The 71,318-nt window shown below is 47.3% G+C and overlaps 1 protein-coding gene and 2 long non-coding RNA genes across 3 annotated transcripts; 1 reads left to right on the top strand and 2 right to left on the bottom strand.

The window, feature by feature from the left end:
• Positions 1–4,338: 4,338 nt before the first annotated feature.
• LOC308057312 lies at positions 4,339–8,245 on the bottom strand. Its single transcript, XR_013925212.1, has 3 exons — positions 8,084–8,245; positions 7,169–7,404; positions 4,339–6,410 (listed from the first exon to the last, which is right to left on the bottom strand). It is a non-coding gene; the product is annotated as an uncharacterized lncRNA (long non-coding RNA).
• Positions 8,246–22,652: 14,407 nt separating this feature from the next.
• LOC308057310 lies at positions 22,653–46,648 on the top strand. The gene is made up of 2 exons (XR_013925211.1): positions 22,653–23,058; positions 46,552–46,648. It is a non-coding gene; the product is annotated as an uncharacterized lncRNA (long non-coding RNA).
• LOC308057309 (fas-binding factor 1 homolog) lies at positions 28,263–44,166 on the bottom strand. Its single transcript, XM_080411445.1, has 31 exons — positions 44,086–44,166; positions 43,718–43,745; positions 42,970–43,011; positions 42,556–42,646; positions 42,040–42,100; positions 41,458–41,508; positions 41,118–41,262; positions 40,501–40,581; positions 39,605–39,724; positions 38,595–38,748; positions 38,231–38,364; positions 37,604–37,788; positions 37,124–37,503; positions 36,393–36,470; positions 36,002–36,096; positions 34,998–35,289; positions 34,633–34,699; positions 34,411–34,455; positions 34,185–34,319; positions 33,881–33,981; positions 33,250–33,456; positions 32,608–32,715; positions 32,161–32,300; positions 31,753–31,871; positions 31,501–31,623; positions 30,959–31,144; positions 30,019–30,195; positions 29,714–29,851; positions 29,480–29,612; positions 29,002–29,120; positions 28,263–28,446 (listed from the first exon to the last, which is right to left on the bottom strand). Exons 1-31 carry the CDS (start codon positions 44,086–44,088, stop codon positions 28,363–28,365), a joined length of 3,822 nt encoding a protein of 1,273 aa, XP_080267571.1. The 5' UTR covers positions 44,089–44,166; the 3' UTR covers positions 28,263–28,362.
• Positions 46,649–71,318: the final 24,670 nt, after the last annotated feature.

The raw sequence follows: 71,318 nt of genomic DNA, 5'->3' as shown, positions 1-71,318 counted from the left end.
GTTGAGGCTGGCTTCTGCAACTTCACAGAGAGAAGAGCTGCACCAGCAGCTGCTGCAGGATTGACATACACCATTTGTATAGAAAAAAGCGTGTGCCAATATTCTTCTTTTCTCCACCTTAAGATGGGAAATTGAAAGAGCTCCTACAGATGATGCCAAAACTTCTTTATTGTTATTGCAAATACCACGACACGCATTTATAAAAACATAAAATCACACACAATTTTTTCTTGCAAACTGTGTACTAAGAAAAGATAACCACAGCTACAGCTTCTACGCAGCGAGTGCTGTGGGGTTTATTATGTAGCTGGAATCAGCCTGGATCACTACAAAGGAGCACTTACGCCTCTTCTCCCCTAGAATGTGGGTATTGTTACCAATTATTATTGTTACCAATTATTGTTACCAATATTCTCACTTATGATTCTGCCTTCAGAAGCCTTCACAAGAAGGAATCACATCTCTTAATTTAAGAGTCACAGTCCAAGCGCTATATGCTGCTGTTTACATTTGATGATACCTGCTACTCCTACATTTTTTCCATCAAATTTGTGACACACAGAAGTGAATTTCCAAACAGATATCATACAGCTTCCAGGGCTACGATGGCCATGAAGATGCTGCAGGGCTTGGACCTCGTGAGCTATATGGAGAGGCTGAGAGCTGCAACTGTTTCTTTACTGGAGAACAGGAAAACTCAGAGGGACCTTATCTATGTGTATAAATACCTGGTGGGGGGAGTACAGAAGATGGAGCCAGACTCTTCTCAGCCGTGCCACGCAAAAGAACAAGAGGAATAGGCACAAATCCAGATAGAGGAAATTTTAACACAAGGATTTTTACAATTATTATTTTTAAAAAAATTGTAAGCATGGACAGACACTGGAACAAGTTGCCAGAAAAGGTTGTGGAGTGTCCATCCTTGGAGATGTATAACACTTGGCTGACAGAACAGTGACAAAACCTGCTGTGGCTGACCCTGCTTTGAGCAGGGGTGACGTTGGACTAGATCATCTCTAGAGGCCCCTTCCCCTCACTCATTCTGCGACTCTCTTGATTTTAGTACTGAATTCCTGGGGGAAGGAGCATTTATTTTATGAAATGAGCAGACCCACCTAGCAGCATAACAACAACAAGAAGAACGGAAACACTGCACAGGGTACTCAACAGGACACAGAGAGCAAGAGCCTCAGGAAGGAAACCACTCTGCTTACCCTCACAAAAGGAGCAGTAACAGGCAGTAACTGCAAGGGTCAAAGGAGCAGGGCTGTAAACCAGCGAAGTGGAGGGAAGGGCTCTCTCTCCAGGAACACAGGGAAAGCTGGGACCAAAATCACCAGATCCTGCAGGAGAAGCACCACTCCGTGATACTTCATTGAAATACTCTGTGCCAACAGAGCTGCATGAACAATGGAAAAGGACCCCCCAAATCTCTAATTGTTTTCCAGCAGGTACAAGCAGAAGCAAAATTCCGGGGAGAAAGGACCCCCTAACTCCTGAGACGAGACACAGGTAACAGAAAGAAGCAGGAAAACTAATGCCTAGACCAAAATACGGCCCAAACCCAGGACCAATCCCAAGCAAAGTCGTAGTAGTTAGTGGTGTTAGAAGAAACCACTTTCCCTGGTTTCCTGAGTCTTCACAATGACTAGAAGGTCCACAGGACCCTCCGCAACATGTACAAATCAATCAAGAGAAGAAAAAGGTCTTGTTTTCCTCTTATTCATTCCATCAATGTCTTTGTGATTCTCATCCATGTCTGAGGGAAGAGAAATAGGTGGAAATAAAGCCAACACACTGATTTCTGAAAAGGGAATGAATGAAGAGCCAGGCAAAATACACCTCCGAGGACCTTAACTTGCCTCCACTTTTCTCCTTCCCCCCAAACCCCTGGGAAAGTCATCACAGCTGAGTGTCCCAAACCTCCTGAGCAGGTACTTCTCACCTCACTGCACATCTCTTCAGGCGGTAACACACCAGGTGTTCATTTGCAGCAGGCACCTTCTCAACAGTTCTTTTTCAGAAAGTGGTGTTGACTTACTACTTATCCACACAGGCTGCTTTAGCACAGAGTAAGCTGGATCCTGTAAGACTCCGTGAGATGATGCTCCGAGTCTGGAGTACCGTACTGTTCTGAAGTTGAGTTCCTAGACACAACTGCTGCGACCACCAAGAACTTTTTGTATATCAGAAGTGGCAAGGAGGGTAAACCAGCCTACTCCTAGAGCTCAAAGTTCCATTATAACAGATTAAATCCATAGACTATCATCTCACAGATGGTTAACTACCACAGAAGCCATTGCATTACATCTCACAGATGGTTAACTACCACAGAAGCCATTGCATTACAAATACATAAAGCAGAGAAGTCCCCTGCAGCAGTCATTCTTTCACTTGGACAAACTAAAGTTCAAAATATGTGCAGTGTTAGGAAAATGTGAATACATCAGTAAGTTTTAATCAAAACCTAACAGCATAAACAACATTTCCAGTATAAAATACCATCCCAACATTAAACAATGCTGGCTGCAAACCTTGCCATGTATCTGGCTGCAGAGAAGAGAGACGGACAGATTTTTGATGAAGGAGCTGAAGAAGAAAGAAAAACGGCCTGAAGTTCACAGGTCTTCAGTGAGAAACAAGAACGTGGCCTACATGTAAATGAAGCAAGTAAAAAAGCTAACAACAAAGACTGCTACAAGAGTGCAGAAAGCCAAATCAGAAATGGAACAGAAATTGGAAGATGAAGTAGGAAGCAGACATTTCCCTTCCCACATTAAACTGGTTTCATTTATCCACTGATTCACCCTGGTTGCAGAGTTCACTGTTCTTGTCTGTCAAGACACCCATGTTCATTTTCACCAGCCTTTGGCACAGCTCTGAGGATTTAAGCTTGACATTTGTTAAACCTAACAACAGGACTCCAGTCCCAAAACCTCCTTGCAGCACTTGCAGGAGACATTCCTTGCCTTAGTCTATGGACTAAGGGAGCAGGTCTGAAATACTGAATTGCTAGTTGCTACAGTCACTGTCTAATTACATGCACAGAATTTGTCAAGTACTTGTAATTTATTCCACATTACTGAAGCTCTAATACAAATAAAAACCACCAAAAAACCCCAAAGACATTGCATGTGATTGGGATTCTACTGGTTAATAAGCTTGTGCCAATATGAACTTTTTTTGTATTTTTAAAGATCCTTTTGCACTTCAAGGTTATTCATTTCTGTAGCGTATATATTTGATAAAGGGGAAGGGGCTATACTGTAATGGAACACATTTCTTTATGCTTTTTTAAGAATAACACGCTCATTTTTTTGCTGAACTTGTGATATGACCATCTTCAACATGTACGGCTCTATGTGTAATCACTGATAGTCATGCCTCATGTTTAGGAAAACGGTGCAATCTTTCAAGCCTTTAAACACCAAATTCCTTAGTTAAGTCTAAAGGAGAAACTGTGTCCACTTGCTAGTGGAGCACTTCTTCCTCTTGTCAGCATCATTTACCAGGTTTTCTTCCAACAGCTGCAGGACCAATGATTACCATCATTTTGAATAATAGCAGTGTGAACTATTTTCACCTCTTTGCCCCTGAAGCTATTTCAAAGCTTCTGCACAAACAAAATTTACACAAACATCTTCCTCTTCAGAATGGCTGGCATGTTCCCTACTTCCAATAGCCTTTCTCACCTTGAGGAAGCTACTACAAGGAACACCAAATCTGCAGAGAGCTTTGACTAAAAAAAGAAGCCTCAAAGGACTGCCTGAGGCACACTGCAATTTCAGCTTCTTAACTCCCCATCATTTAGAGCTTCAGTGGCAGAAGCATTTGTCATCTCCAGCCAAGGCAGCACTGCGCATCCTGAATTTAAAGGCAAGGCAAATTCTGTAGAAAGGAACCAGGTTAGTGGGAAAACAAAACTGAGGCATAACTGAAGTAAACAGTGAAGTGAAGAAAAGGCTTAGAGTCAGAGAAATTCTTCTGTTTTGAAACAGTCTGGTGAACAGACAGAATACCAGGCAGCACAACCAGCAAAGCATTTCAAAATAGACTAAAACTATAATCTCTGATTTCTTCCCTCATGCTCCAACTTGCCTCCTGAATGGCACGGGACTCCTGCGGAAATGACAGCACAGACTGTGCATCTGGTGATTTTGCACTTGGAAACTGATTGAGATTTGCCACCCGTTATTGTATGCAGAGGGATACATGCAGTTTTTCCCTTTTGTTACTTCCCGACTTCAAAGTCTTACGTTCCAATTCAATCCTCTTTTCTCAGATGCATGTTATGCACATGACATACTGCACCCGACTGAGAACAATTAAACCCGCAGTTCTAAGTGAAATACTCACCTAGTCCTCCAGCAACTACTGCACCTCTGAGAACTCAGTTCCTTTCTTCTGAAGGACTCCAGAGAAGATCAGGTTTTAAGACTTCCCTGAATACACTGAACGTCAGGTGACTTGAGGCTACAAGCAGTGCCACTACAACTAGTCTCAGTTGTTCCCTAACTGGTGATTACAGGAAGAAATATCATAAAGAGATGTGCAGCTGGATTTAGTAACAGGGAGGTTATTCTTTTTTTCCTGTTTCTTCTTCAAAAAAAGAAACCACAACTGTTAAACCCTTTTCTTTTAAACTAGGACAGCTTTTTTCCTAGAAGTGGGATGGTTTCCTCCTTTGCCTTTTTCTTCTTGTAACATCTCGCTCCCATCTCTCTCTCTTTTCCCCCTGCCCTCACGTGCTCCCTGCTCCCTGTCCCTCTTGTTCCCTTGTCCTGGCTTTCTCCTTACTTCAGTTTTGCAGTGGATCCCTGAATTTCGCCTCCTTTCTGCTGCTTGCGTGCAGAATAATCCCTGCAGGTGGTACAGTACTAATTGCCTCCCACGTTCTTTAGGTAGTGTTTTGTCCGCCCCTCTGACACAAAAAACACATTCACAATGATACAGAAAAGTTCATCTCTTAACTGCCGCTGCTACGCATTACCTACACACTGCTTTGTCTATTTTTGTTTTGTTGTTTGGTTTGGTTTTTTTCTTTTTCTTAAACCAGGTGCAGTATGTAGACACGTTATTTTAAATGGATTCTTTCCAGTGTAGGTGGGACCACTGAACCAGGGGAAGGCTTAAAAGTGACCAAATGCTTCTCACATTCATTCAACAACAGAATATGCGAGGGACAGACACTGACTGAACAGGCAAGCTTGCCCATGCCTCAGTCCTATGCTAGGTGGGAAACGGATAACAACGACTGACATCTGTTTCCAACTCTCATGATACCACGTTTACCATTCTGTAAGGGATGTGCTATCATGCTGACTGCTAATTACAGGGCATATTTTGACCAGAGGTACGCAGAGGTTGCAGCTTTTTACCAAATTAGAAAGCTCTGTAGACTTCCTGAGGAGCAGTTACATATAACACCACATAGCAGGACCCACAAAATCAAATGCCTCCTAGGCATAGCATACGTCCCGCACTCAAGTGAGAAGTTACATGTCCTGTTCATACCATCCTTTTGTTGAAGCATCCCTTTGTTGGTATTGTACTAAAACAAGTTCTGGTGAAGAAACTGCTAGCATGAACATCAGTGAAGGAGGAAAAGGTGTCTCAAACAAAGATGTCTGATGGGATTTTGCACTCATCATAAAGTTAGGTGTTTTAAAAAAGGTCATCCACAGAATGGCTTGGGTTGGAAGGGACCTTAAAGATCATCCAGTTCCAAGCCCCCTGCCATGGGCAGGGACACCTTCCACTAGACCGGGTTGCTCCAAGCCCCACCCAGCCTGGCCTTGAGCACTGCCAGGGATGGGGCATCCGCATTAAATTTTACTGAAGAGCTTATTTGGGAGCTTCCTATGCCACAGTATTCTTCATCACAGTTTCTCTTGCAAAAGAGAACTTGCAAAAAAAACCAAAACTGTTACGCAGTTCATCATTTAGAACTCAGTATTTTTTGGTCTTTGAGCACTTCTGGAGATTTGTATAACCCTGATGACCAGAAGTCTTCGTTTCTACCACCTAGTTGTGTACTGTTTTGATGAGCAATTTGGTTTAGCATATTAGAGCATATGGTTTGGAACTAGAAATGGATTCTAACTTTAGACTGAAAAGCACAACCTTGCTTACAGATACTCTTCAACACTAGTTGAGAACAGTATTTAAAAACGCTTACCTTAGCCACATAGGCTTCAACTCTGTTTCTTGATGGTAACGTATTCACGGTTGGGGTTAGGAAGCTTCCTCCTAGATTTAGACTTCTATTCAGTGCCAGATCGTTGCTAGTATGTCCCAGTTCAGTTGAATACAGAACTGGACCACTGACAGCGCTGCTTGCAATTAAAGGTTTGCTTCTATGGCACTCCTGAAGGAGCTTAGCGTTGGCTTCTGCTCGTCTCTCATTAGCTCTGAAACATTCAGAAGCATACAAAGAATTATCTTTGGGAATAACACCTCCGCAAAGTTACCCTCCAGGTCTTTGACTATTATTTGACTTCTGAAAGTGGAAGGGATTAAGAGAGTCCAAAAAAACCGTCCATAATTTGATCTGAGGTTTTTTGAAGAGCCTATTTCTAGGTAGCCACACTACCTGCAAGAAGCAGCAAGAGTTAACCAATACTTTGGACTTCTCAGCATTAAGGCCTCAAAGCAGTCTGTGCACACCGTGTGTTTACATAGCTCTTCCTGAAAGGTACATCACCTGCATAAGAACTCTGGGCTACCCTTCCTTTCCCAAAGAAAGCTGAAACCTATGACATGCGGCTAAAATGGAAGCCAAAAGATTTTTGTTGTTCTTCTTCATAGCATCAAATGCCGTTCTCTGAAGGGCCTATCCTTATTCAAGCAGTAAAGGACATGACATTATCTTTTCTGCCATACTTAGAGTAAGAAGAGGAGATTAGAGACTGGCAAAAAGGCTGCCTGTTAAAACAAACTCAACTTCAAAAATATCCTATTAACACCCATGATCGGTGGTGTTACTGCTGGAACACTGAAGAGAAATGAAGATAGTTCCAATGAACAGGGGGGAGCCTTAAGGTACTTTCATCACAAATATGCTATCTTACGCATAATGCTGACCAGATGTAGAAAAGGTATTTAACGAAGAAAACTGCTTGAGGAAGAAGTAGTATCTTATTATCACCACAAAAATGCATGGACTTACCCTTCCAGTTTATTTCCTAGGCATCTTCCATTTTTAACTTCCTCCAGGTACAGGTCTTTGTACTTTTCCGCTTCTGCCTGTGCGGATTCTTTTTGAAAAATACTGTCTCGTTGGGTATTTTTTATCCTGTCCAATTCACGTTCGAGGTCTCCAATTCTGTGTTCTAGCTGGTTTGTCAGCAAAGCATGACGACTGGCTCTGATTTGTTCTAATCTGTCCTGGGAGGCTGCCTGCATCTGAAGTAGACACACACTTTCAACCACCGCAAAGAAAAAGAGAACTCTCCTCGCCAGTCAATTGCGTGCACCCAATTTCAAGGGCCCAGCTCTATTCAGCAAGGCAACTGTGCCTCCTCACTGCCATCAGCGACCAGGGCACAACCCTGGAACTACCACACCAAATGATTCTTTTCATTCAGAAAGAACTCCCATCTTAGCACTATTACTCATCAAAGCTACTGATGGAAGAACACTATCTCTGTAGGACAGGGCATAGCATTCCTCAAAGAAATTATGGAGATGCGGCACCCCCAGCCCCCACCCTGCAGCTTTGGTGACTTCTTTTCTGAGCGTTGCCCCTTGTGCAATGACTAAGGAAGATGTGTATGCCTGGCTGTGACAACTCTAAGTTGCAATACCCATTCAAGGATAAACAATGAGAACAGACCAGTGGACAGTGATACCCCTCCAAGAACTGCAAAATGAAAATCTACCTTGGCAAGTTTTTGATTCAGGGCCTGCAGGCACACTGCACGCACATGAAAGCATCTTGCCCAACCATATTCCCTTCTCCCACTGCCCTTCAGGAAAAACAGAAGTACAGCGTAACACATGGAATCAGGCACCACCCCCCGCCCCTATAAAATGACAACCAAAACAGAAGTCTATAACAGACACACATAAGAAATTAACTTACCTGCAAAATCAGATTGACTTCTTGCAGTTTTTGTCTTATTTCTTGTTCAGCTCACTCTTCCACCTCTCTTTTGTATTGTTCTATTTGGCTGCGATCCACCATGTTAGTCTCCATATGGTGTTTGAGGTTAGCCACCTCTTCTTTCAGCTGGCTTTTGCTCTTTTCCAGTTTCTCATGGCTCCCACGCATGGTGGACAACTCTCGCAAATCATGATTTTGTGCTTCTAGCTGCATGCCTTTTTTAGACTATCTCCAGCTGCTGGGAAAGTTCATCGACCTGTAGACAGGAAAGGGGAAAAAACAGGGAACTCAGAGGGATCTAAAAAGTCAAATCTGTGAAAATTGGTAAAGGAGGTAAAGTCTTGGCCATCAAGACTATTTATCATCTGCTGATTCACTTTTGTTTTAACACTGAAACCAGGCTCTTCTTTTAAAACAAGAACAGCTTTCACATCATTTCTGACAGCATTCCTCAGGTTCCCATCCTTCCTCAGTTCTGCAGTGGGTCACAGACCAAGAGGTACCAAACCAGCGGCATTACACCCGCAGGGCTAGGCTGAAAAGCACTAGGGCTATTCTTCTGCGAGATGTTCATACGATCATAGGAAATCAAACACACCCATACCCAGTTACATCGCAGCCACATTCTGGTTTCATCAGAAAAAAACCCATGTATCATGCTTCAGAGGAACTGTCACATGCTGTCACACGGTCAAAGCTTCGTCACAGAACTGACAAGGCAAGAAACAGATACCCTTTCCTTCCATTACGCTAATAGATCTGGAAGTAGTAGTTCAGAACACCACTTTTGCAGCAGTGGTGGCAGAAGACAGTCTCTTTAGGTCAAAGCTACGGTTTGTTTTCAAAAGATTTCCAGGAAATAATCAGAGTTCCCATAGGTCCCAATGGTCAACTACAGCTTCTATCCCCTTCTTTCCCCCTCCAGAAACATCCATCGTCTATACCTATTAACCATAAAACATGATATCCCATCATCTTTTATTTTTTAAAAAGAGGGGGAAACCACCAGAGTCAACACTTGAAAGTCTCTAAAATACGTAGAAACTTTACACTTATTTAAAATTGCCCAAACGTAATTCCATTCCCTGTCATTCAAAATAACTCTTCCAACAGGAACAAAAATATGCTGCTAACCTGTGAACTACAAATGAGCCACTCTCAAGGCAGTTGACTCATTCTACAATAATATCTTCTAAAAAGGAGCATAACTTTGAAACACAGCTATCTCAGTAATGAGCGGAGAAGCAGCTAAAAGGTTCCACGCTACCGAACAGCCAGAGCAACCTCAAAAGCATTTGTGGGTCTCCATGACAAGGGAAAGACGGACTGAGTCAGCTACTAGTAAGCAACAAGTTACAGGGTTTTTTCCGCATCACCTCACACTGCATTGTGCCCTGCGAAGCAAAGACACCATTCCGAAAAGCAAACCCCCACCTGCCTCCTGCTCAACTCGTGCCCGAGACAGGCTTCAGGGGGTGACCTTGGGCAAGGCCAACTGCACAGAGTTGTTCCGAGTGATGGTGGCGTTACTCCCCTCTCTTCCGAGAGGGAATGCATCCATCGGAGCCCGACGATGCTGCCACGGCCTCAAGCTGCAGCCAGGCCTGTGCTGGGCCTTCACTGCTCTCAGCCCTGGCCCTCACCCATGGACGTGACGTCCCAGTAGGACTGCAGACCTGCCCATCCCTATGGACCGGCCTGGTGATCTGCACTCTTGGAGGACTCTGCTTACTGTCCCCAGAACTGTCCCCAGAACTCTTCTGCTCTTCTTGGTGAGGGCCTGTGGGGCTGATCCCTGGCCTGTGTGGTCACAGACCCTGCCAGCCTTGCTGTGGCTCTTGCTTTGCCCTTCCTCTGCAGGACAGCCTACCCCTGATGTGCCCTCGCAGATACTGCTGTGTACGTAACACTTCCATCTTTACCCCTAAGAGCTACATCAGTATTACAGTCGCCTACTACTGTGACCATAGAAGGAACATCAAAAACCAGCCAAATAATTTCAGAAATACAGCCAAGAAAAAAGTAGTCAAAATCAACAACATGAAAAGAAGTATAAAGAAAGAACAAAGGTTACAAAAGAAAAACCACCACAATAACCCAAACAAAATAAAGCTCACCTTTGTTCTTAATCTGCCAATTTCATTGACCATTTTCTTCACTTCTCCCTGCAAATTCAGCTGGGACAGTCCCCCTCTCGCCTCATACACCCTTAGCTCCTTCGTAGCTCTGCTCAGCAGCCTCTTCAACCTGCACAGCAAACTAGTCATGAAAACAATGAAGCAAAGGAACAAAACTGGACTTTTTCACATACTCTCATGTAAACAGCACAGACACAGCTTGCTTTATCTTTAATGTACTTGACACACCAGGAATTACCAGGAAAAAACAGTATTCCTGCGCCACATACACTTGGAGAGTCCAGATTTCACCTGAAAAGAGGAATGAAAGACTCCCTTTTTCCCAGGAGAACTGCAGGGCAACCTGCATCTGCAGTTGTTTTGGCAGCTATTGAAAACTAGGGGCTGGTGTACAGAAGTACCTTGCAAGAACTAACGCGAGGTTGGCATCTGCTCACAGTTAGGTACACCTATTTTTACACTAAAGTTTAATAAAACATGACTCCTACGCAAGGATACCTCTTCACCACGCTAAAAAGCCGTACCTCTTACACCTTTCTGCAGATCGAGGTTTCTTTTCATTTCTTGGGCCAGACGTAGTTCAACTGGGCGTTTCAACTCTACCAGCTTCTTCACTTCCTTTCTTTCACTCTCGCACTTTCAAAAGAGAAAAGAAAGATGTATCACGCACACAGAGCACAGGAAAAATACCTACGTACAGTCTGTGCATCTAGCGCTCTCCACAGAGAAGCTGCCGGACGTCTCTATCCGTTAGCCACGTTCCACAGAATGCCATGGGACGGAATTCCCGAGGCTATTCCATCCATCCCTTCAGGTTTCACATCAAATAGACCAATATGTAACTACAGAAACAGATGCCCTCGCCTGAAGCAAAGGCCATCCTCTTCTAGACATAACAGGTGGAAAAGATGCTGGAGAACACTTTTGGCAGTGCCTCTGCTAACAGTAGGGATTACGTAGGTATGCACTTCATGGGAGAACATCGATCCATCCAAAGCTTTCATGGGATCTTCCACCAACCAGCAGGCAGGGGCTTGTGGAGGAATCTGATCTTTTGGAGTTCTTCAACATTTTATTCCCCTCGGCCATTACCTCCACCTCTTCTGTGTGGGCTTTTACTTAGCCACATGCTGGTTTTCCTCCTCTTGGTGTTTTCTCAGCCACACCAGAGGAGAGCTGGCAGCTGTTTTGACTTTGTACTTCCATTTTCCCTCTACAGAAAAGGAGAAAAGGGGAAGGCCGCCCCTTGGCAACTGGCAGGCGCTGCTTGTTTCCCAAGCACTCGTTCATTTACCCAGCATTCCTTCAGTATGTTTTTCTGCAAGGCTTTTAAGCTCCCGCTACGCTGAAAACATACAGCAGCTCCTCCATACACGCACTGGAAACATCAAGCATTTTAAACCTGCCTAGAAACCAAGGGGTCAGAAGATGACCACACAAAATCCAAGGAAGAACTGGGAACTGTGGCCTTGCTCAATGTGCTCAACTGATAGCAAACCACACTGGGAACTCTTCCCAACAGAGCCACTCCAGAACTTACACAAAGATACCCATCTAGCTTTTATTTGCTTCCTCCGTGACCCCCAAATGATAAGGTACTCGCAGCCTGAATGGCAGGGATAACAGAAAGCAATGATATGTAAGAACCTGACCAGAAGGTGCATGTGGTTCTCCTGGTGGTTCTCCTGGGTATTGGCTCAGTGCCTGGAGAATTTTCTGGGCTCACCTGTTGCAACAGTTCAGCCTTCTCCTTGTCCAGCTGAGCAACGCGCTCTTCAAGGTGGGATCTTGACTTCAAGTGCTCCTCCCACGTGCTGTGCAAGTCCTTGGATGTCAGAGCCAGCATGTTCTGCTTCTGCGTCTGTGAAGGCAACAGTGGCAGAAGAAAAAGTAAGGTGGCCGGAAAAGACAAGAGCGCAGGAGAATGCAGTAACTCACACAGAAACAGGCCTAAGCTCTCCTCCACCCATCCAAGACCTATGGCCAAGGTTGATGTGGAGTGTAAAACACACCTTAGGAACCATAACCAAGAACAGCAGCTGGAGCTGGTGGGAAGAAGGAATACTCTAGAAGCGACAGGATGAGGTTACAACTTTGGGGCATAAGATGACATGCACACACACACACAAAATCACCCTACAGCTTTCCTGCAAAGCTCCTCTGGTTCCCTCTATACTTCAGTATTTGTAAGAACACTGCAAAAGGTTGTGCAAAAGGACAACATTCGCTCCTACTTTCAACAGCTACACTCAGATTTATTCATATAGTTACGGACATTAAGTACCTTAGTTTTCAACTTTCTTTCCAACTCCTTTTGCAAGCGCAGCTTGTCTCTCTCCAGGTCACTGTGGTAGCGTGTAGTAACTTCAAGTGAAGCTGCTGGCATAGATTGCTTTTTAGGTGCATCAGCAAGCTCCTGCTGCAGTTGTCCAAACATGCCCTAACAAAACAGTTAAATTAGCATGAAGAAAGTTCTAAGAACATGAAATACGCCTTTAACTTATTTTATTATACAATTAGACCTGTCTAGATTGAACCCAAAAGTATGAAATTTTGCCTGCCAGCAGCAGGCATCTGCATGGATGATGACCTCTCGTCATCTTTCTCAGCTGAGAACCTTTGACTATCAGCAGCTGTTCACGAGGATTTCTGTTTCCTAACACATAAAAAAGGCTCAGGTATTGTTCTTCCTTGAACAATACACAGGAACACACTGCCATCAGGTATTTTTTTCCTAACAAAACCCAAAGAAATCTGTTGTGATCTAAGAGCCACAGTTTGACTGCAAATATTACTCTGGTGACTGAAGGCAGGACTTTGTGTTAGATTGTTCTTTCTTCTGTTTCTTCACTATACAAATACAATTAAATGAATACAAATATCTGAAAGCTCCTTTGAGATACACTTTAAGGGTATGTTGAATCACATCCTCTTGTAGTCTTCTTACTCAGCTCGTTTTAGAAGTACTGATAGATTAGGTTTACAAAAATCTGCATAGCTCATATATATATATATATATAGCTATATACATATACACACACACACTCTCTCACATGATCTTCAAAAGGAACCCATTATTTTGGTAGTAAGAATACAAAGCAAGTCACAGTTTACAATGATTGACAGTACTGCTGGAGTGTGGCTACACATCATAAAAGAGAGAGCTTAAGGTCACCGTCTGACATGAACTTTGAGGAACAGGCAGGCCCCTCAGAACCCTCAAAACACAGACAGAAATCAGCAGCTGGACATTACTAATACTCTTCAATCTTGATAGCAGCTTACAGAGAACCTATTTTTTCCCCTCTATAGAAGCTTCATATAAATCTATCCCCAACCACTTCACTTCTCTGTACCTTCATTTCTCAGCCCTCGTGTATTGGATGGTTCCTCCTTTTCTACCACTCTCATTCATGTCATCAGTGCAATACTTACATCAAAATCATCAAATACTTAAGACTATTCTATAGGGCATAACATGGACTAAGGAAAAGAGATGAAAAAAAGTTCTAGAGAAGAATCACCTTTCTTGATCAAAGCTTAGACTTGGATCCCTTTTTTCTGTTCTCTGCTTAGATCTGAGGACTAATATCCCCGTTGCCAAAACTTTCCGCAATTCCGAGAGAAACATTACAAACCAGAACAAATTAGTATTCTTTGGTCCCATGCATATAACTTACACCGGATACATTAGGAACAAACTAATTTCAAGAATGGACAAACTTTAAATTGTTCTTTCTACGCATATACTTTACCTGTCTTTCTACTACGTCAGTCTCATATTTAAAGACTTGTTCCCTTAAATCAGTGCACTTGGCATTTAAATCCTTGTTTTGCTCTTCTATTAGATAAACTTGCTTTTCCCTATCAGCTCTAAGTTTGCTGAAAATGTCATTAAAACAGTGCTGCACATAATCCACCATTTTTTCTTTCATGATCCTCTTGTTCTGCATCTCTTCCCATTGCTGATGGAGTAAAAAGGTTTTTCACTCTGGAGCTGGGCCAATCGCTCCTGCAAGGACTCCTGTTTTATTACAAGTTTGCTTACTGGATCTTTCTCAAGTTGTCGAGCATGATCACATTCCTTTGCCCGACACTGGCCTTGACTTAATTCTTTTTTGCCATTTCTAAAAGCAAAGCTTTTTCTCTGAGCATTTGCTTCAACTGGTGAAGCTCATTTTCTAGCCTATTAGCTTTGCTTTTAGCTTTACACAGCTGCAGAGACAAGCTCTTGTTGGTTTCTTGCACGCCAGAGAGGTCACGATGGAGCTCGACTTGCAAGCAAAGGCATTCATCACGTTCTCTGTGAAATCTTCGTTCAGCATTGCTTTTTGATGACAAATGAAGTTCAAGTTCTTGAACTGCAGCGTTCAGGGAGGAACGAAATGATTCAATTTCTGTCTCTAGTCTGTCTTTGCTTTTGTTTGTCTGCTCAAGTTTGGAAGTCAGCACTGCAGATTCTGTCTTTAGTAAGTCCAGCTCCGTGTTGAACTGAAAAAACATTTGTCTTAACGCTTCCTTGTTCAGTTTAAGTTCCTTTTTGAGAGCTTCATTTTTTTCTTTCAAGGTCTCATTTTCCTTTAAATATTTTCCTTCTTCCTCCTGGTGCCTAAGTCTTACTTGAGTGACTTCTAGCCTTAGCATAGCAATCTCATCTTGTGGTAACTGATTCTTGTACAACAGATCCTGTTCTCTGTCAGTGCTGGATTCCTGAAGGACAGGGAACATGAATAAAGAGCCAATTGGGAAATGAATCTACAAAAAACCTGCAGCAATAAACTGCATTTTAACATTTCTAGTACTAAAGCATGACTTCAAAGATGAAGTTTCAGGCAATAAGCTACTCTGTGAACCCATGCACATGTACAACGTACATACACAATGGAAGTGCAACATATCCTTAAAACCTAAATGAACATCCCAAATATACAGTTACGTTTTTTTCCCCCCTTAAGCCAGCAACCAAAGCTTTTAAAATGACAGCGCTTTCTTGTATGTGCATGCCTTTATAATACTGCCTTTAAGGTTGAATTAGTTGTGCTACAGATCTGGTAAACACAAGGCTAGAAAGGGTATTTTCCTTCTCAAATGTCTTCTGAACACTTATCCTTTTGTGTTACTGGAAGTTAGCTATAAAACTCAATCACCCCCGGAATGCAATAGTCCTGTATATTGCCTCTTTATTGTATGTATAACTTTTTTCCACTTAAACACATTCACCCTACATTTATTGGGCAGCACAGCCAAGAACAAAAAGGCTTCCAGGCACTGCACATTCTTTAGGAAATTCAGTAAACTCTTTTCAAGATCTTTTTTAATACAGTGTTTATGATTGCTTTTTCTCCTCCAGTTACTCTAACTCTTACAGAGAGTTGAATTCATTGCTGATATTCGATCATAAAATTTTAGTTATGTGGAGGTGGAAAAGAAAGGCATACTTGAAGTAAGTTCAATAAGGGAATAACTAATTTAAAAAAAAAAAAACAAAAAAAACAATGGAAACACAAACACTGTCAAACAACTTTCTTCCTGGTCAACCTTGCCATAGGTAGCTAGGTGTTTCACTGCTAGAAAGCCTAAAAAGTGATGACGAAATGTCTGTGAAATGACAAATAACAGATAGGTTAAGAAACGGTGTAAACAGTGTCTTCTATTAGTTTCCTACTTGCACAAGTAATTCAGGTACATACAGGAGTGATGCTGCTTTCCAGAACTTTTAGACATAAGAGAAAACAAGAAAGGTATTTACCCAGATAAGTTACACTGGTAAACAGTAAATAAACCATCAAGAAACAGAAAAAGTTACGTAAGATTTATTATGACTTTAAAACAAACATGGTGAAATTTAATTTATTAGAAAAAAAATCTGCTTACCTCTGATTTTTTTCCTATAGATCTTCTTGTCTCTTCTTCTAGTTCCATTTGTCTCCCAAGGTGGTTGTTCAAAATTCCTTCTTGAAGGGCTCTGGCCCTCTTTTCCTGAGAGAGCTGTCTCTGTGTTTCATCACGTTCCTCTTCAACCTACAGTAATACAATAAAACTGCTTGCATCTGAAGAAAAAACAGAGCTAGCAATACATCTTCCCATTCTCCCTTGCATACTTGAAAACATTTTTGATTCCCCACCGTTATGATAATCCACCTATAAATAAATAAATTTAAATTTTCTTATGAAAATTTAAGAAGGCGAAATACAGGATGTTTTGTAGTAATTCAAAAAAACGTAAGGCTTTGCCTGAAATACAAATGAAACCTCAATTTTGAAAAAGGAAAAAAGGAATAATAAACTGCAAAGCAAAAAAAAAAAAAAAAAAAAGAACAGCCCAATTGTGAACCAACTGTACTCTACTGTTCTCAAAATCTGACAATTGTTATCCAACGCCTCTTCCGTGAGCAAAGCGCCTCCTTCTCTAGGCATACTGGAATACAATTGAAAAGAAAGAAAATAAGACAAAGAGTTTAATTCATGATTTAATATACCTGTTTCAAGAGCTTTCTCAGTGTTCTTAACTCCATTTCTAAATTCCTAGAGTGTAACTCACGTTTCTGTTTCTCCTCCATCTCTTTACAATATTGATCTTCTTTCCTTCGGAGGTCTTCTCTCATTTTCTCACACAGCACTTCTACTCTGGGCCTCTTTTCTTCTTCTTGTTTCAAAGAACATCTGGGATTTAACGGAGTATTTGAGAAACAAAAGCACTGATATAAAAGTAGATATTCCAACATGATGAACTTGCAGAGACAACTCAAACCATAAAAAATGTTAAATGTTTTCAGAGTTCATATTTTTACTGTACTTTTCAGCTTTTTAAAGAATTCTAACTTCATTCCGTTGTGCATGGTATCAGTTGTACAAGATAGAGAAAAAAAACTTTGAGTGATTTATCCGTTATTTGTAAGTTTGTATAGGGAAACACACACCAGTGTGCACACTATAATAATAAAATTTAAAAAAACCCATCTTCATATTACAGCCATTTTGTTGAAAAAGGAGTTTGTTGTCTCATCAGATCAAAGCATCGTAAACTTTTACTATGGTTAGTATACATTTTCTTAGTATACTGAGCATTGCCTACATATTACGGATTCAGTGACCAGAAGTAATACTGGTGAATCAGCACGCCACTTACCTATGGCAGACCCGACAATTTTTCAGCAGCCTTCTGTAAGTCTAAAACAACTGCTGCCCACAGGCAGAACAAGCAGCTTCTGTTTACTCAAGAAGGATGTCAGTGTTCAAAACCAGATTCAGAAATGCATGGGGTTTAAGCTGAATACGATTAAAAACAGTTTCAAACCTCAGTTGGATCTACCTCTGGGAGAAACTACAGCAATTTCATTTTGAAGCTGACTTACAAGGAAAGCCTTATGGAAGGTCAGCTTCTTTACCAACTGAAACAATCAGCAATGAGCACTGACATGGTAAAAAACGGTCCATGGTGTGCCCACGGTACCCAAACAAGAAAGCAGCTTTGTGTTTGATCATTATTTTGACTATTTTTTCCCATATACTCACAATAGTGGACAAAAAAAAAAAATTAAAAAAAATCAAGTGTCAACCTAAGGGAAGAACTGCCAATTGAAAGCCTGCTTTAGAAATGCTGCAAGACAAGAATCAACCACCACTAAAATTACTTGAAAGACTGACAGAAATATTTGTATTTGAATGGCGTATATTGCAAGGATAAAGCTTTATATGTAATTTCTAGTGTAATTTCACAAAAAGTGTAACTTTTGAAAGTATAAATTTAACGCTGCTTGGAGAATTCACTTAGAATGAAAATACTACTTCTTTATACTTGACAGATGTTTGAGGATTTTGAACACCTGCTGAAGTCAAACCCAGGCCAAGCTGGGACCGGCCTCTCTTCCTCGTACCCCCCTCCCCCGCGCTGGGAGGCCCAACTCCCCCAGGCCCAGCTCCCGCAGCCTCCCCTCACAGGGCTGGTGCTCCTGCCCCCGGGCCAGCCCGGCATCTCCCTGCCGACCTCACACGGACTGGGCAAGATCTCCTGGGCTGGGCGGGCAAACACCGGGCCCCGGGCTCGAGACACAGCTCAGCAAGCCCTGCGGAGGGGTGGGCACTCACTGCCCCCAGTGCCCTGGCACTGCTGCCCTCCATACAGCCCAGGCCGCTGCGGGCCGCCCCAGCTGCCAGCTCACGGTGGCTCCTGCTGAGCTCGCTCTCTGCCTGGGCCGCTCCCCAGCCACGCCGTCCCACCGGGGATCACCACAAGGAGATCTCCCCTCCCAGGCCAGGGCTCTGCAGTTGTCCTTGCTGAACTGCCTGCGGTGCCTGCTGGCCACCCCTGTCTGACGTGATGTCAACAGCGATGAGAAACCTCACGCCTCCGGGTCTAGCTCAGGAGTGTGGGGAAAGGGGCAATCCCAAACTTGACCTTTCCAACAAACAAACAGGTAAGCAAACAAATGCTCTAAGCTCTGGTCTGACTTGCACTGGGTGGAGTTAACAGAAACCCTAGTATTATAGGCCCACTGAAGCTGCAAGGACAAAATGAAAAAAAAAAAACACCACCCAACTGATGTGAATAAGCTGTAAATAATATGGTCAAGTTTGTATTCATAAACCAATATTCATTTTAATGCATAAATAAGCTTGTAATTGTAGAGCGACAAAGGGGTTAAAATGTCTGAAAGATCTTATAGACTGTTCTGGCAAGAAAGTAGCAAATCTCTGAAAGGGGAGCTGTCCTCCTTATCTGCAAAGCAAGCTGCCCTACCAAGGAGATAACGGGACAGCTGGATGTCCTTGAGTAAAACTACAAGGGGTATTGTGAAAACCCTGGGAAAGATTTCTACAAGTCTGCCAACTCATCACTTTTGAGACCTAAGGTGAAAAGTACACCATGAGGAAGACCTACATCCTTCCTCCCATAGACCACTGCCCACATTCTAAAGACCCCGGCCCACAATTTTTGGAAGAATCTGCGCAAGCGTGAAAGACTGATAAGCTAATTAGCATACGAAGCGAGGGTAGGCGGGTTCAGGTAATGAATATGTATAGGTGTTAATTGAATATTCATTTGTTTCATTGTATAAATGTGGGATGGTTCGTCACTTCGGGTGTGCACGCTTGTGGAGGAGCGATCCCCCGTGCATCTGCGTGCAATAAACATACCTACTTTATAACTTTCGAGTTATAGAGTCTAATTCTGCACGTCACAACCATCTCTCAAATCTCTCTTATAAATCTGATTTCCCCATACACACTCTCTTGCTCTTTTCTTGCTAGAAAACAAAGTTAGAACAACATCCAGAAGACTGTACATGGAGCTGGTATCCGGACGTTTTTCCCCTCTCACGTTATCTACTTCATAGCATAACTGGCCCACGGGATTCAAAAAACCCAAACCCAAAAGACTGGAAACTTCTCATCCGGGTGCCTGCACCATCAGTGTCTTTCGGAAAAAAAACACTGACAAGATAATACATTATCAGACCACAATTTACATACTTAAGGCTTTGGATATCCCTTTTCCATTCTGCTTCTTGGTGAGCCAATACGGATTTCAAATCTTGAGTCTTCTCCGCTCTGAACTGTGACTCCTCCCTTTCATCTTCCAATTTCCTTACTTCTCTTGAGAGCGCTTTATACTGATTTTTCTGACAGTCTAGTCTCTGTTCATATTCAAGAAGTATGTTTTGCATTTTCAACAAAGTAGCAGAACCTGTTTTGAGACAGAAAAGACACAAAGCTGCACAAATACTGCCCAATGTATAAGCTGTTCAATGCTTTGCTGCATTAGGTGCAGGTGGCAGGTCTCGGTAGTGGGAAGGTCCCTGTGAGAAGGAGCCAGGGGTCGTCCCGTGCTGGACATGGACAGTTTCGATGGACCCACCGCAGGGCACAGCTGAGCCTCTCAGCCGTGCTGGCAGCTCCTCAGGAAAAACAAATGTAGGAAAGGGCGAAACCACCACACGGGCAGAGAAGGGGAAAAGCATGTGAAAACCAGCCCCGCAAACGAACACCCAGGTCAGCGAAGGAGGAGGGAGAGGTGCTGCTCCAGGTGCCAGAGCAGAGATTCCCCTGCAGCCCCTGAGAGAACCATGCTGGAGCAGATACCCACAGCGCAGTGCTGCGCAGGACCCCGTGCCAGAGCAGGCGGATCCTTCCCGAAGGACCTGCGACCCATGGAGGGCCCAGGCTGGAGGAGATCTTCCCCAAAGGACTGCAGCCTGGGGGAGGACTCACACTGGAGCAGGGAAAAGGGACGAGGAAGGAGGAGCAGAGAGAAACTGCTACGTCCCGACTGCAGACCGCAGCCTCCCCGTGCTGCCTGGGGAGGTGGCAGGGAAGGAGCGCAGCAGAGCTTGAGCAGGGGGGGTGCCGACGTGTCCTTCTCAGGTTTTGGGTCTTTGTTTCTCACTATTGTTATAAATTGAGACCGCAACGGATCATAATCCAATTAATAAAATTTTAATTATAGCAAGTAGAATATGAGCAAAACAGCGCTGGACGGCAGGGGAGTCTGCGCTCCGCCAACTGCCGACCTGAGCAGTTCAAACAGTCCCTTTTTATACATCTTTACTTCCGTGTTCATGAGGTAGTGGAGTCATGCTTCAGTTGTTGTTAGGGGGTCGTTTTCTGCCTCCTGGTGGTCTTCCTCCTTTGTCTCATTGCCCTGTTTCTGTGGGTTCCTGGACATCTGGTGGTTATCTTATCTTGCACCAGCGGTGTCTGGTTTAGTTTGTGTATTGTGGTTATCTTATCTTACACAAGCGGTGTCTGGTAGCTGTTTGCATAAGCGTTTTCATATCTTTTGTTGCCTAAACTTTACATTGAGCTTAACATAAATCTTAATAAACAATACCCTAGTCCATAGTTTCTCACAATCCCCCCCCTTTTTTTTTTTTATCCTATTATTGTTTATTAGACGCTACTTTCATTCTCGGCACTGCAAGCAAACCTTTTTCCACAATCCCAACATTTATCATAACACTCACAAGGTAATACCTCACAATTACAATAGGCATAGTTCTCACGTGGCATAACGCATTCACAACAATCTTCATCCTCATTAATAGATACACTCTTATATTTTGCCCCAGACCTCGTAGTTAAAATAAGCAATTTAGCTATGTCAAACCATTCTTTAATAAAATGTAAAATATAGCGTAATATACAAGGCCCGAATATAAGTCCCAAAATCAACATGATAAGCGGTCCTGCTAAAGTGGATAACAAAGTGGTTAGCCAAGGTGAAACATTAAACCAGTTTTCATACCATGACCTGCCCGCCTCACGATCCTTCTTACGTTGATCTAATCTTCTCCGGAGTTCAGACACGGTGTCCTGGACTACTCCCGTATGGTCAGCAAAAGAACAACATTCTTCATTGAGAGCTACACATAACCCTCCTTCTTTTAAGAACAATAGATCTAATCCTCTTCTATTCTGCAGCACTACTTCTGATAAAGACTTTACTGAAGTGGCTAAATTTTGGATAGATTGTTCTATTTTTGCTAAATCCTCATCTACAGCCATCTGCAAACTTTGTAATTTCTGACCTTTTACTAGGGAGGCTATGCCTGTACCTGCTCCAACTCCACCCGCTATCAGCAGTGTAGCTAGGGTTACCACTGTAATTGGCTCTCATTTTTGTCTATTCAGGTCTCCTTCAAAGTGGCGTAACACCTCCTCAGAGGTGTGATAGATAGCAACAGTTTCACAACCCCAATAGCCACCAGTAAAAATGACCTGGATAATTACAATAACTTCTGCCAGGGTTACTTGCTGGACATATATATAAAATGCCTTGCATTGGGCCTGAAGCTTTGCTAGATCTGGGGTAAAAACAGGGGAGCCCTGTTCTATAGGTATCAGGGAATATAGATGCACGGAGAAATTCCACTTCCCTGGACCGATCTGAGTTTGAATTAATTTTGACTCTGGTAAATTATATAATTTCCAGGCGTTCATCTTCGTCACTTCCTGAAGAGAAATACTGGATTCACGAGTGAAGAAGTCTGTTTTCATGTTACATGAGACTTTGCTGGACTGTTATTCTGCTATTCAATTTCTAGTTCATGTTTGTACTTTGCATCAAACACACAGTTTTCAAAATAACTCCAAAGGGTTGGGTAATACATATAATAATAACATACAAAACCAAAACCTAAAAATAACACTTTTTCTTAACATATTCCCTTTTTTACATGCGTCACTATCATGGCTAGACTATAGGGATTTCGCATGCGTGGTCTTTCCAGATTTTTCCAACACATTCTGTGGGGCTTTAAAATCGCGCATGCGCATGTTCAAAGGTATACACGGACCGTTCACGTGATAAACAATGGCTACTGCGTACCCAGATGAAGTCCCAAACCCCTTTCCCGAGCTTACCACTCCGGTAAGTCTGTTAATGGTAACATTCATGGCACTATGGCCAAATGACAGGTCCCCGTTTTCAATGTAAGGTTTTCTCACCACCAGACCACCACGTCACCTGCCAGAGAAGAAGGGTCTAGAGTGGACATTTCGTCCTCTGAACATTCTGTAAGGTGAGTGTTCTCAAAACGTTTAACCTATATGGTTCATTAGAAAGAAGATCAAAATATTTTTTTTTTTTTTTTCCTGTTGCTGTTTAGGCAGAGGGTGCGTTTTTCTGTTGTCTCACATCAAGAACTTATGGCGGAGGTGGAAAAGTATAAAAGGCGTTACCATATCCTCATCTATGCGTTCCTGGCGGTTGTTTTTGCTGCTATTCTATTTTTTTTCTTACTCAGCCTACATTGTTATCTGAAATGTTAAGAGTCAATTGTTTCCAAATTCTTGTTGGCTATTAAAATGTTAATAGTCATGCTACTTGCATTTGTTTAACGCCATCGGGTGAAACCATTATAACGTGTTGAATTAATCTTATAAAACATGGAACAGCACATGGCAAAAACAATAAGGTGGCTAATCCACATAACAAATAAAATAGGATTCGTTTTACTCAGGGGCTCCCGAGAAGCCAGGAAAACAAGTCAATATTCGTCTTTCCAAGTTCAGACTGGAACCTGGGCTAACTTCCCTATCTCTGACGTGATTTGTTTAACTACCTCACCATTGTCATCAATTTTCAAACAACAATTGGAAACATTTACTTTACCACAAACACCTCCTTCTTCGGCTAGCAGGTAATCGAGAATCATCCTGTGTTGATAAATTGCATTTCACGTCAAAAGCTTTAGCTGTTTGATTAGTAATAACTTCCAAGACAGCCTGTAGATGAATGATATGATTCAGATTGTAGATAGGTTCTCGAGCACCGTTAATAAGTTCATTAGGATTCCAAGTTGCAGGTCTATAATACTGTATGATACGTTGGGGTGTCCATTCATTTAATAAATATTGGTACCCCCCCAATTCTTGGGAGTCTGGAAAAATCAACTTGCCACTGTTGCCCTGGCTAATTTTCAAACACATTTCACATCGCTGAGTCACCTGTTTTATTACAGTATACAAGTTCTGCCCTATCAATTTCTGATTTAGACTTTTATATAAATTATCAGCTCCCCAATGCATCTTATTATGTTCTATTACAGCTGTGGTCCATATTAAATTGGATGGTACCACTATACGACCATCCCTCAAATAAGTCCACTTATTTATTTTATCATTCATGTCCTGAATGACCTTTAAGTTTTCTTTAGAATAATTTGGCTCCTGATCTGTACTTACAGTTTGGATTTTACCATCTGGTATTAAGGATAATTCCTCCTTTCCTACCTCCTCTGCTACTTGTATGGCTTCATGGTCGGCCAGGCGGTTTCCAATTTCCAAATCCGTGCCTTAATGGGCCATCTTATGTTCTTCCTTCCTGGACGACCCTCTTATAACAGAGGGGGCCATTCCTCACATCAAGGTCTGGCATGGCACATGTCCCCACCACTCAACGCCTACTGGGTTGCAGCCAGCAGCAGAGCTCAAGATCCTTCTTGGTGGCAAACACAGAGGCCAACCCAGTCTTGCCCTTGATTGTGGTAGGAGGCACTTGACCAACCTTATTCCTTGTACTTTGTTGTCAATGCAGAGTTTCATCTGCACATCCCATAACAAGTCACAGTCATGGTAAAACACAGATTTACATTAGTAGAACTACTACAGAGTGTATTTTATTTTAGTTTTTATGCAATATTCCCCACAGCCTTGCTGACCAAGGGATATTGTTTTACCTGAACTAGGCAGGCCTCCCGTTTATCATTTCTACTATAACAGGGAAAGCATTTTTCCCCTTACCTGGAATTTACTTCCAGATATACCTGGTTAAAGATTTCTTTTACTTCAGGGAGGTCCTCTCTTCCACTTTTCTGTTGAATTAAAGATAAGCTCAACATTTACTTTAAAGGTTTCAGGGTATTTTCCTGGTGGCCAGCAGCTCCCACAACTGTAACAAATTCTTTTCACTGAAGTTTAACACCAAGTAAGTTGGTTTTGTATTCACCAACTTTTCTACATCACGATTACCTTAGTAAAAATCAACTCGAACCTTTATCCAGTCCTATTCACAACTGACTTTCAAACATCTAAATTTCCCCATCAGAGATTCACCTTTACTCTCCTCAGACCCGCTGCCTGCCCTAGAGGGGCCGTTACCGGTCCCGTTGTGCTGCAAATGCTGCAGCAATCGGGGTGACATTGTCAGGTCCTTCTGCTCAATCGTCAGCAACAGCAACCCCCTCCTCCCCACCATCAGGAGGATTCGGGGCAGGAGATGCTCTTCCTGCTCTGCAGGTTACACAAGCCTGCCTCTGCAGCAGCACTTCTGTTTTAACTCTTTCTCACCCTGAATGCAAATCTGCTCCTTGTTGCTTTAAGTCTGCGTTCTTACATACCATGCCTTCACAGGCAAACAGCAAACACCCTGCCATGCGTCCCGCAGGACTCAGCCGCACCTTCGAGGGGCTACGGGGCTTTGTACAAACTCACCCCGATACTTTAACACTTTCACAGGGTCTTTGATTCTCCATCACCCCCCCCCCCCCCCCTTCAGATCTTACATACATTAGCACAAGTTTTTTTATCTTACAACGTGTTTCATTCTGGTTGCCGCACAGAAAGAACCACAACCTGAGCTCTCTCTATTTTTTTTACACAAATATTTCAACAAGAACATCCTTTTAGTTTAGGTCTCAGGTTTTTGGTTTTTTTTGTTTGTTTGTTTGTTTGTTTTATCTTATCCTTTTCTAGAGCCATAATCAAAGATCAGGTGGTGTTAATCCCACACTCCTGTCACACAAACATATCAGCACACATTACTTCATCCCATTTTCCTTCTCTCCGTACTGCAGCAAAGTATTATAATTTATAGTTCCATTACAAGGCAATTTTTCCCCACCTTCCAGCTTATAAAGTGGCCACCATTGATTACAGTACTTTATCAACGTTTTCTTATTCACATTTCCACCAGCAGACCCTCCAATATCCCTCCAGTGACTCAAAACACACCCTAGCGGATTTTTCTTTAAAATCCCACCACTCTGCTTTCCTCCCATTTTTCCCAGCTTACACTCACAGAACACACTTATCACTTACAGAATTACTACTTACAAAATGCAACACACAGGTATCTTTCTACAGCAACACCAAGAGCTCACTATTATTATCAAAAATATAGCCAAAATCACAGTAACAATTATCAAAGTCAAATTCCACATTCCATAAATCCGGTAACCAAAATAAGCAACACTGCAGCAAATAAGCTTGAAACAATGAATATTCCATTAACGCCTATACATATTCATTACCTGAACCCGCCTACCCTCGCTTCGTATGCTAATTAGCTTATCAGTCTTTCACGCTTGCGCAGATTCTTCCAAAAATTGTGGGCCGGGGTCTTTAGAATGTGGGCAGTGGTCTATGGGAGGAAGGCTGTAGGTCTTCCTCATGGAGTACTTTTCACCTTTTGCTCATTTGCAGTGTTCTTATCAGTCTAAGGTAATTTATGCCCTTGCTGGCCATCTGCTTTTCTTGCTTAATTATTTCTTTCACCCTTATCTGTCCTCTCCTGCTGAAGTGTTCCGCTAAAGTTTTTCCCATGATTTTGCCACAAACTGAGTTTTGAGGAGCGCTTGCCCTAAAGGGTTGTCTGGATTTACCCCAGAGTACAGCTGAAGGGCTTTCCTCAGTCGTTCCAGCCACTCAGTGGGGCTCTCATCTTTCTTTTGCATTTCATTAAATGCTTTATTGATATTCTGGCCACGGGGTACTGCTTCTCTAATCCCCTGAATTACTATAGTTCTCAGGTCCTGCATATGAGTTCTATGCGCCGGATCCTGATTATCCCAATTAGGTCTTTGGAGTGGCCATTTAATATCTGCTTGGGGTCCCTGGGTTTCCTCGGTAGTAAATAATTGACAAAGGATAGATTGCATCTTATCCCAAGTATAAAGGTTTGGTCCCAGAAATTGATCTAATCTTTCTGCCACTCCGAGTGGGTCCTCAATTAAGTGTCCCATCTCGGTCCTTTTAAAATCTCATAGGTCAGCCGAATTTAGAGGCACAGAAATATATCCGATCACAGGTTGAGGTCCCCCCATGGGCTTTTCTCTTAGGGGGTATATTTGAGCTGCCCCTTTTTGACTTCTAGTTACGCGTCTAGGAAGAGGGGGAGACCCTTGTTCCGACTCTGGTGGGGGAGTGGGCGCTCTGGGGACCTCTGCAGGAGCAGGAGGAGAAATGTAAGGAGGGGGGGTTAGAAGGGTTTCGTCTAACTCTCCCTTCTTTTTCTTTTGTTTAGTTTTTTTATTTCATTCAGCGGGTAAAGTCTAGCTCCCGGTTTTTTAGCCACACCTCCGCATATTGACTCTCCTCCGGGTTAAGGGTTTTTTTTTATTATTAACCCAGAGGTTTAATTGCTGTCTTACCCAATCTTCTTCTGACCCATAGACTGGCCAAAAGACATTTTTAGAAATCTTCTTCCCTCCCCATATCTTAGTACAATATTCTATCACTTTCTGCTTATCTTTCCCTAGGGTTCCAGGGAAATATCTTCAATTGTCCAAGATATATGCCAGAGGGGTATTCTTAGGTACAGTGGGTACCCTTCCCATGGGAGTCGAAGGCTTGCTGCCCTTCGCCCCCATCTTCTGGAATATCCACAAACATACACTCACTCGCTCCCCTTGTTCCTGGCCCAGTCCCTCGCGGGAGATGGGAAACGCAGTACTTAAGAGTCCGCACTCGCTTGGTTCAGTATATCGAACCTCTCACTCGTTATATTCCAGGAAACCCAATCCCACCCGAACGGCAAACCCGCGAACAACTTCGCAATATACTTACGCGTCCTGCGTCTTCGTCCGGACTCCCGTGCACAGAATTTTTATGGGATTTTACCGGTTTCTCCTTTGCTCATTATTCTAGAATTTAGGTTCATCGGTAAGGTTGGAGTAAGCTGTTGGTCGCGGGGCCGCGAAATGTCGCGGGGCGCCTCCCCGGAGGACCAAAGCCCACCGTTCCTTATCCGAGTCACGGCACCAGGAATTGTTATAAATTGAGACCACAACGGATCATAATCCAATTAAAATTGTATTAATTATAGCAAGTAGAATATGATCAAAGACAGCGCTGGACGGCAGGGGAGTCTGCGCTCCACCAACTGCCGCCCTGAGCAGTTCAAACAGTCCCTTTTTATACATCTTTACCCGTGTTCATGAAGTAGTGGAGGTATTGACCCTTCACTCATATATCCTTATGTGGGGTTGTCTGTCTTGTTTCTGTCGGTTCCTGGACATCTGGCGGTTATCTTATCTTTCACAAGCAGTGTCTGGTAGCTGTTTGCATAAGCGTTTTCATATATTTTGTTGCCTAAACTTTACATTGAGCTTAACATAAATCTTAATAAACAATACCCTAGTCCATAGTTTCTCACACCCACGGTGGCCACTGCCTCCCAGCAGTGCCTGCCAGGTGGCCAGGGACACTGGCCCTGAGGGATGGAGGCCAGACTTCCCAGCCCAGGGATGGATTTCACGCTCTGAACACTCCGAGGTTGCTTTTAAAGAGGACACTTCCTCAGCAGAGAACTGGGATTATTTATTGTTTGTTTTCCTCCACAGCAGCCTCCTGCGGGGACAGGCACAGCCATCCCTTGGGGTGCGTGGGGATGCCACCTCCTCAGCCTGACAGAGATGAAGTGTTGTAGGTTGCTTTCTTCAGGGTGTCCAGGAAGAACTGCTCCTTCTCTAAGAAATCATGGTCCTAAGAGAGGGATAGATGGCACGGATATCAGAGTGCCACAGAAATGGGGTCACAGGCCAGGGTGCTGCTCACGAGTGATGGGAGTATCCCAAACCCTCCTCCGTGCGGCGAGCAGCGGGCAGGTACCCATCTGTGGTAGCCCCCGGGGTGTATGGGCTCCCCACAGAGCCCATAACCTCACACCGAGTGAGGCCCACAGAGGAAGGCTCAAAGAGCATCCCTGCCTGGGGAAGGACCCAGCAGGGAAGGAGGGGGCTGAGGATGGGGACATCATGAAGCCAGAGCCCAGCAGAGCTGGCTTCTGCCACCCAGGGATGGGGCAACGCCATCAAGCCAAGGATGTTATCAACCAGCCTGAAACAAGCCGTGAGGACGCACCAACCCTTGCTGCTGGTATCACTCTTCTAGGTGCCCACGGCTTCTGCGAGCCCACCCAGCCCAGCAACGATCTCACACCCACCCTGTGGCCGTCAGGCTCAACCCAGGCTTCACCCAGCCCTGCTCCCACCCAGCTGGTCTGAAGCCCTTTCCAGCCCTGGTTTCCCACCACCTCACCTGCTGGGCCCTGTGCTTCAGCAGCAACAATGTGGCGTAGAGCTCGGTGGGGCCAGCCCCAGTGTCCCTGCTACCCCCTGGGCTATGCCAAGGGAGCGCGCTGGTGGGAAGTGGAAAACCTGGAACAAGAGCCCAACCGTGTGGTACCGCTGCCGTTAGAGGAACAGCAGACGGACAAGTGTCCCTTTTTTTGCTGCCTGCATGTCCCTGCAGCAGGGTCCTCCCCAACCTCCCACTGCAAACGGCCTTTAATCCACCTGCCTCTCCCTTCCTGCCCCCTCTGCCCCCTCCTGGCACTGCCCTGGCTCAGAGGTCTCTGCTGAGCTCCTTCAGAGGATGTGAGGAGGCCAACTCACATCTGAGTGTGTGATGAGCCCCCAGGAACATCCCAAGCCTCCTGAGAAGTGGAATACAAGTGCAACTGGCCCCCAGCATGTCCCGTCCCCCCCCTCCCCCAGCAGTGTGCAGGAAGCCTTACACGGTGTGCTGGAGAGGCCTCTCCTAGGGGCACTGAGGCCCTGGTTTGTGTTCAGCAGCATCGCAGAGTTGGTGGGCAGTTCCTCACGTATCTGTTCGAGCTGTCTCCTCTGGCGAGCCATGCTCAGCCGCTCCTGCCCCATCCCCGGGAGAAAGAGAGAGAAACTGTTGGCAAAGGTTCAGGCCCTTGGCACAGCGGCCCCAGGCCAAGAAGGAAAGGCAAGGGAGTCTTTGCCTCGTGAAGACGCTGTTCCTGCTGCTTCAGCTGCTCCAGCTGCTGCTCCATGACCTGCAGCCTCCTCTGGTGCTCGGACTCTATCCTGCACGCCTCTTGCAGGGCTTGCTCCCCTTCCTTGTACTTCTGGGATGAGAGCTGCAAGGCAGAGCAGCTGAGGAGGCTGGGGACAGGGACCCTCGCTGCCCTGGGGCAGGGCTCCTTTGTGCACCCCCTGTTCCCCTCCCAGGACAGCGCTGGGATTCAGCACTCAAGGAGGGATGTGAAACCCCAGCTGTGAATTGCAGCGCAGATGCTTCACTTACCTTGGTCGTGCTTTTAATCTGCTCCTCCTGCTGCTGGATGCGCAGTGTGGCCCTGTCCACCTTCTCCTTCTCCAGCCTCAGCTCCTGCCAGGACTTGTCCAGCAGCTCCCTGTCCCTCACCAGCTGCTCCTCCCTGGTTTTCAGCTCATGGCTCCAGATCTTCAGCTCTGCCTGCTCCTAGGATGGGCATGGGGAAAATCAATGCACTACCTGCCCTATCCTGGACACTATCTCATGTCCCCCCAAGTGATGGGAGAGATCTGCCCCTGTTTTCCTTCTTGTGTTTGCCAGTTTGGGGTGCAGAGCAACACCACCAGGTACCCAACCAATGCTCTCATCCACCCACCCTTGGGCACCAGGGTTGGCAGAGCTGAGATTGTACAGGCAGGCACACACACACACACACACTCCTTCCCCAGAAAGACGGAGCCCCTCACCCATGCTACACACTCTAAAACATGCTCAAGGCTTGGCAGTTTGTCAGCAGTGGAAACACCCAGCCTGAATGGTTATTTTCCACCCTGGTAGCCCTCAGAAATGCAGCCCTGCCACAGTCTGTGCCACATATCTCCTCTGGACAGCTCCAGGGGGGAGAACTGGCTCCAAACATGTCCCCATGGCATGGGGAGGTTCTGTTTAACGCACCATGGGGGTTTCCTCTCACCAGACTTACAATGGAGGCGGCTGTGCCTGGTCTGGCTGCCCAAACTCCTCACAGGCAAAGGGGAGAGACAGAGGTGACTGATGCTTCAGTCAACATCTAAAACAGGCTGGTGGAGGCTGCTCCCGGAACAGCCCGATTCTCACCACCGCAGTGATGTCTCTTAAAACTTGTTTTAAACACCTGAAGGCAGGGCTGAACATCTCCCCGGTGGGCAGGACCCATCCGTGAGCTGCCAGGTGGTGCTGGAGGCCATGGAGAGGGGCTCTACTGTGGTACCTTGGCCAGGCTCATGATGGTGCCCTCTCTCTGTGAGTCCATCTTCAGGGCTCGGTCCATGTTGCGCTCCATCTGCTCCTTCCTCAGCTGCTGCTGGGTGTGAAATTCAGCCCACTCGGCTGCCAGCTTCCGTTGCTCCTGCGAGCACTTCTGCATCACGGACTTCTGCTCTTCCAGCAGAGCACTCTGGGGAGCGTTGCCAGAGAGGGAGAGAAGAAGCACTAAGTCCCATTCGCCACAGGATTTTTCTCCTTTAACCCATCTCTGCCGTGCAACATCTAGGGGCTGGTTCAAGCCCACGGTGCCTGGTGTGAACCCTGTCACCGTGAGCTCTGGTCCCGTGTTCCTCAAGAACCAGCACGTGCCATGCGCACACACCGCGGCCTCCTGCATCCGTGAGCCAGAGGGCTGGCCTGACTGCGATTCCCCCTGTGTGAGGCTGAGGAGGCAGAGAGCTGCAGAAGGATGCTGCAGCCCAGCACCCAGCTCTTGCCTCCACCACACAATGCAGTGCAGCCCTGGAGATGTCTGCCCCACCTCACCTTCGCCCTCTCCAGCTCTGCTCGCTCCATGGACAGCTGCTGGGTCATGACTCGCCGCTGCTCCTCCAGTGAGTGCTGCAGTAATTCCACTTTGGATTGCTCTGCCGTTGCCCTCCATCGCTCCTGCGTTCAGACACAGAGGTGACAGATGCTATTCACAACCTCCAGGCCAGGAACCTCCAGTTGGTGAGACACATACCCCATACCCAGACAGGAGGGCCGACCCGGGCAGAGGACACAGTGTGGGCTCACCTGCTCCAGCAGCCGAGTCTGCTCACTCAGCCTGGCCTCCATTTTAGCGATCACCTCCTGGAGTCGGCTCCGCTCCTCCTCCATGTCCCTCTGCTGCTGCGATAGCCTGTCCTGGAGCACTTGGGGAGAGGCACGAGCAGCATGAGGCGGGAAGTTCTTCCCTTCTATCCACACCATGTTCACAGAAAAACTGTGTGTGTTTGTGCTCATCACCCCTGGCACATCCCCAGGACACTGCTTTGTAAAGGGAAGACCCCGAGATGTCCAGTGACCAAGGCAGGCAAGGCTTTGCCAGCCTCAGCTCCCAGCCTCTGGCTGACTCAGAGCAACTTCTCCTTGTTTTCTGGGTACCCCCAGCTCCGGTGGAGACCCCGCAGCCGTTCCGGCACAGAGGAACAGCAGACATACCCTTGAGCTGCTCGTCCCGCTGCCGTACCCCCATGGCCAGCTCCTGGGAGGTGGTGTGGTGTGTGGCCTCCACCTTTCGCGAGAGGTCATGCAAGTTGCTGGAGAACTTCTCCATCCGCTCGATGATGCCATTCAGAGACCTGCAGAGAGAAGTGAGGGGAGGGTCACCCCTGTGGGACACACTTCATCTCACCGCAATGGAGAGGGGGATATTTGGTGGCCCAAAGGCCGGGCAGCCCTGCCCTGAACCTCTCTGGGTCACAGCAGAGCAGTAGGAAGATGCAGCTCCTGCTTCCGGGGGGCACTGACGGGTATTACACAGCTCAGCATCCCCGCAGGCAGTGGGTGGGAGAGGGGATGGCCCCTGTTGCCATGGTCCAAGCCTGGTTCGTGTAGGACAGGGAATGCTGTGGCCAGGGACCAATGTGGGAACACAACTGTCAGTACCTGGTGTACGATGTGGCGCTGGTCACTGCATCGATCTCCTGGTCTTTCAGCCGCTTCAGCCGCTGGAGCTGCTCTTCGTGGTCTTTGCGCATCTCCTGGACAGACACCCTGCGGGACACGGGGAAGGAGCCTGCCACAGGCTGGCACAAACCAGTGCTCCCCATGATAGGCATTGTGGGAGAGGCTTGGTTGTGGGGCTGAGAATCAGGTGCCAGGAGCTGAGCTGGCATGGGGGTCTGTCCTGGGGCATTCCACCGACAGGCATCCACATTTGGGATGGGCCCAATTTTGGGGTTATGAGCTCCTCTACCAAAACCTGATTTGTCATTGACCCAAACTATGTGGACATCAGTAACTCACTGAACTCACTGACCTGAATAAAAGAGATTTGGGGGAAGATAAAACATTGGGTTCAGCATCTTTCAAAATACAATGCATTCACTCTGAAACCACGTCTCCAGTCAGATCTCCCTGTGTCCACCTACAAAGCAAATCCCCGTTCCAAAAGGCACCAAGCTGCCCACAACCCAGTGCTTCTGGAGTCTGGTTTCTCCTTTCACCATGTCCCCAAACCACTCCCTGGTTCCTTCGCTGAGACTGTGGGTACCAGCCACACGTGTGTGCCACTTGTGCCACTCTCACCTCTGCAGCTCTTGCAGACGCTCCATCTCCAGCTTGTTCTGCTGCTCCAGCGTGGCCAGGCGCTGCTGGTGCTGCGCCAGCAGCTCTGCCCGTGCCCGCTCCGCATCCTGGCTCTGCAGCAGGAGCTGAGCCATCAGCTGCTCCTTCTCCAGCCGCAGCCTCTCCTCCCGCTGCCCGTAGGTGTCCTCCACCACCTTCACCTGGTTCCTGCCCCGAGAGGTCACAGCCAGGAAGAAGTGTTGCTTCCACAGCAATACCCAGCACTCCCCCCCCCCCCCCCCCGCAGAGCGCACACAGGGGTTTGCGAGCAGATCAGTGTTGCTGTGTGCATGGCGAAACACGCAGACCTGAGCCTTGAACCCTCCTGCTACTGCCCACTGTGCTGCCTGGTTGGGGGTGCGCTGGCAATGGGACCAGCCCCTCCTCCTTGTCACCCAGGGGACAGTGGTGGTGAGAGTGGACTCCCATGTTGGCTCACCTGTGGGGCTGCTCTCTGCCCCCACCACGTCCACATCGACATGGCTCTGCGCCCACCTGCCCCAGGGGCAGATTTGGGAAGCATCCCAGCACTCCCACCCCAGGAGAGACAGAGCTGTAGGCGAGGAGGGAAGCACAGGTGAGAGGCTGGTACCTGTGGGTGCTCTCAAGGAGATTCAGTTCCTCCTGGTGCCGCTGCTGGAGATTTTCCAGCAACAGTTTGTGCTGTGTCCGCTCCAGCTCCAGCATTCGGACCTGCCAGGCACCCGGAGAGAAAGTCCTTGTGCTGCCCTGGGGACAGAACTCCCACAGCAGCACTTGGTGGCCATAGGCGTCTCTGGACAGGGAGGTTTCACCTCTCTCCCCTGTCACCCTGATGCTATTGGGGACAGGATATGGCTCCTTCTCCTCCCTCTGGGTCACCCGTGGTCCCCCATTCAGCAGGCAATGGGGCTCACCTGGCTCTCCAGCTCTGCCACACGGGCCTGGGCGCTCAGCAGCGCTGCCTGGCAGCCTGATGCATCCTCATGGAGCTGGGCTGCGGGAGCCCCCTGCCTCCTCTCATGCTGCAAGCCCGGGGCTGAGAACTCTGCCTACAAGGATGGAGAGAGAAGATCGAGGCCCTTCAGGATCAGTGGCTTTGTGGTGCGGCCATCAGCCTCCAAAAGAAGGCACCTGCCTTACCTGCAGCTGCGGGGCAGCCTGGACATGTGCCCTGGGTGCAGGAACCTGCGGAGACACAGGGATGCTCTCAGGGAGGTAAAGCCCTGGGGAGAACATCTCCTCCTAGCCTGGAAACGGCGATCCATCTCCAGCCTACTGCAGTACCACCCCCACCCCCTCCCCAGCCCAATCCCCGTGCTGGCGTGGGTCCCTTCTCCCCAGGTGACACTCGGCAGCCCCCACCCCAGACACAAGCATGCTGCGCTCTTCCTCCTCTGGGGGCAGAATCAAGGCGGAGACCACAAGCCCTCTGGGAGACAACATGTGTCCCACCACCAGGGCAGGGCAAGGAGCCCAGCTGGATGAGAAGGAGAGGCTTCAAAGACCAAGCAAGAGCTGCCTTCTCTGTGAAAGGCTTCAATTCTCCTTCAGTTGTCTAGAAATAATCTCAGAGCATCTTCAACACTATACTGGGGAAAATCAACTGAAGAAAAAGTCCTTTATCACCTGGAGCCTCTGTTGTCTAGTTAATATAATATGTATATATGCCTGGGGAACTGTGTAAATGCTGCTCAGGCCATGCAGGGCTATAAACACACATGATTTACAAAGCATCCATAGCACCCATGCTTTGGCCTGATAAACGCAACTTGTGGCACCTCGGGGAGCTCCAAACTCTTTGCCTCCATGGACACGGCTTCCCAGAGATGCAAAGTGGGGCACATCCTTCCTCAGGCCGAGGGAGCACGGACAGAGCGGGATGGCGGCGAGTCGGCAGCGGAGGGCTCGCGATCGCTGCCCTGATCCTGCACCGCTCGGGGCACGGACCCAGCACACCTACCTGAGTGAGCGGGGCAGGGCCTGGTGCCTCCTGCTTTCCTGGGAATGAGCCTGTAGAGGCTGAAAATTGGACAAGTCCATGATTTGAATATAGCAATGGGAACCATCCCCTCCCAGCAGGATGAGGGCCTGGGTCTCCTGGGCACAGCGATGAGGGTCGCGCTCCGCTCTGGGAGCTGGCAATGAGGGCAGAGGGTCAGACAGGCTTGTCCATGTCTGCATCCCCACTCCACACACAACGGTGGGACTCTGCTCTGCAGAGTAAATCAAGGGACAAAGCACAGCTCCTCCTCCATCTCCATCACCTAGGGAGGAGACTGGGTCCCCTAAGCCACTTTCAGCGGCCTCTGAACCGGCGCACAGCCACAGCCCAGAGCAGAAGGGGGTCTTTCCAGCACATAGCACTGGTGGGACAAGTGTGGGGGCAGCAAAGGGAAGACAGATGGGGCAGCGTGAACTTATGCACACCCATTGCTCTGGCAAAGCGAGTCCCTCACAGCCTTCCGAAACCCCAAAGGCAGCACTGCGGAGCTCAGTGTGCCCCAGCACACCAGCTGACATGGGGATGGTGGGATCCTGCAGCTCAGCAACCTGCTCCGACAATGGCTGGTCAAAGCCTGGGCAGCATTCATGTGGCCAAGGGAAGTGCTGTGGTTCCTGCCTTTTTTTGGGGGGTTGGTTTTGTTTTTTTTTCAGGGCAGGGAGACCCTTCTCCGCATACCAAACTGTACAAATCTCTGCTGCCCGAACCGTACAACCACAGGAAACGCACCCAAGGCACCGGCATTTCTGGAGGGATGCCCCTTCGCAGGATCCGATGGTTGAACCGAGGCTTGTTTCGTGGTGCTGAGCCAGGGGACCGGCTGCCTGCGTGGGCACAGAGACACAAGTGACGCACAGCAGTGTCACAGCGCAGGGAGAGGCACGCAGACATTATCCCGCTTGGCATTTTTGCAAGTTTAAAGCTTGGCTGTCGCACTGCGATCGAACAGGCAAGGGCCCGACGATCCTTCAGCGCTGCCTTCCTTCCCGGTTACACAGGTCCCAGACCAAAGTGGTCACGGCTGGCTACCAGCCCTCCCCGCTCCCCCACCTACACATGCAGCCGCTTCCCACAGGAATTCTCCCTTGTGGAGGTGTCTGAAAGGTGAAGGAGGCCTCACCTGGAGCCATCTGCACTCGCTGCCTGGTCCTGCGGGACAGCTGCCTGCTGCGGTGCTCCTGTGGGGCTGGCTGGCTGGCTGCAAGCAAAAAACATCCCATGGGGGAGAGCCCAGGAGGCAAGGAAAGACAAGATCCTTTCCCTCAACACCAGTTCCTGCCTTGCAGGTGAAAACCTATCCCACTCAGCTGCGGCAGGATTCAACCTGTTGGCTTCAGAGGGAGCAAAGACACCTCAGAACCTCCATCTCTGGAGGAACACCAGTTCCTCCTTGCTGCATCCACCCCCTTCCCCTGGGCAACATGCCCCTGCCCACGACACACGCGGCTGCTTCTCTGCAATTCACTTCTGAGTCCCATCCCAATGGCACAAGCCTGAACCTGTCTGTGCCAACTCAGCTGGAGGAGGTGGTTTTCCTGGAACTAGGAGGAACGAAGGGGAAAGAAGGCAGGAATGAGGAGCATGCGTGGAGCTCGTGGGGGTATGCTGATCCAGGACAATCCCACAGGACCTGGGGCAGCACGTGCAATCTCAGCCATGACTAGAAGGAGAGCCCAGAGGTGCGATGGCCCTGCAGGCTGCACCAGTGGGAGAAACCTCTGCGTTATTAACCCAACCCGAGGCAAGAGAGCACTTAAAATGGATTTCTTAAATCCGAGCAGAGGATTTCTGAGACGTCCTGTTGGAGCAGCTGCATGATGGGAGCCCTGTGGCCACCAGCTGTGCTTTTACCTGACAGGAGCGTGGGGATCCAGCCCTCCTTCTGGGGACTCCAAGGGCTTGGCACTTTGCTCCTGAGCCTTCGCCTGTGCTTGGGCTTTCTTGCGAGACAAGGCAGCGCTCAGCCAGTTGTCTTCCTCCAGCGGGTCAGGTTTAGCCAGCGCTGCCTCTGCAGCCGGGAGCTGGCTGGTGGGGCCGGGCTGCTGGGCTGTGCCAGGGCTGGGGTAGCTCACTGCAGGATTGGCTTTTGCTGCAGATGTTGGCTTCGCATCCATAAAATCCTCATCTTTCAAGCCCAGCCAGTCACCTCGAGTCCGGCTGCTCCGCACAGGGCTGTGCCTGGCTGAAGGAGGAGATTTGGAGCGGGGTTCTGGTTTTGGTTCGCTGCTGTTCTTGGCTGGAAACCTGCTGCAAGGAGAAGCAGTCACATACGTGCCTGTGAGAGGACCCCGGGGACCCTGCCCGGGGACCCTGCCCGGCGACCCTGCCCGGGGACCCTGCCCGGGGACCCTGCCCGCTCTGCCGCGGGGGCAGCGTGGCTGCTGGCTGGAGCTCCACACGCAGAGCACAATACCTCACAGGCTGCCTCCTCGCCGGCTGGCCCTTGGGCATGGAGGCCACCGTCGGCTGGTACGCTCCAAAGACAAAATCCTCCTTGTCCCAGCCGTCTTCCTTCTCTGTTCAGACAAGCAGCTTTGAGTCAGCGCCTAGAGGAGCGGCTGTTTGCAAAGACACCAGCCCTCCTCCTCCTCCCCTGCAATTCTCACTGCGATTGCTGCCTCTGGGAAGACACAGCTGGAAACATCTTCCCTGGAAACCTGCAAGCAACGTGTCTCCTCCACGTGGCTGGGAAAAGTTGCTTTGCTGAGAATCAGTCCATGTCCAAAGGCAACTGAGTTACAGCTGCTGTGCAAATGCCCCCAGGCTGCCTCGAAGGCAGGGTACAACACTTTTGCATCAGTCACCTTTGCCCCAGAGCTGACTGGGAGCCCATTAGCCACCCTGCTGACCACTACAGAAAGGGTATTTCCCCTTCAAGGACATTAGAAATCAATCTCGCCCTCCCAAGCCAACGCCATCACCTCTGCAGACCTTCCCAGCATCCCTGGCCACGCTCACCTGGCTGCTTTTGGTACTTCTTATCCAGTTTGAACTCTCTGCGCTCTCCTGTGCCTGGCTGTTCCAGGATTTTGGCCACGGAATTTCGTCCCAGCAACTCATCCAGCTTGGAGCGGGCTGGCCGGAGCACCTCTCTGTTGGTGACACAGTGGCAGATAGGTTTCCCTGGGAGGCAGGGCTGTTTCTTGTCACACAGCCTTGCCAGGGTGCTCTGGCTCTTCTCTGTGAAACGAGGCTGCTCTTGCCCCTTTCTGGGACCCACAGGCAGAAGCTCCAGCATCCCCCCCCCCCACAGCATGCTGGCACCATCCCAACGCACAAGCCATCCCCTGCTTTACTCTCACTGCCTCTTCATTGCCCTTACTTTTCTGCCTTCTTTCCCTGCTTCTCAGCTCCTTTTGAGCCACTGCCAAGTCCCAGCGCATGCATCAGGTCGTCATCAGTATCTTCAAAAGTGAGCTCAGCCCTCCTCTGGACTGGGGCCACGGTGTGCAGGGGCGTCTGGGGTGGAGGTGGCTCTGTGGATGGGATCACACATGGTAAAGGTTTGATCAGGGCTTTTTTTTTTTTTAAACAGGAGATCAAAGCATCCCTGCCTGCTCTTATCTCTCAGGACCATTTAAAAAGTAATTTTTAAGATCAGCGAACAGATCTCACAGCAAGTAACACAGCGGCAATGCACTACTGCCTGGTCTGCAGCCATGCATCCACTGCTGGGACACTGCTGGGTGCCACTGACACTGGGGTTTCCAGCTCTGGATAACGCCAGGAGCTTCTTTAGCTTTGAAAGTTTCCAGTCAGATAATTCCTGTCCCCTTTTGCCTAAAGTCCCTCTCTACCAACACACCTTAGACCTTGCCCTAACCCACCAGCTGCTACTTGCATCCAGAGTAGATTTATCAGGGTGAAAGGTGATTTTAGGGGACCCTCAGACCCATTAGCATCCCTGCTGCAGGAACAAGAGGGACAAGTGCCTGTAACACAGCCACAGCTGGATCCCACCCAGAGGTGCCCCAGTTGTGGTGTGGCACGGACTGGTGCTGCTCTCAGACACGCAAATCCTGACCCAGAAAATTTGTTCTCATTTGGCAATGCGTGCAGAACGGGCTGGATGAGGTCAAAGGTAAGATCAGAGCCTCCATTCCTGGAAAGGAAAGCTCAGCTCCATAATCTGCGGCGCACTGCAAGTATCAAGCACTTGGTGAGCTGTGGCACAATTAACCCTGTTACCAAGCTGCTCTATAAATTACGTTACTGGCTAATAAGAGGTAGGACTAGGTGGCTTTCAATGTAATCATTTTGGATCTCACACAGACTAATCCATGCTGCTGATTTATGTAATACAAAGAGGATGCACTGAGCAACCCCACTTACCTTTCTCTTTGCTCTGTTCTGGTTTTTCCTCAGAGCTGCTTTTAGCGCCTGTTGGAGCTGGTTTCTTGGGAGCATCCTGCTCCTCATCAGACAAAAGTCCTGCCAAAGGATCATCTAAATCTGGGAATTACCCAGCAGGTACAGGAAAAGAGAATAACAAAACAAACAAACAAACGCAACGTTATTTAGAAGAAGAGCTCTGCACTACGCCAGCCACTGTTCCCCACAACGTGCACGTGGGGACAGCAGAGTGTATCTGCCCAAAGCCATGAGCGCGGGTCCTGCAGGGACCTGGGATACCCTTGAGTCTCCCTGAACTTCAAACACTCAAAGACTTAGATTTCCGTTCAGTTTTTCCACGTTTTCATCCTCCCGGAAGAAAATAACTCAAAAATTTGGGTGCTTTAATGCCTGAACACAGCTTAGGCAAAGAAAAAGGGGAGAAAGGCCACCTAAATCACCTAAAGCCCATTAGGGTTTTTGGTTTTGTTTTTTTTTTTTTTTTAACAGATTTTAACAGATCCTGATCTTTGTTAAAGCACAGGCTTTGAGAACCAGATTTCAGCTGTGCCAGGAAACCACTCCCCTGTTCAGAAGCTGGACAGAATCCCCCCTGACACAGGGGCTCCCAAGTGTTACAATCATTAAAAACCAAAGCACATATAAAAATGCAAATGCCCCCAGGAATCACCCCCCAGTCCTGTCCTGGGGAGGGCCTCGAATGCAGAGGTTTTTTTCCCTTTGGTCACCTCTGAAGGATTACATTTGCACTAGCATCATAGGGGTGAAGGACTCCGTATCTTATTAACCAGTCAAGCCTCCAGCTAACCGAGGAGGCAAAGAGCACGGGCAGAGCCCCCAGCGCCCCCCCGCAGCCGCGTGAAGTGAGATCCCACCTTCAAAGTTAAATTTCTTGTTGTGTCGGGGAGCGGCAGGGGATGAGAGGGCCTTCTTTTCCATCGCAGGCACTTTCTCTCCTAGAAAGAGAGGCCACGGCTCTCAGAGACAAGGTACTGCAGAAATGCCCCGGTCCCACCCTAGCTAAGGGTCGCTTTTTGGGTGGCAGCCCCCTAAAAGCACCCGCTGTGATGGACAGACCCCCCCACAGCCCTGCCAGGTGCACATCTCTCCGGAGGGGTCTCCTTGCAAGCAGAGGAGAAAAGGGCCAGGGGAAGATCAGGGCACTTTAGGGGCTGGCAGATCTGAAATGCAGCTCCTCTGGCTCTCCTTGCCCCCAGAGCAGGGGGCTCCCCACCAGAAACACTTTGCACCGCCCCAGGGAACAGCCGAGTGGTGTTTGGTGGGAGGTGGCAGCGGCTGCTGGTGTGAGTGACGTCCAGGGATCTCCTAAGGGATAACACATGGCCAGAATAACACTCCTGCAAAAAGCAACCAGGAAAAGCATTTTAGGGAACAAATCCACTTTTTGCTCCGTATCCCAGATAAGGATAGGAAAATATCCCTGCTCGTTTACAATCAGGGTGTGAAAAGAATAGCAGAATCTCCTTTTTACCTTCCTCAGGAGCTACCAGCTTCCCTGTGTTTTTTACTCCTCCTCCCAAGAAGTCACATTTCCCAGGACCTTTCACAGTTGCCTTCCCTGGCCCAGAACTGGGTTTCGGGATTCCCAGGAGATCAGCTTCCATGTCGTCCATATCCTGGAAAGCAAGAGGACAAGGATGGGGAGCAGGGTGAGAGCTGCTTCTCCCTTCGGAGGCTGGTGCTGGAGGCCATGGCAGTGCACTGGGGCGGAGATGGAGGGGATGGATGGAGATGGAGGGGATGGATGGAGATGGAGGGGATGGATGGAGATGGAGGGGATGGATGGAGATGGAGGGGATTTAAGGACTTGCCTTCAGGGTCTGCAGCACAGCTTGTGGGTCTGTGTCGGAGACACTGGATCCCTGCATGCCAGGGAGGGGAGACATCAGAGGGGAAGAGATTTTTGGAAACTCCTCACCCCTTACCCCATATCCCTTGATATCCGTTTTATGAGATAGAAGAATACATGCCCAACTCCTCCTGGTGTCCTCCTCTCTGGAAACCCCCTGTGCCCCAATTCCTTTGCTGAGATCCTGCTGCCTCTAGGAGAAGCATCAGGAAAACCCAAGGCCGTTGCTCTGGGTGAAGGTCCTTCCTACAACACTTTACCCAAAGTGCACGCAGGAAGGCTGGGCTGCAGCAGCACGTGCCCCCCAGCTTTGCTCCATCTCACCCAAGGCACCAGGAAGCCCTTCTTCCACCACCACCCCCGCCCTGTCCTGTCTTCCCCACCCCACTGGGATGCTGGAGAGGGGTTACCTCTTCAGCCAGACATCACAGCTCATCGCTGGCACGCCACTGCTGACCTGGCCGGGGTGATACCGCCGCAACCTTGGCCCGGCTCAGCCCCAGCCCTCGGGACTCCCAGGCTCTTTCCTGAACCTTGGACTCACCTCTGCAGAATTTATGTCCTTCGCAGGGAGTCTGTCGAAGAAATCATCTTCTAAAATGGACCTATGACACAAGCCCGGGGGTTAGCAGCACCACACGTGAGCTCGGCCAGTGTGTCCAGGGACAGCCAAGCCAGGCCAGGCAGCGGGAGGCAGAGGAGACCACACAGGGCTGCCACACCAGCCGCATCGTACAACGCAGAAAATGAGGCTAAAATAGCACTGGGATAAAGGACGGCAGTGCTGGGACTGCTCTATTTAAGCAACTGTTACAAAGCAGATTTACAGAAGATGTACAAGGCTGGGGGACACCCAGCTCTTGCTGGAAAGCTTCGGGCTCTGGGCTCCCAGTTCCCAAAGGCATCGCAGAAGACAACTCGCCTTCGCAGGCAATCACTGTTGGGGCAGGGAGGGAGGTGGAAAAGCCAAGGATGGGGCAGATCAGAAGGATTTGGGGAGGACAAAGAGATCTTCAAGTGAGATCTCTCACAGGAGAGGCTGTGTCTGAAAGGCACTCACTTCTTTCTGGCCTGCAAGCCAGTGTCCTGGGCTCTCCTACTGCTGCCCACAGCCGGCTGGGAAGCTTTGGCAGATTTAACAGAGGTTTCATCTGGAAACAAGACAGGGAGAGATGAGGATGATGGACACGGGCATATTCCTGACCTAGGCACTCCAAAGGGGGATCTGCTGTCTACCCCGGGGCCACAGAGGCTTTTAATCAGAGGTGAACTTCACTTTGCCTCCCCAAAAGCTGATGTCCAGCCTATTCAATGGCCTCTGACTCCGAGAAGCCCTGCTCCCTGCTCCATCCCCTCCTCACAGCTGGAGCCCCCTTGCAGATCAATGGCTGTTGCACCAGCACCTCCTGCTCCCAGGAGGGGAGTAAGAATAGAAGGACGCTGCCCTTTCAGCTGAGAAGAAGGTTCGTTTTACCATCATAGCCCAGGAGGTCACCAAGCACATCATCGATGGAGCCTGAAATGAGACAAATTAAGCTGTTGAGGCAGGTGAGCTCACCAAGCAGGCATAGGAAAGCTCCCAGTTTCAGTATGGCTTGCTCTTTGGAAATCTGCTAGAATAAAGTTTTGGTCTTAAGCATCATCAGCGTCAGGCCTTCCTTGTCAGTCTAGAGAGAACTGCCAGGACCTGATCAGTATTTTGTGGATAAAAAATTTAGCTTCACTTAGCCAGAAATGGGGTATCTTTATCAAATGAACCAGCTGCTTTGTATTCAGTTAGTCACTGGCCACAAGCAGCACTTAACCTGTGAGCTCTCACCCCGCAGGATCTCGAGTCCCTGGGCAACCCCAAAAGCACTGCTTCAGTATCAGGGGCTGCAAGAGGCCTCCAAACAGTATCCCTCCAAACAGGGATAAGGTGATGGGAAGAACTGAAACAAATGCTTATATTCTCCCCTGAATTTGGGAAAGCCCACAAGAAAGGAATGTGGGACCTCAATAAACAAATCCGCTTGATGTGAGAGGCAGGTGAAAATTTCTGGTTCAGGAACGACATGATGATGCACTCAACCATCTGCAGCTTTCAGACAAGGATCATGAAACATTTCAGTAGCCAGGACTGCCACCTGAGAGTGTCGTCCCCCCCCCCCTGCCCCAGGCATTCCCAGCAGATCGAAGCACCTACGGACAGCAAAAGGAAAGCCTGCAGCATATGTACGTACCTCTTAAACTTTTCTTGGGTTTTGTAGCCTGGGGAGAAAGAAAAATTCCCTCATTAGAAAATGAAGCAAGTCTGTCCTGGACTTTCTCAAAACACACTAAAGCCAGAGGCAGGTTTCTCCAGAGCATCCCATAAACAGCAGCGAGGCCCTCCTCCTGCCCGTGCTGTTTGGGAAATGACACGTGAAATGCAGAACTACAAAGGTATTTCCAACTTCAGAGACACGGGTGAGCACAGCCCCTCCCGACTGCCAGCTGGGCAGGACCCTCCAGCCCTTGGGATCACTTCTGCCTCCAGGCAGAGCTGCCAGAGCATCAGATCCGGATTTCCCAGCCCCGCCTCAGCCCCGCACCGCAGGGCCACGCTCACCATCAGCGTCCGTTTACGGATTCTTCTTCCACGTTGCAGGGGGACCCGGCACCACTGGTCACATCCACACCCACCTCCTGCCTGAAGGGAGAGGAGGGTTCCCCGATGTGCCACCACGGCCGGAGGCACCTCTCCCACAGAGATGTCCCTCTCCGGCTCGGGGGGCTGCAGCCTGCCAGGCTGGCTCCGCGCCGCGCCCACCCCCCGAGCCCCTCTCAACAAGGCTCCATTTGAGTCTGAAAAACACCCCCCCCCCCGCTCCCCAAACCGGCTTCGTGCTCCTGCAGCCCGGGGGGGACATCACACCCCCCCCAGGGAACCAGGGAGGGTGAAGGTTCCGGCCGCCCCCGACCCCAGCACAGCCCGGGGGGTCCCGCTTAGCCCAGAGCCTGCGGAGCAGCCAGGGGCAGAGGGAGGGAAACCCCCCCACCCACCCCCCCTTGGGTCCGGGGCACCCGCGGGGACCTGGGACAAGCAAAGCGCTGCTGGAGGCGAGGGGTGCGCGGCCCGGAGGCGCGGAGCCCCCCACTTACCGCTCAACCGCCCCCCGGCTCCGCCTCTGCGCATCCCGTTGCCATGGCGCCCGCTGCCCCCTGACCCCGGCGCCCCGCGCCAGCGCCCGCCAGACCCCGAGCCCGCAGCCCCCCAGGGCCGAGCCCGCAGCCCCCTGAACCCGCAGCCCCCTCACCCCCAGCCCCCCGAGCCCGCAGCCCCCCAGCCCGCACCGGTAGCACGCCGGACACCCGCCCCCGGAAGGCCGCGGCTCACCCGGCACGGCACGGCCCGGCCCGGCCCCTCCCCCCCGCGGGACGATGGGATGTGTAGTCCCGGCCGGGCCCCCGGAGCTGGGGGTGCCCCCAGCGCTGCACCCCCCGCACGAGGGGCTGAGAGCGGCTGCGGTGCCCCCGGCCACCCCCAGCACGTGCCCTGGCACAAAGCGGGGCTTTAACGCCCTGGCCTGGTGTTTAATTGTTGTTAATTGGCGCCAACAAGGAGCAACGCCAGCCCTCCTTTCGAGACCCCCGGGCACCAGCGGGAGCACAAGGAGCCAGCCCCAGGCCAGGCACCGGGGGATTACAGCCCCCAGCCCCGCCATGCGGCACCCAGCGCCCAGCCCCCTGTGGAGCACAGCAGGCTGGGCGCAGGAGACCCCGGCAGCCCCCCCGTTGTTATAAATTGAGACCACAACGGATCATAATCCAATTAAAATTTTATTAATTATAGCAAGTAGAATATGAGCAAAAACAGCGCTGGACGGCAGGGGAGTCTGCGCTCCACCAACTGCCGCCCTGAGCAGTTCAAACAGTCCCTTTTTATACATCTTTACCCGTGTTCATGAAGTAGTGGAGGTATTGACCCTTCACTCATATATCCTTATGTGGGGTTGTCTGTCTTGTTTCTGTCGGTTCCTGGACATCTGGCGGTTATCTTATCTTTCACAAGCAGTGTCTGGTAGCTGTTTGCATAAGCGTTTTCATATCTTTTGTTGCCTAAACTTAACATTGAGCTTAACATAAATCTTAATAAACAATACCCTAGTCCATAGTTTCTCACAATCCCCCCTTTTTCTTTTTATCCTATTGAGCTTAACATAAATCTTAATAAACAATACCCTAGTCCATAGTTTCTCACTATCCCCCCTTTTTCTTTTTATCCTATTGTTTATTAGACACTACTTTCATTCTCGGCACTGCAAGTAAACCTTTTTCCACAATCCCAACATTTATCATAACACTCACAAGGTAATACGTCACAATTACAATAGGCATAGTTGGGTAATACATATAATAATAACATACAAAACCAAAACTTAAAAATAAAACTTTTTCTTAACACATTCCCCTTTTTTTTTTTTTTTTTAACATGTGTCACTATCATGGCTAGACTATAGGGATTTCGCATGCGCGGTCTTTCCAGATTTTTCCAACACATTCTGTGGGGCTTTAAAATCGCGCATGCGCATGTTCAAAGGTATACACGGACCATTCGCGTGATCAACAATGGCTACTGCGTGCCCAGATGAAGTCCCAAACCCATTTCCTGAGCTTACCACTCCGGTAAGTCTGTTAATGGTAACATTTATGGCACTATGGCCAAATGACAGGTCCCTGTTTTCAATGTAAGGTTTTCTTACCACCAGACCACCACGTCACCTGCCAGAGAAGAAGGGTCTAGAGTGGACATTTCGCCCTCTGAACATTCTGTAAGGTGAGTGTTCTCAAAACGTTTAACCTATATGGTTCATTAGAAAGAAGATCAAAATTTTATATATATATTTTTTTTTTTTTCCTGTTGCTGTTTAGGCAGAGGGTGCGTTTTTCTTGTCTCACGTCAAGAACTTATGGCGGAGGTGAAAAAGTATAAAAGGCGTTTCCATATCCTCGTCTTTGCGTTCCTGGCGCTTGTTTTTGTTGCTATTCTATTTTTTTTTTTTACTCAGCTTACATTGTTATCTGAATTGTTAAGAGTCAATTGTTTCCAAATTCTTGTTGGCTATTAAAATGTTATTTTGTGTGTACATTTTGTCATACTACTCGCATTTGTTTAACGCCATTGGGTGAAACCATAATAGCAAATTGCATGTTAGTTATAACGTGTTGAATTAATCTTATAAAACATGGAACAGCACATGGCAAAAACAATAAGGTGGCTAATCCACATAACAAATAAAATAGGATTCGTTTTACCCAGGGGCTCCCGAGAAGCCAGGAAAACAAGTCAAACAAGTCAATATTCGTCTTTCCAAGTTCCGACGGGAACATGGGCTAACTTCCCTGTCTCTGATGTGATTTGTTTAACTACCTCACCATTGTCATCACTTTTCAAACAACAATTGGAAACATTTACTTTATCACAAACACCTCTTTCTTCAGCTAGCAGGTAATCGAGAATCATCCTGTGTTGATAAGTTGCATTTCACGTCAAAAGCTTTAGCTGTTTGATTAGTAATAATTTCCAAGACAGCCTGTAGAGGAATGATATGATTCAGGTTGTAGATAGGTTCTCGAGCACCGTTAATAAGTTCATTAGGATTCCAAGTTGCAGGTTTATAATACTGTATGATACGTTGGGGTGTCCATTCATTTAATAAATATTGGTACCCCCTCAATTCTTGGGAGTCTGGAAAAATCAACTTGCCACTGTTGCCCTGGCTAATTTTCAAACACATTTCACATCGCTGAGTCACCTGTTTTATTACAGTATACAAGTTCTGCCCTATCAATTTCTGATTTAGACTTTTATATAAATTATCAGCTCCCCAATGCATCCTATTATGTTCTATTACGGCTGTGGTCCATATTAAATTGGATGGTACCACTATACGACCATCCCTCAAATAAGTCCACTTATTTATTTTATCATTCATGTCCTGAATGACCTTTAAGTTTTCTTTAGAATAATTTGGCTCCTGATCTGTACTTACAGTTTGGATTTTACCATCTGGTATTAAGGATAATTCCTTCTTTCCTACCTCTTCTGCTACTTGTATGGCTTCATGGTCGGCCAGGCGGTTTCCAATTTCCAAATCCGTGCCTTAATGGGCCATCTTATGTTCTTCCTTCCTGGACGACCCTCTTATAACAGAGGGGGCCATTCCTCACATCAAGGTCTGGCATGGCATATGTCCCCACCGCTCAACGCCTACTGGGTTGCAGCCAGCAGCAGAGCTCAAGATCCTTCTTGGTGGCAAACACAGAGGCCAACCCAGTCTTGCCCTTGATTGTGGTAGGAGGCACTTGACCAACCTTATTCCTTGTACTTTGTTGTCAATGCAGAGTTTCATCTGCGCATCCCATAACAAGTCACAGTCATGGTAAAACACAGATTTACATTAGTAGAACTACTACAGAGTGTATTTTATTTTAGTTTTTATGCAATATTCCCCACAGCCTTGCTGACCAAGGGATATTGTTTTACCTGAACTAGGCAGGCCTCCTGTTTATCATTTTTACTGTAACAGGGAAAGCATTTTTCCCTTTACTTGGAATTTACTTTCAGATATACCTGGTTAAAGATTTCTTTTACTTCAGGGAGGTCCTCTCTTCCACTTTTCTGTTGAATTAAAGATAAGCTCAACATCTTAGTTAATTGATCATTTTTAACTTTTGGTTTCATTTCCCCTTCTTTAAACGTCTAGATGTTCTAATAAATCTCTTCCCAACAAAGATTTTGGTGAATTTGGCATTCTTATTTGTTTTCTTAGTTTGTACTTTAAAGGTTTCAGGATATTTTCCTGGTGGCCAGCAGCTCCCGCAACTGTAACAAATTCTTTTCACTGAAGTTTAACACCAAATAAGTTGGTTTTGTATTCACCAACTTTTCTACATCACGATTACCTTAGTAAAAATCAACTCGAACCTTTATCCAGTCCTATTCACAACTGACTTTCAAACATCTAAATTTCCCCATCAGAGATTCACCTTTACTCTCCTCAGACCCACTGCCTGCCCTAGAGGGGCCGTTACCGGTCCTGTTGTGCTGCAAATGCTGCAGCAATCGGGGTGACATTGTCAGGTCCTTCTGCTCAATCGTCAGCAACAGCAACCCCCTCCTCCCCACCATCAGGAGGATTCGGGGCAGGAGATGCTGTTCCTGCTCTGCAGGTTACACAAGCCTGCCTCTGCAGCAGCACTTCTATTTTAACTCTTTCTTACCCTGAATGCAAATCTGCTACTTGTTGCTTTAAGTCTGTGTTATTACATATCAGCCTTCGCAGGCAAACAGCAAACACCCTGCCATGCATCCAGCGTGACTCAGCCGCACCTTCGAGGGGCTACGGGGCTTTGTACAAACTCACCCCAATACTTTAACACTTTCACAGGGTCTAGATAGCAGCGGGAGGGGAGTGAGGGAGGTGGTAAGAGCTGGGGGGGAGGAGGGCGGTGGAGGTGTATACGGAGGGGGAGAGGTAGGGATCTCATCCTCACTTCTATTCTTCTTCTTTTTCCCCCCTTGTTTTCTTTTAACGGGAACACGAGGGCCCTAGTTTCAGACCCTACCCATAAGGAAGCATACTCACTTTCCTCCAGGCAAAAGGGGTCTTTTGAATTCACATATATATTCAAAGCCTGGCATATCCAGTCTTCAGATGCCCCGAAGACCGGTCAGTAGAGGTGGTCACCCCTAATTTGTTTCCCACCTCAAACTTCCATACAGTAGTGTATCAATCTTACTTTACTCTTACCCTGCCTAGAAGGGTACGCATCCCAAAATTTTATCGTTACTCCTAGCGGACTCTCCGGTGGTATCTGTGGGAGCCTAATCTGGACCCCAGAACCACCCATGGGATCACAGGGCTTTGCTTTTCCTCTGTCCCGTCTTCCGAGGCGCCTTCTTTCACTCACGCACTCGCTTCCCCTGGTTCGTGGCGCAGCCCCTCGCGGGGTCTGGAAACCGCACTACTGAGGGTCCGCACTCACTTCGCCCTCCCTGGGCGTCTCACACAAGCACGCTTCAGGATACCCAACCCCAACCGAACGGTTAACCGGCCTATACTCACGCGTCCTGCGTCTTCATTCGGGCTTCGTGCACAAAGATTACGGGGTAACCGGTTTTATTTGCTCACTGTCACATTTGAGGTTCGTCGGTAAAGGATTTGGCGTAGAAGCACCCCGACAAGGGCCGCTTATCCAGCGGGGCGCCTCCCCTGCCACGGACCTCAGGCCAGATTGCCCTTATCCGAGTCACGGCACCAAAATTGTTATAGTTTAGCTGTCCAATGAAATGCCAGAGACTGGCCAATTAGAAAATGTGATTTATTAAAGCAAGCGACAAGTAAGCAAAACAGCGCTGGGCGGCCGGGGAGTCTCCTGCTCCACCAACGGCGCGCAAATTCAAGCAAGCTGAGCAGCTCTTTTTCTCTTCCCCGAGGTCACTTCTGACACCCTCAGTAGCCCCTCTGCTGCTTCTGTTGTGGTGGTTTCTTGCCAGACAGGACGTTCCCATGTTTGGTGTAGCAAGATCACATTGTGGACATGTCTCTTCTTGTTAAACAGGAAGTTCTTAAGACCACCACAACGGGTTCGTTCCTCTTGCTTGCCTTGGTCGATCAGCAAATTACCTTGAGTTATTTATTACAGTACCAGCCCAGGAGAGAGGGGAGGCTGCTGCAGCCCCCGCCCCGGCTGCGGCCAAGGAAGTGTGTTCCAGTGGGCACACGCGTGCCGAGCGGGCATGCCCACCGCACACACGTGTGCATGCAGTTAGGGTCAGCGCTAGGTTATGCGGTGTGCATACCCGCACAGGCAGGCAGAGGCAGCCCCCAGCCCCCGGTGCCTGTAAGCACGCTGCAGGGGGCTGCGCTTTTCCAGCCCCGGGTGGGCAGCGGGGCCCGGGGGGCAGCGATCTCCCTCGGGCTCTCGGCAGAGGAGCTCGGCAGCAGCCCGGGCTGCGAGAGGGGGGCGGCTCGGGGGGCGGGGGGCCACCCGGGGCGGGGGGACACCCCTCTCGGCCGGCGGGCGGTCCGGCAGGCGGTGCCGCGGGCTGGAGCGACCCCGCCCGCCCCTCCCTCGGGGACAGCCGGCGGCTGGAACCCGGTGGCCGCCCCCCGCCCCCCCGCGCCGCGGTGCGCTCGCTGCGGGGTGCGCCGGCGGGGCCGCTGTGCCCGGGCCGCAGACCCCGCACGGCAGCCGGGGAGGGCTCCGCCGTCCCCCCCCGCCCTGCCCGGGGGCGGCTGCGGGAGCGGCGCGGGCGAGCCGGGGGAGCTGCGGGTGACGGGCGCCCCCCGAGCGGTTGCGGAGGACGGGAACGGCCGCGGCAGAGGCCGCGAGTGCGGCGTGAAGGTGCCGGTCAGCCGGAGCCGCCTCCCGCGGGGGGCCCGGGCTCGCTACCGGGTCTCCGCGCGGTCGGGGCTGTCGCTGCCGAGGTTCGAGACGTTTCGCCGCCGCCCCTCGCCCCGGCACGCTCCTGCGACGGCGGCGCTGGCCGTGCCCGGCTCGGGGCAGGCGTTTGCCAGCCGGAGACCGGACCCCTTTTCCGGGAGAGGCCGGAGCGAGGCGGCGAGCGCCGGGGAGCGCGCAGGGAAGGGAGCGGGCAGCCCTCCGCAGGGGGCGAGCCCGGGGGCTGCGCTGCGGCTCCGCACTCGCGGCTCCGCCTCAGCCGCAGGCAGCCCCCGCAGAGCCGCCCCCGGCCCCGCGCCGCGCCGCGCCGCAGGCAGCCCCCGGCGCCCCGGGAGGCGCTGCGGACCGACGGCTTGCACATCGGTGGTCAGCAGAAGGCAGCTCTGCGCCTTAAGTGGCGACGTAGAGAAAAGATGTGTCTGCAGCGAAGCACAGGAGAGGGTCCGGAGGACAGAGCGTGTTGCAGGCGCTTGGCAGCACACGGCCTCGGGAGGGGGAACAGACGCCATGGGTCAAGCTGGGGCATAAGGTAAGCTCAAGGAGAACCAGTTGGTTAATGGGACCAAACAGAAATGACTTGAACTGTGCGTGAACACTTCAGTGAAAGTTAAGACCGCTGTGCCTTTAAATGGGGACGAGGCTCGTAAAACCCAGTGAGGATTAAGTGTGACTAAAGGTCATCGTAAACGGTTTTTCCAGGTGTATAAAGTATTTTCCTGTCGCGACGAGCTGTGCTAGCTTTGTGGGTTTGCCCCCCAGCTCCCATCCCCGCAGAGACGCGTGCCTGGTCCCTCGGCCGTGCGGGTGCTCGATCCGTTGCACGGTGGGCGACGGGATCCGGCCGTTCGACGGCAGCATCAGGTCCCGAGGAGACGGTCGCTGCCAGCCCCGGCCGGCCTCGGCGCTCGGCGGGGCTGCGCGACGTCCCGGTGCGACATGTCCCTTCCCGGGGCTCGGCCCCCGTCTGGGTGCGAGGGGGGTGGCGTCCCGGCGGGTGGCGGGCCTGCCGGGGTGGGAGATGCGGCTCCAGGTGCTTTGCCCGCCGGCCCGGACGGTGCTTTCGCCTCTCGTTACGCGTTCGGGGGAGGCAGGAGGGTCGCCGTTACCGTCAGCGAGCCCGTGCTGCCGCCGCTGCCCGGCGTCGGGGCTGTGTGGCATCGCGGGGTGGTGGGGAGCGGAGCGATGCGCCTCGTCCTTGCAGGGTGCTGAGCTGCCCTTCCCCGGGGCCAGGGCTCGCTGCCGCTTCCAGCTGCACAGGATTTGGTCTCGCAGCCTCAGTGTGAGGGCTGGATTTTCGCGAAACGAGGAGGAGCTGCTGGCACCTTCTGTACTGACGGGCAGCTTGATTTCTTGCCGTGCTTTTCGTACATCTTTAATATCCCGGTGGAGTACAAATTGTAAAGGAAACTTCATACGCAGAGTTTGAGAGTTTGAAGAGAGATTATTCACCCTCTAGCTGTCGTGAGGTTTCACCTCTCTTCCTGGCAGGACTAATCTTCCAGTTAGAAGTGAAACAAGGTCAAACGGTTAAAAAAAAAGGCTTCCTTCTGTCAGGGCGAATCTAAATCAATCAAATTCCCAGGCACCAAAGTGTGTTGTGTAACAAATGGGAGTGCAAAGGTAAGCACGTAGCTTTGCGTGTGCGAGAGCGGTTGTGGGACTTCTCTGTAAGTTCTAACACCTTGCTCTTTGCGCTGTTCTGCAAATTTGCCTGGATTTTAAGTATGGACAGAAGAGGGAGAGAACGAACATATGCATTTGATTTGCTTAATAGAAAATATCTTGGCAGAAACACATGCTTGTGCTGTGTATTCTGTTAGAGCTTGGCTTTTTAAAATACTCATGTGTTCTGTCTAATGAAAAGCTGGTAGTATCTCCCATTCACCTAAGAATATGTTCAAACATAGCTTGAGATATGCTGCTAATCACGTTAAGAAAAATGTATAGCTTAATATCAAACTAGCTAAAGTGCAGTCACTGGGGAATATCTCGGTGCTTGTAAACTTTAATTTAAAGAGTGCTGTGAGGCTGGATTACCCGATACCCAGTACAATTGAAACAGCAGTATACCCCCTCTTTTTTGAAGGAAGACTGTAGGTCGTTTTGAACAGCATAGAATCATAGAATCATTTAGGTTGGAAAAGTCCTTTAAGATCATTGAGTCCAGCCATTAACCTGACACTGCCAAGTCCATCACTAAACTGTGTCCTTGAGCACCACATCTACACATCTTTGAAATGCCTCCAGGGATGGTGAGGCCACCCTGAAACTTCCCTGGGCAGCTGGTTCCAGTCCTTGACAACCCTTTCAGTGAAGAATTTTTTCCTAATGTCCAATCTAAACCTCCCCTGGGGCAACCTGAGGCCATTTCCTCTTGTCCTATCCCTTGTATCCTTGTTGGATCTGGTAGAAATGATCCCCAGATGGCAGTGTGTAAAGGATTAATTTAAATTCCAGATTCTGGTTGCCTGGCATTAGCAAAAATAAAGCTTTTGTGTTATTTCTCTCAACAGTTAAAAATTAGATGCAGGAAAAATAAAGAGAAACACTAAGTACTGAATTCCTCCCCCCCCCTCCCCTCCATTTACATTTTGGTAAGAGGGAACTAATTTGCTCTCCTGTCTGCTGTGCATCCCGGTGCTGAGCTAATCTTTTCTATGCCCTAGATTGTTATTAGCCTTGCTTGCTTATTACTGAAAGATTTACTTTCTAGGACTCCTTTTAATTCCGTTTGCTGCTACACTGCCTTTTGTCTTAAATGTTATTTTTTTGTAGTGTCCTTTGAAAGATTCTTGGCCTTTTCTAACCCGGGACAAATTTATAGTAGCCTGGTCGAGTTTTCCTAATCATTAACGATCTTCCCAGCAGGATATGTTCTTTGTCTTCTTCCTAACGTGATTCAGGACACATTCTGTTTTAAAGTGCCCTTACCCTTGAACCATTGTGCTGGGATTTAGTGTATTGACCCAAACTGTAGTAGATTTTTCTTGAGGCTTTTCTGTGTCACTTTGCACAGCACTCGTAAGATACCCGCTGTCAAAGTGCTTGCACTTTAGTAATAACACCTTGGCATTGTTAAAGTAAGTATGTTTAAATTTTCCTTTGGCCGACTCATCTGTTTTAATTCCTTAAGTATTCAGATTTGTTCTGAGACTGACGCGCGGAAAGCAGACTCCACAATCTGTAAGATTGTAAAGTAGGTATGTTTATTCAGCGCTGGGCAGCACGGGGGGTGGGGTGGGGGTGGGTGGGTTAGTCCTGCCAAAACCGTGTGCGCCTGACACGAAAACTTGCTCTGTTTTTATAAGGCATCTCATTACATATTCATAATGTGTTGTAATGCACCTATACATATGCATTACCTATCCCGGCTTCGTATTAAAATTAGTTCTGCGAGCCATTTCCATATTTTTTTCTCGACTGAGTTTGCGCAGTGTCCCCTGGTGGTGGTCGTCAGGGGTCCTGAGGATGAAGGCAGGTGAGTCTTGCTAGTTACCCCCACATCTGGCGCAGGCTCAGTAGCGTCCTGGTTTTTGTCCAAACCGCAGAACCAGCTTTGGCTTGTTCTTGCAAGGTTGTAATTGTTCTTTTGACTTATATGGTCATAAAGCTGGACTTATAAGGTCATAAGGCTCTTTACTCCCGTATACCTTATCACAACACCCAAACAAACCATGTAAGATCTGGCAAACAGCTAAGCAGACTATTATAATCGTTAAAACTTTACCCTAAACGGCCAAGCAGACTATCATTACCCTAAACAGCTAAGCAGACTATCATAATAATTGTTAAACTTTACTGTCTCTTAACCCCTTCTCTCTCAGTCCCCCCTTTTCAAAGAAATTAGTAAATTCTTTTACTCAGACTCAAAGTATTGATTAGATTCTAATTTTTGTCGCAGTTGATTTCTCTTCCATTCACTATAGGAATTTCCAGTTCCCTTAAGACACCAAAATCCACAACGGATAGCTATACCAATAATTAAAAGTAGAAAGACAATCACAATGATCATTACAAATAATTGTTTTAACCATGTTAGATTGGGCAACCAGGATGTCAATTTCTCCCATAATTCAGAAAAGCCCCAAGAAGTGTTATCTTGTGCCACTTTATGTAGAATATTTACTTGTTTCCTAATTTCTTGGAGGTCCTCTGTAATTCGCCCGCTTTGATCTGCATACATACAACAATCTACATTGATCACAGTGCATACCCCCCCTTGGGAGGCTAATAGCAAATCTAAAGCCATACGATTCTGTGACACTATTTTCGATAAGTCAGTAACTTCCTCCTGGAGTGCCAGGAGGGCATCAACTGTCCTATTTTCCACTGTTTCTATTATAGCTGAGATGTTTATTATTGCCTTTTCCAACTCACTAACCCCTAAAAACGGAATGAACCATCGCGCAAAACTGTGGAAACTCGTTGGTCTGTTTATGAGGGGGTTATTTACGATGTTCTGTTTTTTCCTTATGGGGGGTCGTGTTGACCTGTCAATGATAGTAATATTGGGGACCAGACCTCCCAGAGTGCATGCTCCTCGCCATCCTATGGGCAAGACTTTACGAGCCATTGTGCCGCACAACCAATACCACCCTGTCCCTCGTGGGGTCGGGAGACCGGTATAGTTCAATTTCAAAAATCCCAAATCTAGTCCTTTTCCCGAACTTACCAGGCAGTTATCCCCCAGTGTGCTGGTCTCTTCGACAGTGATTTTTAATTCTCGTCCCCACTTAACCTGAGGGTCTGTGCTCCAGATTGTATTTCCCCAAAAGGAGCCGTCTTGGCAGTTCGTCAGGGGAACTGGCAGTGGGATGCCTATTAACGGTATCTCATAACCAGAATGTCTTGGCATTTGGGTACAGATCCAACAATCTGTCTTATTTAAAATTTTGGTGATGTTTTGAATCGCCTGAACATACCAGTTCTCTCGCCAGGCCGCTGTGTCTATCAACTGTGAAATTATCAGAATCATATTAAATTTAACCCACATCCTATCTTTTTAGCTTGAGCTTTAACGGCCCTTGAATTTCTGATGTCCAAAGCTTTTGTGGCGACTTCTTTACACGGGTATGATGAATCCAGGCATTCTGTTCTTTAATTTTGACTGCTGTGAAGGAGGTGAGGAGTACTTGGTATGGTCCTTCCCACTGTGGTTTCAAGGTTTTTTTTGCAAGAGACTTTACATATACATAATCTCCAGGTTGGATATCATGTACAGGCCCATCCAGACCCCTTCCTCGGGTCCCAGTTACATGTTTTCCAGTTTTATTGAGCTGCTTGCTCAATGCCACCATATAGGGAGTCATAATTTCATCCCCAATTTGCATTGATGTCCCCTTTTGTATTCCATAGGGGCGTCCATACAGAATTTAAAAAAGGGCTCAGTCCTTCCCTCGCCCTCGGTCTTGTCCGTATACACAAAAGGGCTAAAGGGAGAGACTGAGGCCATGGCGAGTTTGCTTCTTGTCCCAACTTTACAATTTGCTGTTTGATTAAGTGGTTCATTTTCTCCACTTGGCCACTCGACTGAGGGCGATATGGGGTGTGAAGTTGCCAATCTATACCTAAATGGTGGCTGGTTTGTTGCACTATTTTTGAAACAAAGTGTGGTCCTCTGTCAGAGGATATGGTTGCTGGAACCCCAAAACGCGGTATTATTTCTTGTATTAGTATTTTAGTTACCTCCCGAGCCTTGGCAGTTCTGGTTGGGAATGCTTCTGGCCAACCTGAAAAGGTATCAGTTAATACCAGCAAATATCGGTACCCCCCTTTTCTTGGAAGTTCTGTGAAATCAACCTGCCATTGTTGTCCAGGCCCATTACCCTTTCCAATCTGGCCCATTTCTAATTTGGGAGTATTCTTTGGATTAGTCTGGAGGCAAAGGTCACACTGTTGAGTCACCTGTCTCACTGTGGTATCTAAGTTTCTAGCTACAATATCTTTTATCAGATGTTTATACAGAGCCTCCATTCCCCAATGTCTCTTCCTATGTTCTTCCCGTATTAAGTGCCACAGTAAATATGAGGGAACAATTAGTCTTCCCTGTGGGGTATAAGCCCATCTCTCTTCATTATATGATCCTTCTAAGTCTGAAATAAGTTTCTGATCTTCCCTAGTGTATTTTGGTTTATCTTGTAGGGAAATATGCCTATCGGGGATTAAAGCCCCTGCTACTTTTATTTTTGTTTTGGCTACTTGTTTTGCCTCTCTGTCCGCCAGTTCATTCCCTTTTTCCAAATCTGAGCTCACTTTCTGGTGTGCCTTAATATGCATAATTGCCACTTTCTCAGGGAGTTGGACAGCTTCTAGTAACTTCAGAATTTCTTCTGCATGTTTGATATTCTTTCCTTGGGAGTTCAATAAACGTCTTTCTTTTCAAATTGCTCCATGTGCGTGTACAACTCCAAAGGCATATTTTGTGTCTGTGTAAATGTTTACAGTTTTGCTCTGAGCCAACTCCAGGGCTCGAGTTAGGGCAATTATTTCTGCCTTTTGTGCGGAGGTGTTCATGGGCAAAGGTCCTGACTCTATTACCTCTTGACTGGTGGTGATGGCGTATCCTGCGTGTCGATTGCCATTCAGGACATAGCTGCTCCCGTCTGTGAACCAGTTTTCTCCGTTTTCTATGGGGCTATCCTTCAAGTCTGGGCGACTTGCATATGTCGCTTCAATAGTTTCCAAGCAGTCATGATGCACTGGTTCTCCTGTGTTTCCGCTGAGAAAAGAAGCTGGGTTGACAATGTTAGTAACCACGATTTCCACATCATCCTGTTCCACTATTACAGCTTGATATCGCAGGAATCTTTGTGGAGATAGCCAGTGTCCACCCTTTGCTTCCAATACTGCCGACACTGCATGGGACACAAAAACAGTCATTTTCTGGCCCAGGGTGAATTTTTGGGCTTCCTGTATATTTAGTATCACAGCCGCAACTGCCCTTAGGCATCCAGGCCAGCCCTTTGCAGTCGCGTCTAACTGTTTAGAGAGGTAGCCAACTGCCCGACGATACGGACCTAGCTCCTGTGCCAATATTCCTAGGGCAATGCCCTGTTTCTCGTGAGAAAAAAGGAGGAACGGCTTACCCACATCTGGGAGTCCTAAAGCCGGGGCTGACATCAGAGCCTTCTTTAGTTGTTCAAAAGCTTGTTCAGCCTCTTTATTCCATTCGAGGTGTTTCTGCTCAGTCGCTGTCAGCGCATATAATGGTTTAACAAGCCGTCCATAATTGTAGATCCACAATCGACACCACCCTGTCATTCCCAGAAAGGTTCGCAATTCCTTTACCGTCTGGGGTTTTTAGTTTGGCATATCACCTCTTTGCGGGCCTGCCCCAAAGTTCTCTGTCCCGCACTGATCTCATAGCCCAAATAATTCACTTTACGCTGCATTACCTGGGCCTTCTTCTTGGACACCCTGTATCCTTGAAGCCCTAAGAAATTCAACAGACTCACCGTCCACGCCATACAATCTTCCTCTGTGTTGGTAGCGATCAGGGTGTCATCCACATACTGTAACGATTTTCCTTTCTCGGACGGGGCTTCCCAGGATTCCAGGTCTCTCGCAAGCTGATTGCCGAAGATGGTAGGACTATTCTTAAATCCTTGCGGCAACACCGTCCAAGTGAGCTGGGTCTTTCGACCACTTTTAGGATTTTCCCACTCGAATGCAAACAACTTTTGACTGGCTTCGTGGAGAGGGAGGCAAAAGAAAGCATCCCTTAAATCTAGAACAGTAAACCAGATTAATTCAGGTGCCAATACAGTCAGTAGGGTATACGGGTTTGCCACGACTGGGTAGAGATCCTCAGTAATCCTGTTCACTGCGCGCAAGTCTTGAACCACCCTATATGACCCATTGGACTTCCGAATAGGTAATGTAGGAGTATTGAATTCAGACTCACATTCCTTTAATAGTCCTAGCTGCAAAAATTTTTCTATCACTGGCCGGATTCCTTCCCTGTCCTCTTCCTTTAGAGGATATTGTTTAATCCTTACCGGTCGTTGACCTTCCTTTATCTTAACTTCAACAGGTGGAGCATTTTTCGCTCTTCCAGGCACATCAGTAGCCCAGACTCCTGGATACACTTGGTTCAGAATTTCCTCATCAATTTTCCCTTCCGAGGGGAGACTAGTTAGGACTAGACTTAATGCCTGTGTATATTGTCGATCCTTTACCTCCAGAGTAATTTCCCCTTTTTCAAACGTGATCTTTGCTCCTAATTGTTCCAACAAATCTCTCCCCAAAAGTGCCTTTGGGGAGTTGGGCATGTATAAGAACTTGTGGATACCCCATTGTTTTCCCAATTTATACTTTAAAGGTTCGCAAAAATACGCCTTTTCACTTTGACCAGTTGCTCCCTGTACTACAACGTAATCATCTCCTAAAGGCATTAAGGCTTGATTCAAAACTGAATATGTCGCTCCTGTATCTATCAAAAACTCCACTTCCTGCTGCTTTTCCCCTAGCTTAATTATAACCAGTAGATCCGCTAGGGTAGATTCCCCAGGTTCCCGTCAGTCTTCTATTACGTTGGCTATCTTCACATTCGCCGAGGTTTTCCGACCCCCTTCCCTGTTTCTAGGACATTCCCTTTTCCAATGACCAAAGCCCCTGCATATAGCGCACTGATCCCTTTCCAGTAGAGACGAATCTCGCCTACCACCTCTCCGTTCCCCTTTTTCTTGAATGGCAGCTATCAATTTCCTTTGTCCCCGCCGATATTCTTCTTCTCTATTACTAAACACCCTCCATGCTTCATCCAAGAATATTTCCAAATTTCTACCTTCTGTAGAACGCAGCTTTTGAAGTTTTCGCCTTATGTCCCCTGCAGATTGACCCAGGAATAAAGAAACTAATTGCTGGATCCCTACCTCAGACCCAGGGTCCAGCGGCGTGTTACGGCGCATCACATCCCTCAGCCGATCCAGGAACTCAGACGGGGACTCAGAAGGAGTTTGCTTAACTGCATATAAAGCTGACCAGTTTATAGTTTTGGGAATTGCTCTCTCCATTCCCTTCGAAATCCATTCCTGATATTCCTGTAATCTTTGCATATGTGCCGATCTATTAGCATCCCACTTTGGGTCTTGGAGGGGGAAATGTTCCTTAACATCCCCTCCTGTAATTTTATAATGGTCTTTGGCCAAATTTCCTGCTGTTTTCAAAACTAGCTGTTTTTCAGTTTCAGTCAAATATTCCAATACTAATTGTATATCATTCCAATCGGGATTGTGTTGTTTTATGATAAATTGGAAATGCCTGGCTACACTTATCAGGTCACTTCTATAATCCTTTGCAATCTTTCTCCACTCTCCCAAATCAGCAGTGGAGAAAGGCACTTTAATTAGCATTGTTCCACCATCTGGCCCCACTGCCTCTCGGAGGGGTGCTTGTAAAATAGTCAGGGCAGACTTCTGCCGAGTGTGGGAAGATACAGGGCTATCAGGAGGATATGAAGCTCCTTCCGAGTCCGCATCCTGGTCCCGTGCCCGGGGGGGAGGTTTAAACAAGTCATTTAAGTCTTGTTCTGGGGCTTGGTGGACTTTGTCTGCCTTTGTACACCTCTGCCCAATGCTGCAGGAAGAACAGCATCTTTTTAGTTTACTTCTACCCCCTTTATTTTCTCGCTCCAATGCGAGTACCATAGGGTCCTGTGGGGGTGTTATCCCACAGTCCCTTTGCCACTCCGGATGGTTTTGCAGCGTGAAAAACATATCTGCATATGACACTTCATCCCATTTCCCTTCTCTTCTCAAGAACAGCATAAGCTGTAACTGCGGCAAATGAAGAGACGGGACGCAGCTTGATGCAAGCAAATGTCAATTTATTGTACAGAAGCACGAGGTTTTATAGACTTTCAGAAGCTGCGCTTTTAAACTAATTGGTTTTGAAGCTAAGCATTGCAGACTAGGGAATCCCTGATTGGTGGTTAACTGCCAGCAATTAACAGCAAGGTGTTACCTTTCCTTGGCGCCACCCGTCTCCCACTCCTCTGTGCTCTGCAAACATGCCTCATCATGTTAATTGTTGTCTAGACAAGCTCGAGCACATTCCCCTCAGCTAACTGATTGCCACGCGTGGTCCTAGTTTGCAGCCCGCTCCTGCATCTCCCCCTTCCTGTTGCATAAAAAGAACCTTTGAAACCGAATGAGTAAAAACAAGGTATAAGTAATAGAACAAATAAAAAAGCAACTAAGACATATTATCAATGTCAAAATAACCCGCTGTCTCTGTTCCGTACAATTTTACAATTTCCCCTTTTTGTTTTTGAACAGCTAGTACCAGGTTTGCCATGTTCTGCAGGGCCCTTGCAAACATGACAGCAACCAAGGTAACAGCAAACAAACAATACTGCCAGTTGAGTGAATGGATGCCCCAAAAGGCTGACATCTTCTCAGATTTTGATAACATGTTGCTGCAATAGGGCGCCTAAAATCCACGCAGCACATACCATCCAAATCCTCACAGCCATGTCCTTGAACCAACAACAAAAAGCAGTGGCAATTTTGACTCACATGCTTAACTGCCTACCAAACAAGGTGATTTAACTCTTTAATGCTTTCCCTGCTGTTATTCCGGATAAGAGAAGAACCGCTGCGACACGTTCCCATCATAGCCTCCTACTACATTAGCATCTACAGAAAGACAATGATCGACATTCAAAGTGTAAACAGTATCATCTTCTTTTGGATTAACATTATACATAGGTGGAAGGGCACACCAAACAAGAACTGGTTCAGTCAAAAAGTTCGAAACATAGCATGCCTTCTCTGAACATACCTCTGGGGTCATTCCCTTCAGTTCCCTCTTTTTTTATGCAAAGAGAAACACTTTTACCATAACAGAGAAGCCCCTATTTACATCTCTGAGCCCGGACACAAACCGCAGCTGTGTGCTCCACCAGGCTCACGGCAGGAATCGTTCATGCCGTTACACAGCTATATATCTCTACAAGCGTGCAGACACCTATTAAACACTAGATAACCATGTTTATCTTTCCTATTCTCCTTCACAATACCTAGCTGTTCTCTCATCTCTTGTTAGGTCAAAATATTCTCCAGTTTCCTCTCCTATCTCTCTCTTCAGACATTCTCTAACCTCTTTTTTGCTTGTTAATTGCGAGGAGGCAAAGGGTGTGTGTAGCTGGGTGACCATGACCTACTTTATGTTACAGTCAACTAAACACTGAATACAGAAAAAAAAACCCCGTATGGGAGACATAAGGCAAACATCAATAAGGTGGTTAAAGATAATTATAATAAATCCTGTAATACTTTTGAGTCATGACCCAAAGTTTCCCAGCCGTGAGAAGAGACCAAAGGCATCCCGCCCCTGGCTCTGTTGCAGATCTTTGTTTTAAGGCTTTTGAGTTTTGTATACTTTTGTAAATTAATTCACAGTGATCACTCAGATTCACGTAACACATCCTATCAAAGTCTTCACACTTGTGTCCCTGTGCTAATAATAAAAATCAATAGCAACTCGGTTCTGTAGCAACATATGATGGACAGAATCAACATCTGTTAATAAGCCAGAAAAAAAAAATAGTATTTGTAGTATTACTTTGTTTAGCAAGCTAGCAGCCTAATTTACTAAGCAAGTTAAAAGCGTGTACTATTCTTACAGAAGAGATTAGAGAAGCAAAAATCTGTTATGCTGCATTCCAGAACTCAGCCTGAGAATTACAGTCTGCTGTGAGTTCTGCGTTACAACCATTTGACACATGTTGGGGTTGCGATTGTGAAAGTTGCCCGTTTACAATTTTCATTGACATTATCACAGCTAGTTGTTTTAAAAGCAACCCTTGAGCTTCCTGATGTTCAACTTGCTGCAAAATATTCTGAAGCCAATCAGTCAAGTTAGTATTAAAGTTAGTGACTCTCTAGGACCCTGCAAGACTGTGGCAAGACTCCCGCATCCGGACTGCCTTAATAGCCATTCCTTCATTTGCAAACAGTTGTCCCTGGGATACCTTGCCTGAGTCACAGAATCGGCACAATTAATTTCTCCAGCCAACTGCTCATAGTTAACAGCAATTCCCCGATTAAGGTTTTCAGTCAAGGCCACTACACGTAGCTCACAAAAATCAAATAACCACATCATATACTGTATCAGTTAGTACCATACAAAGCAATGACTTCCAATCATGCAGTGTGAGCGTATAAGGCTCTGCCATCACTTCAAGAAGGGACATAGCAAATGTATTATGAATCCTCCCTTCCCGCACTGCTTTGCTTAACTCTTTAACAGCCTCGTATTGCACAGGCTGCCACTCTGCAGGTTGATTTGTCTGACAAAATACTGAACATGCCATAGCGACTCCCAAAACCCATCACTGAAGTGTTTCCCGCTTGCATTCCTGTCACCAATCCCTCAGACTCCCTTTCACCCTCCCCAAAAATATAATAAATGCATCAGGAGAGACAAGGGGGTGGGGGAAAGGTCTGGCTCCTTTTCCAGATCTATAGGACCTGGATCAAAAGGTTTATCAGTGTCAATGGAATCATTGTCCAAGTTGCCCTGTTCCCGTGCTTGGTCCTGTGTTGTGAGGGTCGCTGCAATCAGTGACAGAAGCTTTGGGGGCAGAGGAGGTGTGGACGGAATCGCCATCACTGACGGTGTCTTGAGAAGAGTCGCGCTGTCGGTGGAATTTACAGCTTCCTCTGGTTTAGCACCGTTAGTAGAATTAGTCCACACTTGGCAAAGAGTAGTCAGAATTTGCCACCAAGATGCTAAATGCATTCCCGACACGGAGTTCCCCTCCGCGGCAGCATCATACAATTGGCTGCTGTATGTACACACTTTCATTCTTTCAAAGTCTCTAAAGTTTCTTGGCTGCTCACCTGTCTCGATGCATACAGGTGTTATCCTCGGGGTTTAGGTTGTCCGCCTGGTCCAGACAGCAAGACGATCGGTCAGCCAAGCCGTCTCCTCCGGAACGCAGCCCTCTTCCACGAGCTGTCTTTTTTATCAACCAGCTCCGTCCTTATTCTTCCAAGGCTTCGGAACACCACCATAGGGGTCACCATTTGAGGAGACTGAGGCACGGACTCCCGGATCTGACTAGAAGACCCTTCATGAGTCCATATACGTCTCTTTCTGGGGACGAAGCCTGATTCCCCATTACGGATTTCCCACAGCTCACCTCTCAACTCCGGAGGGATTTCTGGCCGGCTCCTGCTTCCTTTCAGCAGATCATTCAAAGTTCTGTGGGATTTGCTGCATGTCGCTCAGATAGGCGATTCGAGAGCCCTTCACGTCAGATCCTTAAACGCATCACGTCGGGGTCACCAATTTGCGGCAAATGAAGAGACGGGACGCAGCTTGATGCAAGCAAATGTCAATTTATTGTACAGAAGCACGAGTTTCTATACACTTTCAGAAGCTGCACGTTTGAAACAGATTGGTTCTTGAAGCTAAGCCTTGCATACTAGGCAATCCCCGATTGGTGGTTAACTACCATCAATTAACTGCAAGGTGTTACCTTTCCTTGGCGCCATCTGTCTCCCACTACCCTGTGCTCTGCAAACATGCCTCATCATGTTAATTGTTGTCTAGACAAGCTCGAGCACATTCCCCTCAGCTAACTGATTGCCATCATGGTCCTAGTTTCCAGACCGCTCCTGCACTCAACAGCTAATTAACTCTGGAACAAAATACGGTCCCGTTGGTAGGTCCTGGCAAAGACCTGAAACGAGAGCTGCAGAACTGCGGGAAAAGCTGAGGGACGCTTAGCACAGGCTCAGGGAAGTCAGAATTCTAAATTGGTCCGATGTACTGATCCTGGGGGAGGGAGACCCCTAAGCCGGCAGGACTGGTGGCAGCTGGGGCTCCAGAGAGGTATTCACTGGGATCTAATGGATGGGCTCCCGACCCAGAGACTGGAGAAATCTGTACAGACATGGTCAGGGCACAAAGTTAGTTTCAAGCCAACCCCTAGTGCCCCACCATCAATAGGCATCGGGGAAAAAGCTGATGAAGTAAAGAAACTATCCTCCATCCCCCAAAGGTGGGGGGAGAAGGGAGGGTGAATGTTTATTAGGCAACTCACCTTAAATTTGAGAGGAGATTTAATGATTACAGTGGCCGTTGGAAGACAGAAAAAACCAGTACTGACACAGGAGCACAAATCACTGCACTGACGCAGAGTGAGGCAGAGCAATGTGGAATTCTGACTTTGCCTAAAACCCCAATTGTCCTAAATGCTTTAGGGAAAACTCAGTCGGTCCCTGTGGCCTTGGTAACATTATGGATGCCTGGGGAGGCAGACCCAGGTAACACCCAGGCTGCAAAAGGCCCTTTCCCGACAAATCTTTTGGGCATAGATGTGCTGAAGGGCAGGCAGTGGTATGATACCCAGGGGAATGCATGGTCCTTTGGCACTCCTCAGATCAGAGAATTAGCTGAAACGTCCTGGGCAGAAGTGCGCCTGTTGCAAGCAGCACCTACGCTCCCCCCTTCCAGGATGACTGATGTGACAGCCTGTCCCTTGCCGTTAGGGGCCCGGAGGGGATAGCTCCTGTGACTGAGGATCTTAAACACCAGGGCATTTTAACATTCACCCGCTCCCCATACAATTCCCCAGTGTGGCCGGTTGGTAAATCAAATGGGAGGTGGAGACTGGCTGTAGATGATCGTCGACTTAATGCAGACACTGTTCCCTTGGCAGCAGCGGTGCCTAACGGAGCTGAGCTCATCTCACTCGTTCAGGAGCAGGCTCATGCGGTGATGGCCACAGCTGATGCGAAAGAGATGTTTGTCATGGGTCCCCAGCAAGAGGAGGACCGTGATCGTTTTGCTTTCACATGGGATGGACAGCAGTACAGCTTCACTCGCCTCCCTCAGGGATATAAACATTCTCCCACCTTAGCACGTCATGCTTCGGCACAAGGATGAGCCCAAATTCTCCCAGACCTGGGAGTTAGAGTTTATCAATACATCGATGATGTTTTGATAGGAGGGGATGAAATTATTCCAGTACAGGTGACACAAGGAAAGATTATACAGCACTTAGAGTCTCTGGGACTCCAGGTACCAGAGGGAAAGACACAAACTGCTGCAAATGAAGTGAAATTTTGAGGGATATGGTGGAGAGGAGGTTCAGCCTGTATTCCTCAGGACACCCTCTCAACACTAGAGCAGGTAAAAATTCCAGAAAATAAAAAGGAGCTGCAGCATGCCTCACGCTTATTGTTCTTTTGGAGAAGACACATCCCAGACTTTGCAATAATTGCACGACTCTTATATGACCTGCTGCGAAAAGGAGCAGCTTGGGAATGGGCTCCGGCCCACGATGAAGCGTTACAGCTTTTGGTGTCTGAAGCAAACACCCACCGGGCTTTGGGTCCTGTTCACCCCACTGACCTGTCCAGATTGAGTGGGGGTTTGCACACTCAGGATTGTCCGTTCATCTTTGGCAAAAAGGACCAGAAGGTCCTGCCCGCCCGATCAGATTTTACTCCAGGAGCTTTAGAGATGCTGAGAAACGGTACTCTAATTGGGAAAAAGGGTTGTTTGTAGTGAGTGTTGCTCTCAGAGAAGCGGAGCGAACCATACGCCAACAGCCTCTAATTTTAAGGGGACCTTTTAAGGTAATTAAACCTGTGTTAGCAGGAACTGCACCCTGCACCCCCCACCCCCTCCACCCGCGGTTAGGGTTAGGTTTTTGATTCAGACTATTAAGTACAAGACCAGGTGTTGTCCATGATCAAGTAGTCTAAAAATAGTAAAGCAGTAGCACTGGAGTCTACCCCAAAACAAACCCACTTGTTTAAAAAAGGTTTGATGAAGGAGTATGGCATTATACAGGAAGATGTAGCATTTCAAAGACAGTAATAATATCGGTGAGTTATGGATTTACGCTAATGTATTTATTCAAACAGTATAGTACAAAGTACAAGTAATTAAGCTAATGTTCCAGGAGGTGACACTGCTCTGGTCATTTTCAGCTGTTCACATTATAGAATTCTGATCATTATAATCAGTGATTATTTCTTTTACTTGAATGCCTTTTGTATTGTTGACTTCCATTTATTATGAATTTTCTAGTCTACCAGTGACTGAAAAAGTGTTAATTAGATTATGCTTTCTTTCAAGGAAAAATGAATTATTTGAGAAGAGGCCGATGCTTGTTCATAGTTTTAGCATTTTTGATTTTATTTAAGACTTTATAACAAATTACTAGATATGGCTGACTATATTCGGGTTGTGATTTGATACACATGAGCAGAATGTACTTTCATTTTATATTATGTATTATATATTAGACTTCTCTTTTCCTGGGATGGTAGATTGAAATTGTCATGGATAGAAAGAACTTGAGGAATTGCAATCCAAGTGGTGGTGTCAGCTTTTTGTAAATGCTAAGTTTTTTTCAGACTAAGCAAAGGTATTTGGGAGGTTATATATCTATTTTCAGCATCCAGTGCTTAAAGGGAGTGGGGGACATAACCTTAAATTTAAACCTCCTCTTGCCAGTTCAATAGAATTACAGGTGAAATGGTTCTAATTTCACCTTTTTATACTACCCAATTGAATGAATACCAAGGTGGGGGAAGTATATCAAATTATTTCAGGTGAAAAGTGATACATGCACTTACTCATTTGGTTCTCTCCAGATTTGGAATTAAAAACTTTACCACTTATTATATGATCCATAAATCTTTGTTGAAGGGAAATGCAACTGTTTCATACTCTTATGATTCTGATGCTTTTGATAATTTGAAAATGACTATTATAGAAATATTTAAAACTCCGTTTCCAAATCTGGCTAGTTTCTGTTACCATCGACTTGTTCCTCTGTTATGTAATTAGTTCTGTGACTAAAAAAATAGCCTGAAATTTACTGTCCAGTGAAACGGATAAGTTCTGGATACCTATTAATTGCAGAACTTGAAGGGTAGTTATTTAGTTATTGGACTTGCCAGCGCTGGCGAGAAGAGCCGGCCACGCAGCCTCTTGCTGCTCAGCTGCTCAGTACGAACCGCATCCGACCGTGCAGTTTGTCTAACCCAGTCAAAAGGTCAATTGTCCCAAACAGACCCTACTCAGCTGTGCAGCACTTGGAGTACACCAGGGTGCTCAGTGGCTCCAGGGACTCTGCCAGCGATGAAACCTGCTACTGCTGAGGCGGGGGAGCCCCCAGGCTTGGTGGAGGAGCGAGGAAGAATGGCACTGAGAAAAGAAAGGACAGGCAGCTGGGAATTCTTGCTTCTTCCTTCTGCTCCCCCGGTTGCTCTCAGCCTAAGGGTGGCCGCACAGATGCGTCCCCTGAAGGCCATCTTCTTCAGTCCTGTTGGCCATCAGTGTTTCTGGAGCTGTCGAGCAAGAGTGTTAGACTCTCTAGACACAGAATTCTAGAAAGCTCTCAAGAAACAAGCTCTGTTGTGCTTCCAAACTAAGATGCACAACATTTTGTGGAATTCTGATACTGGTTTTTGTTTAAATTAGCATGTTATCAGTTTCCTCTTCCCCCCCCCCCCCCCCCCCCCCCCCCGTGATAACTGGAACCCATATTCTTTCCTGAAGGTGGAATTTTAAGAGGTATTTTTTTAAGGTAATATGGATGATGTTGAAGTATTATATTAGTCACTGTTTGTCCACCAGGAAAAATGCTATCAGAAGAAATTATTCTTATTTAAATGAAGTTTTTTTCATGCTGTCACAGCTCTATTTTCTGTATCAGCTGCCTTCATGTATAATAGTAAAAATAATACAGGCTTATAAGTGATGATACTGTTAAAGCAGAATACCAGATTTTGATATACACTGTACATACCCAGCAACACTTCTGCAGGGTTGTACTGTGTAATATTAATGAGACTCATATGCTTATTTTTAATCAGTTTGCATGGAATAGGAAGCTAGTGTAGGGAGCTTTGGTGAAAATGGCATAAATGCTGGAAGAGTTTAATGGGAATTTTTAAATAATCCTAGGTCCAAAGCCTAGTCTTTTTTTTTTTTTTTTCAGTCTTGGGGTTGATGGAGATTGGGTTATAGAAATACAGAATTTTTTTAGAATAGGATTTTTTTAATACCAGCCTTTTTTATTTTCTGTTGTGCATTTTTTTAAAAAAATTTTGCAGTATAGAGAAATACTAAAGTAATCATGACAATGAAAGTACCGTATTTCTTTAAAGGACTTCTTTTTAATAGTCAGTGCTTCTCAGGGTAGGAATTGTGCATGTCTGCATTGCTGAATAGCATCTAGCATGGTAAGGCCTTAACTGGGGTCTGTGGTTACTCTTGCAGTCTAAATAAAAACTATGTAAAAAGCTCCAATGTCAAAACGGTTATACTGATGGGTTGGTTAGAAGGCATTCCAAAAGGGAGGTTTATTAGTATTACTCAACTAACAGGCACTTAGCTTTGTTTATTTACATTGCATGGCTTCTTTATTCAAGCAAGATTTATTCCTTAAGGTTGGATTAAATCTACACTTAGGCTCATTTTTATATTTAAAGAATTATTGGCCTTATCATCAAGCTTTAGGAGAAGGCAAATCATACGGGCTTTCTGAGCTTGTTTATGGCGCCGCTTGTTACTTGTCTTTCTACTCCACACCAATGCTCACATTATAGGTAGATTTTTTTTACCTCTTAATTTTATACCCTAATACAGACATTTCCAACAAAACCTGTAGCTGTACAGTAGTTCTAATTGTCTGTTATTCATGTTTTCCTTCTTGTGAAGGAGTTGATACTGACTATTATCAGTAACAGGCTCCAGGAGTAAGTGGATAGCAGTTTTACAACAGCGTATCTGTTTCTCTGACTAGTCACCTAAAGTTCTGTCCCTTTCTGTGCCATTCTTAGCCTGCCCTTCCCTGCCTCAGGAACGCTGCAGGTTAAGTGTTCTAGTATGAGAGTTACCTGATCTGGTTTTAGAAGTTAAAATTAAAAGCATGTGCTGCTATGTTGTATCTAGAAATTAACAGCAAGATTTAGGTTTTAAAGCAGAGAAATACTGTGCTTAGTTCTCAGAAATATCGACAAACTTGCTTCTGTATTTTTCATTAAGTATATTCAAACGTGATATGAAGTGATCTGTCTTTTTATGGCCCGCCCCAAAATTGTTTGAGGATCTTCAAAAGCAATTTAAAGTAGAAGAGGGGTGGTAGAAAGTGCTTTTAAAGTATAAAGCTCCTGAAGTATTGTGGGTAGGAAGGTTAAAGTAAATTAGGTACAGAACAAATGTATCTTTGTGGTTCTTCCTGAATAATGGTTTTCCATGACAATTTGCAAGTGACACATTCGCTGAAAAGCACCTTGAACGTGTGCCACTCATAATAAAGGGGCAACATTAATGTCCAAGGTGTAAAGTATGAGAGTGTTCCTGTTTACTCCTGTCTCTGCTTAGAACAGTTTTCTACTTAGTCTTCCTTTGTATTTTAAGTTTCTTTCTATACAATGTCTTCAGAATGCTTCTAGCATTTAAACACATTTAAAATGTAAATACATTTAAGTTCCTTGTTACACTTCACAGGATTGTCTTGTGTTTGCTGCTAATAAAAAAGTGTTAAAACAAAAGAAACAAAACAAAAAACCTTCTGAGGAAATTTTTTCATGGATTAAGGTTTTGTATAATGACTTTACATGTAGAACTAAATCATTTAAGCATGAATGTGATGTCTGCTTTTTTGTTGTTTTATGTAACCTGAAGATGTGTTGCAGTATGCTGAACAAGTGTTGCAATTCAAACTCGGATATAAAATTTGCAAGTGAAATTTTTCTACAGTAAAGAAAGAAAAATTGTACTGCAGTGACTCAGATTTTTACAGGGTACTAACCTTTTCCAAGATTGCAAGTAATATATTTGAATTAAACTTTTGTTCCTCCTTCAGATTGCTTTGTGGAGGTGAAGAGGGATATTTTAAACGCATGCTGTGTGGAGCTGCTGATTTATATGTGTACGTACAATTGTGTTTTGGAATGTCTTCAGTAAAGCAATTTTTACAAATGGAAGTAAGTCAGTTTTATCTGAAATAATTCTATATTAAAATTTTTAAAACAGCACTCATGGATTCGATGTTATCTTTAGGAAATACACAGGCATAAAGTCATCAAACAGTATGTTCTTGTGTCCTGATGTTTTTCCATATGATAATACTGAAACATGTCAGCTTCATTTGTTGCAGGAAACAGAGGGCTTGAAGGAACAGAGCACCGAAAGCCAAATCCCATCCCATAACTCTTCAAACTTACTTTTCCCTCTCTCATCCCCACCCCGCAATCATATTTCCTGGAGTTCCCATCCATATTTGCATTCTTCTGGTCTCTCTGTTCTTTTTTTCTGAATCATACTTCCGTTTTTTTTTTTTTTTGTAGAGGAAAAGAACTGCTGAGAGAATGCCAAATAAGCACAACTACTGTTTGTTGCCCTTGCAGTTCCTTC

This window comes from Falco punctatus (genome assembly GCF_963210335.1).
Source record: "Falco punctatus genome assembly, contig: scaffold_133, whole genome shotgun sequence".
NCBI classification, from domain to species: Eukaryota; Metazoa; Chordata; class Aves; order Falconiformes; family Falconidae; genus Falco; species Falco punctatus.
Note: the sequence above shows the minus strand (reverse complement) of the source record. Positions and strands in the feature narration are given on the sequence as shown.

Bases quoted from the DNA above. Each gene is read 5' to 3' on its own strand.
- LOC308057309 (XM_080411445.1), bottom strand. The intron at 34,320-34,410 runs GTAAGGCAGGTG...CCATCCTTGTAG, and splicing joins AGGCTGCCCCGCAGCTGCAG to GCAGAGTTCTCAGCCCCGGG. The intron at 29,852-30,018 runs GTAAGTGAAGCA...TCTGCCTTGCAG, and splicing joins AGATTAAAAGCACGACCAAG to CTCTCATCCCAGAAGTACAA.